This window comes from Pezoporus wallicus, unplaced genomic scaffold (assembly GCF_028554395.1).
Source record: "Pezoporus wallicus isolate ANWC-B61680 ecotype Strahan unplaced genomic scaffold, APGP_CSIRO_Pwel_v1 contig_3817, whole genome shotgun sequence".
NCBI classification, from domain to species: Eukaryota; Metazoa; Chordata; class Aves; order Psittaciformes; family Psittacidae; genus Pezoporus; species Pezoporus wallicus.
In genome coordinates, this window is record NW_026635157.1 from 2,079,679 (window position 1) to 2,149,664 (window position 69,986).

General features: G+C 40.6%; 1 protein-coding gene across 1 annotated transcript; it reads left to right on the forward strand.

Moving 5' to 3' along the window:
* The first annotated feature begins 40,644 nt into the window (after positions 1–40,644).
* OPRM1 (opioid receptor mu 1) lies at positions 40,645–57,063 on the forward strand. The gene is made up of 3 exons (XM_057406120.1): positions 40,645–41,023; positions 55,238–55,590; positions 56,537–57,063. The coding sequence occupies exons 1-3, from the start codon at positions 40,689–40,691 to the stop codon at positions 57,061–57,063; spliced, it is 1,215 nt and encodes a 404-aa protein (XP_057262103.1). The 5' UTR covers positions 40,645–40,688.
* Positions 57,064–69,986: the final 12,923 nt, after the last annotated feature.

The following is a 69,986-nucleotide window of genomic DNA, read 5'->3' on the forward strand; positions in this document are numbered from 1 at the left end:
AAAACACCAAAACAACTCAGTTGTCTTAGGTTCAGAACCTAGTGAGTACATGAAGCACTGTAAAATGCCTTCATCAACTACTCCAGCTTCTAGGATTATCTCCACAGGTCTGGCCAAAACTCAGAAACAGGAAAACAATGCACTAAAACGGCATGGTGTTCTTAGTCCTGTGCACTCTGTTAGGCAATTTACAGCCTTCCCGATGGACAATTCTTAGGAAACTGACCCACGATGAACCACACTTGATCTTCAGCACTGACTAAGATTTCAGAGTGTGCTGGCAATAAAACCTGTTGTCAGTGAAGTCAGTGGCATTGCAGAGGACATCCAGTAGTACTGGGAGGTTCTCTCTCCTACCCATGTCCCTGGGAATCTGTGAGCACTTTCCCTGTACAACCACTTTAGTCCAAGGAACTTGCAGGATGGGTTCTTGACTTTACGCAGACCTTATTGGAGACGCTTGGGATGCCTACAGGGCTGCACAGCAGCCAAACTACAGCTTCTTACCACAACAGTGATAAACAAGAATGGTTATATCTTTTCCACCCATGGACACTTGAATGATTTTTAATTTGGTCCAAGTTATTGCTTTGTGTAAACCTACCAGAGGGGAAAGTAATAAGTGATTTATTGTTAACTGCCATATGGATCTAACTAAAGCTCTGTCCTTGAACTGTTTTCCACCTAGTTAATATTCATTCGTAATTGTTACATGAGCATCTGTTATTAATAAATTAACTCCCATATGAAGGACACAGCAAAAACTGTGACTTAAATCATAACTTTTTTTCTCTTTAGTTCTGTAAAATTCAGATTGATGCTTCCAAAATGGGAAAATGTTTTATGGGTTCCACAATAAAATACATTATCATCACTAATATTTGGTTGATCAAGAAATTAGAGTGATCAACTTATAATGACCAATGAACTAGTTTGCATCGAAGGGCAATATTTCTATAAGCAGCTAGAGTCAGAGAAGTCTATATTGCAAAGTAAATATTATCTATGAAGCATGCATCCTAAATTTATATTTTCCCTTTGCTTATTTTAATTATTGTGTTCAAAGTTGTTCTCCAGCAACCTAGTAAATTTCCTCAGAAGCTGTAATGTATACCAAGATGCCTTTAGTGTTCCTCTTGGTTATTTGCTTTAGCTGCTGACTACTGTCATAGTCAAAAATGTGTTTTCTCATTTCTGCTCTTGAGTTATTCTGGTTTCAGACTTCAGCCATGAGTTCACAGTATGCCTTTGTACGCCATAGTAGCCTTTCAGGTTTAGTGAAAATACTTACACACTCCAAGAAATCCCAATTTACTGCCCTTAGCAGACTGAGAGCTCTCAACTGTGAGAAGCATTTCTCCTGGCTCTCAGAACCACACTGCCATTTTTGCCTTCCTTACAAACATTCCTAGTCTTTTTATGGTGACAACACTAGGGTTGTAGTTAGTATTCCAGTCTCATCATTGCTCTATGCTGACATAAAAATCATCTCACTGCTCACTTATTTAGACATTCTAGGATCACATTAACATTTTTATTACAGACTGCACTGGCTGGTCATATTAAGTTTCTAGCATTTCCAAGGCCTAAGTATTCTTCAGAGGCAGGATCTTCTATGTCTGTGTCTTTAAAATCAGATTATGACCTGTTTTTTTTAAGGCAAACCTCCAAATGAAAGGCGGGGGGGGGGGAAGACTTAGGTGTTGGAGAGGGCCTTGAAATATTATTACACTGAGATCACAGAATCATAGAACTAACTAGGTTGGAAAAGACCTTTAAGGTCATCAAGTCCAACTGTTACTCCACGGTTGCCAAGTCTATCACTGAACCTTGTCACTAAGGGCATCTACATGGTTTTTGAACATTTCAAGGGATGGCAATTCCACCACTTCCTTGGTAAGCCTGTTCCAATCTGACCAGAGATACAATATCATACTTCTTACAACATAATCTAGAAAAGTTTATAGCAACACTTTTTGTCAGGTCCTCTTAAATCTTTCTGCATCCTTTTTGTCCCTACATGTGTAATATATATAATTTGACAGTCAGCATTTCCATTTACAATTGACAATTAAAATACCTGTTCTGTACTGCTCTTAAATAAAGGGCCATTTCAATCACTCTGATTAGTCACATTCCTTTCATTCTTTTTTGCTTTGAAAGGTCTTTCATCTGTTTACATGTTTAAGAATTGCTAAAAGGAAAGTTTTAAAAGTGATTTCTGCATGCTACACTACAGAGTGATATTTCAGATGAAGATATATAATAAACAACAGAATAAGCTTGTGCCTGTAAACCTGACAAATGAACTGTTGCTGAGTTTGCCTGTGCCTATATGGCTTACACTGATTTTCTGTTAACTTTCCAGATAAACATTTGTTAGCAAAATCACTGACTTCCCAAATAGTGACTATGAAGGGAATATTACAGAATATTAAATGAAAACAAGATCTGAGATGTTAACATGTCAGGTTTGGTCTCTGAACAAGACAAGTGATAAAAATATCTTTTCTGACCCAAATTAATAACACAGTCACTCAATCAGCACAGCTTAGATGATAAATATCAAAATATCAAAAGAGATTCTCTGGGAATGACCTGGCAAAAATTTAGAAAATAAATTTGACTGAATCATTTTTTTCAATAGACTGCAGAGAAGGTATTGAATTTGGGGAATAACTTTCCTAACTAGTGTTCTTAAAATGTTTTTGCTTTCAGATCTATCAAAATAAGTGTTAATTTAGTTATGCATCTCAGCTTGAGAGGCATTATTTTAGTTCTGTGGTTCGATTATTGTGTGCATCAGTGGTTTAATCAAGCTTTACATACACAGAACAGCTGTGATGATCCTGCCTTTACATACTGCCTCTTGGTCCAAGAGATCCCTGTGATTTACATGCTATGTTCTACAGCTGTCCTGTGAGCACTGCTTCCATGGAAGTCCATAAACAAAACAGTCAATGAATCAGACTCCAAACTGTTCCAAGCTCTCTTCATCAGAGAAGTACCTCAAGCACTACCTAGCCACCCATACAACTTACTGGTAGTATACATTTGGTATAACCATGCAAGTCAAAGGACAAGAAATTAGCCATGCAAACAAGAACTCTGTACTTTGAAATTTGGAGTGGGCACCAGAAATGGCACTCCCTTCTTTCCTGTAAAAAAGTCCCATGGCTTCTGTGACCACAAGTGGTTATGAACTTCCTTTTAATAGCCATTCTGAGAGCACAAATCTCCTCTCTAACAAGCAAATCCATTTGGCATTAGTAAAGATTCATACAGTGTTATTTTCCAAAAAAGAAAATTTTGAAATCATAAAACTTATAATCTTGATAAAACCAGGAATGCCATGCTTTGGAAAGAACATTTCACTCATATGACAGGCTCTCTAGACATACGTTTGAGCCTTGATCATTTTCTTTAAAGAAAATTATAGAGCTGCTTAGAGAGAAATGGCTTAGCTGTAGTCCTTTCAGGGACAAATTTGCAGAAAACGTCAAAGATGTTAGTCTGAATCCTAATGTGTTCTTCAGCAATAGGATATTTCATCACCACTCGGAATTTTTGCTAAATTTTATTATTATGAACTGACCTTCTCCTGGGTATGTTCATTTTTAAGGATTTAAGACAAGACAACTTACAGTGCCAGAAACTGAGTGCTTGCTGAAAGTTCAAATGAAAGTAGATAGAGCAATTATAGCCCCTCCGCTCCTTCTTTTGGGGCACTCATGCATAAGTGATGATGCAGAATTACTCCCAATAATTAATTCCTAACCCACATGATATATTCAGATTTTCATGTTGATTAAATTCATATAACAAACCTTAGTGATTCTACTGAGGCTGAAGACTTGAAGATAAAACTTGTCACAAAATATGAAAGTTCATTCGTCTTCCCAGTAATGTAAACTGTGATTAGCTTGTATATGCAATTTCCTTCTGCCCGCACCAGTCCTTGTACTACATGCCCAAGAAAGATGCCTAGAAACTGAGTTTATACGTGCAAACTGTATCAGCGTGCTCTCTATGTCTGATGCCTGGTAATTGCACTTCTCCTCCACCAGCCTTAAGCACAGACTCACTGTTGGACAGGTTAATCCATTGCATCATTACGATTTCTCCTTTCATTATGCTGAAGGAATCCATACCATTCACACAGACAAGTCAAAAGACTATGAAAAAATCCACAGTTAAGAACCTCACATTCTTTTCCACTTTCAGGACATAAGAGGTTTCATATCATTTATCCAAGAGCTTTAACAGAGACCTGAGCTATCCCCATTGCCATCTTCCAGACCACAGCCCTGTGATCAGTGTTTCAGTAAATCACTTCCTGCCCTTTCCAGCCTTCAGCTCCCACAGCCCCCTCCTCCTGAATAAGCTCCACTATAAGGGATGCCTTAACATCCACCACTTAGAGAAGTGGTGAAGTAGACACAGATACAACTGAAAGATAAGCCTACACTTTGGAAGTGTAGCATCCATTCAGTGAATCATCTACAGACAGCTATGTTGTTCTCCCCTGTATCTTCTTAATTTCCTCATTTACTCTCTCCAGTTCATTCTGATTTTTTTCACCTGTTTGCAATGTTACCAGGAACTCTTTCTTATACCATCTTGTCAAGTCCTCATTCAGCTCTCTACAGTCTATTGCTCAGCCTTTCCTGGGCACAGGAGGACACCATCAAATCCATGTCAGACTTTTACAGGCAAAATGAAAGTAGCCATCATGATAAAGGAAGTTCATCTCCCTCTCACAGTAGTAAAAAATACCCCAAGGTAGATGATATAAATATAAAACCATTTGTTCTTCCATAGGTTTCAGAAATAGGTTTTGGTGGCTATGTTGAACTTTGCTATGTTGAACATCATAGCCAGTCTGCAATAGCAGCCTCCAGACTGGCTGTAAGCAGTCACCACTGTCTCTTTTGGCAACACCTTTCCTGTGGCACCAAAATGCCTTACAACAGGTTTTGACTAATTCATTGCCTGCACAGGGTATTTAGGCACTTCAGTATCCCATGGCAACCCATACAGCATGATTCACACAGAAAAATGTGATGTGCAGATAAGCCCCAAACAGTTGGGGCCTATGGAGTGGGTGTATTTGTGCCCCATGAATTCACATGCACTTGCTGGTAGGGCCGCAGTGAGGGAAGTTCCTTCCTCTCAGGAGGTTTTTTATGGCAAGACATCACATCCTCCAGAGATGGCACCATAACTCGCATGGGGTGCCAGTGATGTCAAGCTCTGGGGAGGCTAAGGTGCATCCAGCCAGCTGAGAGAATACCATAATCCAGATAAGAAATAGCTATCCAGAAATAAAAGTCATCTGGTTACAACTGCAGCACTTAACATATGAGGCTTAAAGTTTACCATAGAGCCTAGACAGCATGCATCCTTGCTCATCTTGCCTCCTTATTCTAAATATCATACTGGACACATCACAAACCCAGGCTTTCTTTCCCAAGATTCTTGTTTCAAAAAGCTAAGCATTAATAGTGCAGCATGCACTGGTATGCTAATAAGTAAATGTATATCCAAAGGAAAAAGGAAAGGATTCAAACTAGTTTTGAATATTCAAACAGGAAAGAGTTTGGTCAATTATACAGAGCATCAAAGACAGAAAAATCTAATTAAAAAAAAATAAATATTTAAAGTGTGACAAAGTTTGTGAAAAGCGGTAACACCCTTTCTTAGAGCAGCTGTTAGTCCTGAAAAAAAGAGTAGCTGTCAGAAACACAAGCTCTATTTCAGAGCTGAACCATAAGCAGAAACTTTCAAATATAAATGCTAGTTAAAAACAAATGTTCCATATTTAGCATGATAATTTTAATCGATTGGACAGTCTTCTCATAAAATGTGGCTTGTATTTTCAGAGTGAAAGAAGATGTTGTGAAAAGAGAGGTGATAAAGTCACTACCTCTAATGGAAAATAGACAAAAAGACAGTTATTATCTAGCTCATCAGTAATGACTCAGCTTCTCCTTGCATTTCTTGTTTTAATCTTTTGACTTCACAATATAACAGAGAGTTCAGTGAGTTTTCTGGGAAATGGCTTATGGGCAGAAGATAATAAAATGTTTTTCTAATTCCTTTCTGTCCTGGTTATTTACAACTAATTGTATTTTAATTCTACTCATGAACACTTGGTTTTATTTATTTAAACGCAAAACATATTTTTTTCTTCCAGCTTCTGTGTGGCTAATACAGTTTTTAAAACATCATGCTGCTTAGCATGAAATGTTATTATTTCAGATAGAAACAGTTTTCCAAACAATTTTGTTCAAATGGACTGCTTATGTAAAAGCTATGAAAACGAATCTCATTGAGACAAATATCCATCAAGCCATGTGAGGTTATTATTACTGCTTTGTTTTGGAGGCAGAATAGCAAAACCTGTGGAGGCCAATGTTTCTTTAACTTCAGGTCCTGAGATGATGTAACAATGGAGTTTAATAATTTTATTACATACAACTATCTAAATGCAAGAAAGAGAGGTATAACCAAACAAAATTTAAAGTAGAAGCATCTGTTTAAACAATGTCTAAACCAGTTCCCACTAAAAATAAGGAATTATACTGCTTCATTTCTATGCACATAAAACTGAATGAATCTGGTTTTTTTTTTGGAAATGACCAAATTCAGATCTAGGCACACACAGACAAATAGTCCTGTAGTAAACAAGGGTCTGAAATTACAGCATCATTACTACTACTACTGCTACTACGTATTCATGTGCATGCTCTGGCATGGTGGTAAACACAAGTAAGTTCTCCTGTCAGACACAGTTGGTAAGCAGAAACTATGAGCATGAACACAGGTGGTTACTCATCACAGTTGATGCCTTAGCACCCTGGCTTGCTTCTTTAAACATCTTTAAAGAAGTGTTAACCCTGTTGTTAACAATTTGTCTTATGCACCTCAGTCCTGAACGCTTTTCCCAGTAATACAAAACTGGGTAGTTTTGTGTATGTGTATCTCATCTGTAGCCAGCGTGACAATATGATTTCATTCACCTTTCACTGCTTTTGGAAAAATCTGTGTGAACAGGAGGACTCCTGGCAGTGCTCACCCAACCATGTAAAGAAAGAAAGGCTATGGCCAACCAAGAACCCTAGTTGGTGCCTTTTGACAAACTGATTTAATTTACCTTGCACTGCAGCAGGCTAGAACTGGGTGTATAAGAAAATGTGCACCCAAAATACATCTTGGACATGAAGAAAGGAGGTAGCAGGAGCTGAGTCTAAGATTCAAACTAGGAATCTAACCCACATGCTTTCCTTCCCATTCTCAAATTTAATCAAGGGAAAAGGATATATTTTCAGATGAAAAAAAACAGGCAAGTTAATAAGGTTGACAACAGCTATACAGGAAAGTGTCCCAGGTGCCAGAGTTCACAGGGGAAAATAATCTGTGGTGACAAGGCCAGAGACACAATCAACAGGATAAGCAATGGAAAAACACACATCAGAGAAGATTTGACAAGTGACATTGTTATTAACAAACAAACAGGAGGTCTGCTCACCAGCTCAGCACAAAAATTTCAGTACAGTAATGAAGCTTCTATAAAGCTTCAGAGAGACAGGTGACACAGACCACTATTATACGGTCTGTAGTGCATTCCAACATCTCTGAGACACTGAAAACAGTGAATTACAGGGACACCTACTCCAGAAGCTCTCAGAGCAGGCTTGCAATTCATACTCTGAGACAGATGAAAGGTCTTTCTAGCTATTATTTGACTGCAATGGAATACTGAATACATTAATTCAGTTATTTTCCACCCGTATCCTAATCTATTTTACACACGTCTAAATAACACGACTGATTCATGCATCATTTATCTGGTGCCCAGGACTATGCCTGTCAAGGAATACAAACTTGGATTTAAAATGTGTCGAGATATATATTTGGCGAAGTATGAAATTATTTGGAGTATTCATTAGCATTAGAGAGCCTTCCATGTTATGCCCATAAAACAGAACACTTTAGGTCATAATTACTTCCTAGTAACTTGTTATTTTTGTGTGCACAGGACAAAATAAACAACAGAGTGTGATCAGATCAGGCACTTTTGTTGTTCCTTTCATCTGTCCAGTTATGATTCATTTTGCTAGGTGAAGTAAATGAACCCAGGACTGAAATACATAGCAATATCTGTTTCCTTTTAATCTTCAAGACACCGTGAGCAGATCCAGTATTTCCCTATTTAAGGTCCCCCTCGTGGGGGTCTTTGAGTTAGGATAGGCCTTATTTGTTTTCAGCTTCTGCATTTTCACAAAGTAATGTGCATGGGCAAGGGTTGGTGGAAGAAGTACTCCTTTTTAATGGTCCACAAACCTTTAAAATTGTTATTTTCCTGAAAGCAACATGGACAGGCTGGAATGGTGGGATAGGCTTTCCCTCATTCAAAATATTCATGGGTAGAAAATGTAGAAACTAGTTACAGTTCCATCATATTAAGCCTGCCCTATTAATTAGGAAAGTTATTTTCAAAGATTTTCATTGACAAAGCCCACCTTAAGTACAGCAAATACCACTGCTGAACAACTAAAAAGTTAGTAAGTTTTTTTTCTACTTTTGTGTTGCTTATTTTTTACTAACCTGGCTTTGAATATTGGCCAATTCTTCCGCAGGAGTTTAGAATAGATAGGTAATCTGAGTGGTATTTCCTCATTTTCCATCTTTTCATCTTGCTTGCTCCTGCGGTAAATTCAGGATCATGTATTAATGACAGTACTATCTGTTCACTGAGTTCATAAAAAGAACATTGAAACATGTACGATTTCCTGAATCAATGCTTCTGTGGCACTTCCCAAGCACACATACAACCATGACAGGTTTGGGATATCCCATAAAAACTCCCATAGCGTATGAAATAGTGTCCAGTAGGAAACCTAAATGAGCAGCTCTCTTTGCAACAGTCCCCTAAAATCTTTGTTAGTATGGGAGAGAAGCTGTTGTTCACTATGAGGTAAACTGTTGATTGCTGTGGTCAACAATGATATGATATGGCCACTATGCCTAAAGCAAGTGACTCCGTAATAAATCCTATTCACATCCCATTGTGTAATGGCTTTGATGCCAGAAAATTGATCAAATTCCTCATGTGGAAATGTCCTGGAGGTGAGAGTGAGAACAAATTGCCTTGATTTCTGACTGCAACGATTCCCACAGTCTCCTGACAGTCCTGGTTGACCCTGTGACTCAACAGCAACCCAGATCCTTTAGTATGGAAAAAAGCTCTCATGGTCCAGGAGTATTGGATGTTCCTGAAAAATTGATGCAGAAGACTAGCAGCCCACGCCTTACGGAATGGCAAGAGAGAGAAAGAGATGAACTTTAATGTTACACTGAATTAGAAGGAAATAGCACAAACATGGAAAGGTCTGCCTTTAGGGAGCTCATTCTCTCTGTAGAGTAGTAAAGAAGGTCCAAAGGAATTACACTTCAGTAAGGGCATGACAGACATAAATAAAAATGTGAGGATGTGGAAAGGAATGGGGTTGTAACAGCCTCGTAAGTCGTGCTTAGCTAATGTCTACCACGTCGGACTGAGCAGCAAGTCAAGGCTCTGTCAGGACTAAACTCAAACACAAATCGTTCTCCCTGCGCACTGTTTTCCATGACAAGCTGACTTTGACACAGTTCAGAAAGCATCCTGGACCACTCAAATGCCTTGCCTAGACAGGCAGAGGAGCAGGACCCAAGGTTGTTCCAGGTTTATACGCCTGCCCCTGCAGGAAGGACATCCTGTAGCCATGGATGGTACTGATGCCATCCTGGAGGCATCCTGTCCCTGGAGGCACCAATGAGTAGCTCAATGGGGGCAAGCCCTCTGGATCTATTGGAACACCCTTCAGCAGTATCCAGGGAGCATGCCCATGTTTCTAATGAATGAGATCAAAACCATAGGTCCCGCATCAGAAAGGCTTTATCTAGCTGCAAGCAGCAGCAAACATGGAATAAAAACTGTGAAAAAATCAGTTTCCAAAAGGGAATTTTCAACTGGTTTTGTTTGTACTTTGTATTGACATTATGGTGATATTTACATGAATCAGAAAAGACGCTACCATGGCATAAAGGCCATACACAAAAAGGAGCTGGAAAAGACCAGTATACATCACAAAGCATGCTGACTATCCAGCCTCATCTCAGAAAGCCTCAGAGGTCCTTACCTCAGTGAGCCCTGGCACTGACTACAGTAGAGCTGGTTTTGGGTAAGAATTAATAATAATAGAAAGGTTTACAGAGCTTGACCTCCACTTATACTCTAATTGTCACACTGTTGCACAAACTTTCACACTAGAATAAAAGTGAGATATGAAATGAGAGGGCAGTTAAGAAAAGACAGTAAGAAAGCAGTTGCAACTCACAGATGCTACCAGCAAATCAAGTTTATTTCCATTTCCACTACCTATTTGATGAAGGTTAGATGAACCCACCCCCAGAAGACTCCCTTTATTTCACTGAGCAATACAGTATCAGCAAATATTCCAAACAAGTAAATCTTCTTCCCAGTGTTACAGCTTCCCAATCCTTTTCTCATTTTCTAAAATCATTTTATTTGTTGCTGTTTGGGTAAACATTACAGGTAGGGTGCTTTTCTCTGATTTTAAATTCACTCAAAGTCATAACTCATGGCAGATGAGTGTAGCTATGATTAATGGCCCAAATCTCTTTTGTTCAAGTTCCTGCTGCATTTCACTCTGCAGTACCTGAGCACTCAGCACCATCTCTGGCCAGCTGCACAAAGTACAAGCTTAAATTCAAATACACAGAAATCCTCAGTATGAAATTCATAGGACTTAGAAGACAGTAAACTATCATGAAGATTTTGTAGACAAAAAGGTGCTTGCTTATCTGGAACATAAGGTGTCTGCAGAAGTGAAATACATGTGAAATCATATTTCATTCTTTCTAGAAAACTCTATAAGATTTCTATACATTTCTGTATTATGCATTATGCTTTTCAATTTGTCTTTTTGTTTCTCCTTTATCTAAGAAGCATTAAAACCCTGTGCTTCATTTTGCAGGATGGCAATGTTTTCTGCCTTTAGATAAATCTACCATGTAATAGCTGCAAAAAGATGGACTAGGGATGGAGAAGCTGTGAGGAAGAAATCCTTACTGGCATTTGAACCCTTTTCTCCTGCTCTGTTCCTTACCATAAGGAACCAAATGTAAGCCATAGATCCAAAAGCTCATTCTTACAGAGGAAAATACTGAATATGATCTTATGCATCTGAACAAAACAAAAAAAAAGCCCTTCCCAAATGTCTACCCTATACTGAAGCCTGCATCTTTCCTTCATAAACTGAAGTATAAATATACTTGAAGGACAAAGGTAATGTCTTTAATCTAATTTGCATATCACTTTTTCTTTCAAATCGTGGGAAAAATCAAGCTTATTTGGTTGCATTATTTTGGGGCTGGAGGTTGAATAATACGCAGAAAATATGAAATGCCCAGAGTAGAAAAATGATTCCTTACATAGGCTGAAATAGGCATACACCCTTCCCACCATACAGATAAACACACATATATACATACACCTATGAAAAAAATGACAATTGTAAGGTTGTGTGGCTTAGATCAAGCCTTAATCACTGAAAGCAATTTTATTCACATCTGCTTTTCTTCCCATGGTCTCAAACACAAGCTTAGGAAAGCACAAGAGGAAAACAAGATCATTAACTGCATTTGCATGCACATAGGACAAGGATAGTAACCTCCCACATAGGAATCTGTGTAAAGCACAAAAGTATATTTCAATTGCATGTTAAATTCTGATCCATGACCCAGAATGACCCAGAAATTCACACTGAAGCAAACTTAACACAACTCTCCCTTTCCATCTTCATTCTATCATAGCAGCCCTCCAGTATCTGAAGGGGGCCTATAGGGATGCTGGAGAGGGACTCTTCATTAGAGACTGTAGTGACAGGACAAGAGGTAACAGGTTAAAACTTAAACAGGGGAAGTTTAGGTTGGATATAAGAAGGAAATTCTTTCCTGTTAGGGTGGTGAGGCACTGGAATAGGTTGCCCAGGGAGGCTGTGAATGCTCCATCCCTGGCAGTGTTCAAGACCAGGTTGGATGAGGCCTTGGGTGATATTATTTAGCGTAAGGTGTCCCTGCCCACGGCAGGGGGGTTGGAGCTACATGATCTTAAGGTCCTTTCCAACCCTAACGATTCTATGATTCTATGATTCTATCTCATGATCTATAGCATTTGAATGTTTTTCTTCTCACTACAAACTAATGATCACATCATTGGTTTAAATGGTTTATTAAAACGAGAATGGACTCAGAGAAATTTCAGACTTCAAATCTACAAAGGCTTAACTGGTAATTTAGAATAAAAGTCTTATCATAATCTAAGGGCACAACATTATTATAATTACCTTTTATTAACAGTTAATCTCTCAGCTATGGAAAAAGAGCTTAAGAAAACAAATGTCAAAGAGCTCAGCTTGAGGAATGGAAGAAACTTGACAGAGTGTGTGGCATGTCTTCATTCAACTGGCGGTTTCTGCACCTTTACTGTATTGCAGATTTTATGATTTTAAGCCACTGTAGGGCTGTGGATTGATGGTAGGGTAGCTACAAGACCTTTCTGAAATGTGGTTCCAAATTGTATGCTACAAAGAAGAGAACAATTAACAGTAATTCAGTGGTCAACCTGAATTGCAGGCTTATATTATGTGAAAAAGGCATGTTTATGCATGCAGAAATCACAGCAGAATGCCTGCTTGCTTTTAAAAAGTACAGAAGCAACCAGGATCCTGAAGTTTGTGCCTCATTTGTGCCTTGTAAGACAATTCTTCAAAGCCATACAGTTTCTCCTAACATCATATTGGAGTTCTGGCTCAGTAATAACTTTATGGGAAATGTGACACTCAAATCATCAGCATCACTTACAGATGGTATATCATTCCCTTAGAGTATTTCTCAATTACAAGCAATGTAACACCTCAAGGAAACAACATGGTACATGGTGTCCTCATGGAGGTTCCCAGTACAGCTTAGATACAAAAATGCTGTGCCTTACTTAAGAGACCTCTTAGTAAATGATTGCAATTGGGATACAGTGACAGCTACTTAGCTGTTGTTTATTGTTTTAAGTCCAGTGACAGTTTGTCCCATATCCTCTTACAGCTGAGTTCTTTTAATTGGCTTTGGATGCTTTTTGTCTGTGGCTTAGGGAAATAACCCAAACAAACAGAAATGGTACCTCTCATATAGCAGAAAGACAGTATTAATTTTTGGCATTCCTGGTTTTTATCTTTCCTTCCAGTTGTTTGATGAATATCAGAGTAAACACCAGAAAAATAGAATCAGAATACTCAAACTAATCCTGAAATTATGTATAGCCCTTACTAATGCCTCTGACTTCTGTCACACAGGATTGAGACTCCACTGGCATTTGACAGAGAGGAGAATGTGCCAGAAGTGAAGTCTTAGAGAGACTGACCAGATTTGCAGTCAGTATAAATCATCAAAGCTCCAGTGGATTTCATACATCTGCAAATAAATGAAGATGGCCTATAGCTTCAGATAAGACAATCTGTAGCTGCTCTTTATGAAATGTTTGTATAAAATCTTAACATTTAGTCATGAAACAATAGCAAGACACTAACTACAAGGCAGCAAAAGAAAGATCTGAAAGGATAGCATGACAAAGCGGAGACAAATATGTACAACAGATACAAATGTTTCAGAGCTAAAAAGCAAGTGCTACTCCCTTGACATTTCTTTTCTGTCAAAATATAATTAAATAGCAAAATGTGTTTCAGTAATGCATATAATTATGCCTCCAGCTGTCTCCACATATTTGCTTGAAGTGACAAAAATAAAGGCATTCCCAGGTGCTAATGTTGATTAATCAATCTACTATTAACAGGTAACACACCTTCTACTGAAAGAAAGGAAAAGGGCATTTTCCCAAATCAGTCAGTGCATCAGTCAAGAAGTCAGTCAAGAGAAACAGGGATAGTAGAAGCATTAGATATGTACCACAGGCCCTGAATTAATGTGAATTACTAGAATTAAAAGAACACTTCTATCAAAAAGTTACTATTACCCCAGTTCCTGCAAGAAAGGTAATACCGTTGATCACATTTCTTGAAAAGCCTGAATCATAACTTTTGCATATTATTTTTCAATACAGAGGGAGAAATTATGAGCTGCGACATGCAGAACTGTCTTTTGATTCTTGTTTGGAGAGAGAACAGCAGTAGTGTTCCCTGCCTGCCTGTTCTTTTCCAAACTGCGTACCTTTCCAAATGGTAGAGACCCCAAAACATTCAGTGAAAGGGAAATGTATTTTCACCTGAGCTACCTTGGGTGACATGCTGTCAACCAAATTGACACCCTCCTCCTCAACCTTGACAGAAGGCTGTTTTACCATTGCTTCCCTTGCCCAGAAGACTAAGAGAAATTCATCCAGGAATGGGAAAAAAGAATTTCAAATACACATATGAGTAAGTGAAAGGCACAGCAGACCCTAGTCCACCATTCACAGTGCATACTGCTTTGCCTTTCAAGCACTGAGAAAATAGAGAAGACTCCAGTATAGTCATTTAGGGCAATCCCTGCATCTTATGCCTTCCATTCTTAAATTTCAAGTTAAATCATGGCTAAGAGTACCAGAAAAACCGTGAAAATGTCTGTGCCAACTGGGAAGAGCCTGGCACGTCTAGTTTCTGTTCTGAAATTACTTCTGATTGTCTCCTAGTAGGAAACAAGTAAGATGTTGGTCAGAGTCCTGTGCTTTGTAACTCACATAGCCCCTGCTCTGCAACTGCAGCAACACAGCAGTGCCGGCACTGAAGGGAACTGCTCCAGGTCAGAACAGAAGGTACCAGGTTAGCTAAAGTGCTGTAGGCATTAGGGTGAAAATAGTGATCCCAGTAGGGGATCCTAAATTCCATCTAGGTCCTTCTTTAACGGTCATAATCTTTTTCTAGATGCTGCTTTTCTCTCCTTATAGAAATCTTGCATCTGAGCAGCAGGCATGAAAATGTCCAGTTGTTTTTGTGGTATTCTTATTGTACTCTTCCTCTCCTTTAGACATTTCTAACTGTCCTCCAACAGCTCCACAGCACTAGTTACCTCATTTATTGTAACCCTAATGCAATCGTAATATCAGAACATAAACTTGGCTTGCTGATCAAGCAATCCTTGTCTTCAAAGGGAAAAGTACTCCTACTAGAACAAAACAAACAAACAAGCAAACAAACAAACAAAAACCAAAACAAAAATAAAGCAGGTAAATGAGCAGGCTTTATAAACTGTATAAACATCACTGATTTATCTTGGGATATTTCATTAGCTCCATTTTTAATTCATGTACAGATAAAGGTTAAATTTCTGAAAAGTAGTTTCTATTGGCTGTGGAAATACTATAATTCAAAGTTTTTTCTCACAATAAATGTAATGCCCAGGGAGTCCTTTACATGGATCCAGTTCAGCAAAGCTCTTAAACAAATGTTTATACTGTAGTGATGTTATGTACAAAACAACATCATACATTTCTTGTTTTTTTTTTCCAAAATGTTTATTGGAATACCTACTTTGAGAGAAACGTTTCCAATAAATATATACCATACAAAAAAAAAAAAAAAAATCAGTTAAAGAATTGTTGAGGTTTCTTCCCACCAACAAATAATCATATTGGCAAACAAACTGATAATAAGCTCCTAGGGAAAAAAGACCTTCTGTATCTGTGTGAAACAAGTCACATTTAAATCTTGCTCTACAACTCAGACTCATAATGCTATTGTACTTAATAGTAATAATAATAGTAGTAACACTCTGATCCTTGCTTTCAAAGATCCTTGCTTTCACACACAGTGACTGTGGTGGTACCCTACCTTCACCCAAAAGGTGAAGAAGCTTCTTGCATGACTGTATGTCAGGAAAATTAAGGAACTGCACTTTCTCAGCAAATGCACCTGAATGGTGCTCTACCCACCCTATCCTAAATGCACACAAACAGAGAAAGCTTTTCAGTACTCCCTGGGCATCACAAAGAACATGGATCATATCGCAACCAATCCCACTCTGCATCCTACTGAGCAACATCTTTGCAGAAAAAGTGTGGAGATGGACAGAAAACAATGTGTCGACCTTCTAGATATTTTAGACATTCAGCAATATGTTTTAACATATTGCTAAATAAAAAGGAAAGGGGAAAAAAAGGAAAAAAAGAAGAAAAGTTTAATGCCTTTGGGTTTCTTTGATGCATTTTAAATAATATTTCTGTCCAGATAGCCAGTGATGATAATACTTCAACTGTATCAAATTTCCTTAGCAAGTAATGTTTCAACAAAAAGAAACCCACAAACAGTTAAGGGGAGAAATTGTGATTGGGGATTTTTTTGTTAAACCACTGTGCACTTTTGGAAAAGAAAAGGTAAAAGAAGTGAAAATCCAGGATAGTTTGTTTTCCCATGAGTCAAAGGCATTGGCTCTTGTATTCCCATGTCACTTTGCCATCAATAAGCTGTTGCTAGGATGTGAACGTTTCCATGGCAATGAGTGAACTCTTCAGCTTCACTAACAGCACTGCTCTCCATACACACCCCCTTTGGTACTTGGAGACTATGCCACTGGAACAAAGATGGAAATGAATATAGAACAAGATGGGCAAATCCTGCATCAGGCTAAAACCTATGAAGGCCTGAGGACTTCAGTGTGACTTCAGGTAATGTCACTGAGAACAGATCCTGGCTTTAGCCATAGTTTGCAGCTTCTTTCTTCCATGTCACGTTTCTTACACGGAGCAGAGCACTGTATCGGGCTCAGAAAATGGCCTCAAACCTGAAAGCCAGCAGCTTGTTCAGAGGAAGCTGAACTTTAAGCGCCGGCTTTGCTGGGTTTGGACAATTTTCGGAGGCAGAGGCTCTGTGCAGGTGCTCTGGGCAGGCAGAGGCGCAGAGGCCGGGCTGCGATTGCCACCTGTTGGGTCTGAAATCGCAACTGCAGGGCAGAGAGCCCGGAGGGGCTGCGCCGCTGCCGCGGCCTGGACACCGCGGCCAGGGCGATGATGCCGGGCGGCGGGAGCCTGCCTGCGGGCTGGCGAGCTTGCTGGGGGTCCCTGCCGGAGCCTGCCCCTGCCCTTCTGCCTGGGGCCTGCTGGACATCCCTGCCTGGGGGCCGGCATGCCCCAACACGGACCATCCCCTCAGTGAGGCCTGGGCCTACCTGTCTGCATGGGGAAGCATAATAAGGGCTTCCACTACTGCAGTGTTCAAATTACGCTTCAAAGTGGTTGTCAGGTACTTATGTTTGCTTGACAAACTATTCAAGTAAGCAAATGTTAAAGCAGTAGTAGGTGGGGAAAAAGACAAGCAGTTCTTTTACTTCCTCTCTCCTGTTTTTTACAGGAGGAAAAACAGAAGGAAATTTGTTGTCTGAAAGTCTCCCTCCTTAGGCAAAGAAGACAATAGGGATAAGGCCATAAATGTCACCTCTGCTGCTCTGTTCACTCTTTCTTCTTCAAACAAAATAAGAGATGATAGGGAGATAAATGGAAAAGGAAACTAAAGTGCCCCTTCTCACCTCTCTGAGTCTGAAGCATCCTGGCAGCAGCAGGCATCAGTCACCATAAACTGTGTCTGAACCCCAATATCACACCCTTAATGCTAAGAAACTGGCTTGCCCTGCTGCTCCTTTCAGGAGACTTGCAGCCCATACAGTTGCTCATTGTTATCTTAAGCCTGTCAGACTTGTCACCCTGGGTTCAGTTTTGAATATTTTTTGAGCTAGAGACCAAAGCCAGAAGGAAGAAGAAGGTAAAAAGGTGACAAATAATTCATACACAAAAAGGTAGGAATCAGCAAGAAATTTTGATTCAGTGTAGTAGTTGTAGATAAGGCAATCAAGGAAATTGTGATCTGTAGTTATTTCTTTGGCTCCATTCATCAGATGGCTTTCTAGGAAACAATGACTGACCATTGTGGTGGTGGAGTTCGAGGACAGTGGAAATGATTAGCCACACTACAAATGAGATTAAGAAACTCATAAAATACTTGCAAAGATCTTTGCTTTGGAACAGATCATACCAACCAAAAATGAGAAGCACATTTATTGTTGGGTTTTTCTTTTAATGACAGGAAAATACAATTTCAGAGCCCAGTTTATGAGCTTTTTACATCCCATCTCTCTGCCTCTCAATACTTGTGTGGCAGCTTGTGCTAGACTCTTAAACACACTCAACTTTTTAATTTTTTTTTTCCTTAGGAATAATACATAAATACTTCTGGCATTAAGTACTTTGTGGTTTTTTTTTTGCCAAATGGTTTTGACAGCTCTCCTTGATTATGAGGCAACATTTTTCTTTAAACCACTCCATTTTCTAGACAGCCACCTTAGCACAGACAGTTTCCTACAACAGGAAACATATTTATGGAACTACGCTATTAAAAATTAATGGTGTGTTACTGCTTTTCACCATTTGGTTGGTGCCATTTTTCACAATTAGCTCCTCTGCTCAACTGAGACACCCCAGTCAGAGTCTCACCACAGCCACATAGTCTGAGGTCTAGTCAGTATCTTCAGTACCAATGGATTTATATCCTGACAACCACTGCCTTCCCTCACCTTGACAAATCTGTGTTTACACTGAAGATATTTTTCAGTGCCACTTTGAAAGTTAAAGTGTTTTTCAGTGCTTCCTCCTGAGAGGCTAATGAAAAAAAAATAGATCAGCCCCTGTCCCATATACCTATTTGAAGCATTTATAACCCTAAAAATATTGTTGTTCAAGTTACAAATTAGCATATGCCTATGATCTATTATTATCAAGAATAATAATGATCTTCCAGATGCTAACTTGATAGTTGGCATAAGGCTCTTTTGCAACAAATATCACCTGAAAATGCAGAATTATGACAGCTGGGGATCTAACACTGCATACTTTGTAGCTCACAATGAACCAGGTATTGGTGGGGTAAATTATATGATGATAAACTGGCATAATCAGGTGCTAAAAACCTGTAAAGGGGGACTGTTACTGGCCAAACAACTCAGGAGGATACAAGAGCACTCAGAGTTGCCATTATCTGTACTCAATTCATTAAGAATGTCAAATGCATTCAGATCCTTTAAACTACTTAGAAAAAATTTTACATTTATCCACATTTATCCAGAAAAGTTGATTTGAATACAAAGTGGGTCAGCTTAAGACATGGCATAATTTATGCTCAGAGTTAACCATTTGTAGTGCAGATAAAGATAAACTACAGGCTATAATCTGGTCCCAAATCCATACAGGCCAGTGGGAATTCTGCAATGGACTTCAGTGATCTTTGAGATTCCCTTTACAAGAGAATGAGAAGTACTGAAGGCAGGTAGAAGAACTAACAAAAGATAACTCTTTTTAAACGGAATAAAGCAAAGTTTTGTGTTAAGTTCTTAAGCACCAGCTCTACATGAAACTCAAAAGCAAAAGTACCTGCATGTCTCTCAGCTCTCTTTTCTTTCTGCCAGTGTAAATGTTTTTCAGGGCATAACGGGTATCTCCCCACTGCAAGCTGATGATGTGAAAGCCCCTCTGTGTTCTGAGCCAATTTCACATGCTGGTGTGGGAATGCTGCTGGTAAGATCACTGGGAGAGCCCAAGGTTGTCTTCCCAGGCAAGAGATAACAAGGAGGTATCACGGTAGTTGCTCTGCGCTGCTCCTACACCTGCAGTGCTCCTGTACCCAAGCAAGCTAGTTTAAAGCAAACATGACAAGTCCCCTCAGTTGTTACCCCACCATAGGGTATAAAGACACTTTGGCTTTCCATTGCAAATTACAGTTCTCATTCTTCCCCCCTTGAAATCACTGCTAAAACTTCTCTTTGCAAACTGGGAGAATGTGTCCACAAAAATAGCTGGGGGGCAAAAACGCAATCTTTTTCCACCATCTTCCCCAAATCCCTACCAACATTTCTTGACTTAATATTCTCTTATAGCAAGGACATATATCAAGGAGAGAGAAGATAAAAAAGTATTAAGAGTTAAAAATTAGTATTGTGTAAATTACGTCAGATCAATAAACATTAAAATTACCCAAATTAAAATTATCTTGCAGACTTTGCACAAAAAGTCAAGATTTCTTCCAAAGGAGGTCATTTAACTGATGAAGGTAGAAAAAGTAGAGGCAGTATCTAAACTATTTAGTGAGCAGGATTGCACCCTTTAAACCAGGTGAGAATTTGGAAAGGTTCAGAAAGGGAATATTACAGTTCCTAGGTCACTCCAACACATGTTCTTCTGCCTTATGATGTTTAAATTCGCCTATCTAATAATACATTATCTTAATTTGGTACTTCTGCTTTGGGACTAATTAATTAGTTGCAACACCCTAAATATATTTAAACATACTTCAACTTAGATATGTTTTCAACATGGACTCTACTGAAATGAAGTTTTTGCCCGTGGACGAATCAAGAGCCTGAACCTATCCATAGTACTTTTCTTTGGTGACAGAATTTGATGCAAACTGTGACAGGCTTTTGTAGAAAAAGCTAAATAATACAAAGCAAATCTACATAAAATATCTTACTAACCTACATTGTTTTCAGTATTTACCAAACTTGCCTGAATATTTTACTTACCTCAGTCTGAAAGATTTAGACAAGAAAAAATTAATGTTGTCTTACTATGAAGCATCCTGATGTGCATTTATTTGTTTCCTGTTTATCATTTATGTCTTTCAGTTTCTTGATCTAGGGCTGTCATTGCATAAAAACTGTCTTTTTACATACATTCATGGAGTTTTATATCTTAAGACAGCTCACTTTTCATTTTTGTTACTGCCAATAAAGCTTACTTTGACAGTTTTATTCTGAAAACATCTTTATTTCACCCCTGAGAAATGTAAGACAATACCTAATTTGGAGATGTGGCTTATCAGGAAATCTAGATTGCAGTTTAAATTGAACAAGAACCAGCATCTACCATGATTAGACATCTACAAAAAGGAAAAGATTTCAGACATAACCCAGTCAGGTAACTTGTTCGCTCACTTCCCCCCCTTTCTTGCCCTCCCCCTGCTCCCAAAGGGACGGAGAGGACAATCGAAAAGAATGCAACTCCCACGGGTTGAGATAAGAACAGTTTAGTAGCTAAGGTATAACACAAATCACTACTGCTACCACCAATGATAATAATGATAAAGGAAATAACAAGGGAAGAGAATACAACACCTCAGCACCAGCCGACCGATAACTTGCCCCCCTCAGCCCAACCAAGCACCGACCCATACCTCCTCCAACCCTGCAGTCTCCCAGCCCTTCCGGCTAACTCCCAGTTACCTCCTGGGCATGACGTGCTGTGGTATGGAATACCTCTTTGGTCAGTTTGGGTCAGGTGTCCCGTCTCTGCTTCCTCCTGGCTTCCCCTCCTCCCTGGCAGAGCATGAGGCTCACAAAGTCCTTGGCCAAACCAAAACATCGCTATCAGCTCTGTTCCCAGGCCGAAAGTCAAAACACTGCACTGCACCAGCTACCAAGAAGGAGAAACATGACTGCTACTGCTGAACCCAGGACACAGAAGCATGCATCTCTTCCTCACATTTGAAAGCTATATTATCAGAGATGAAGGGGAACAAAGGGTGGGGGGTAATTTCTAGAAGATTCAATCTAATATTATTTGGGCAGCACTTAAGAGGTGGTCATGTGCCATCAGGACCTGGTGTGGCTCATGAAGAAAATAAGTCATGGGGTGGCACCAAGCCATCAGAACTTTTCTCTGGGCCAGTTATGTGGGCACGGTTGTCCTGATGCTCATTGCTTACAGCAGGAAGGGATGGTTCAGCAAAAGCAATGTAAAGAGTCCCCTAAAGAAACAGGGCAGCAAACAATGGCCATAGCTTGAATAATTCCTTTGCTCCTGCCAGGGCCCTGGAAAGCCAGGCTGGCTGCCAGTGAAGGAGGGGCCAGAGATGATGGGGAAGGAGTGAGCTGGATTCACACTTGTACTTTCATTCAGCTTCCCTACAAGAAGCTCAGCTGTCCCAGACTTTGCTTCTCTCTACTCCTTGTCTCTCTCCTCTGTGTTTCTCTGTTTTCCCATCTAAGGGCAGGAGCAGCTAAAGCTGCTTTACATTGCAACATCTTGCTTACATCTACTCTGCAAACAGATTTATAGTTAGCTAGAGTTTTCCCCTGGATTCTCCAGAATCAAATGAAATATTACTCAGGGAAGAACAGTTAGGTCCTCCTAAGAACATAGAGCAGACACAGACTTTTTCCAGCCATGTGTTCCAGTCTCCTGTTAGCACCAGCCATTATACTACAGATCCCTTTTACAAACTGGTACAGCTCCAGTCCTATCACGAATCAGCATTTCAATCCCTTTACTGCTCTTGGAAAATGTTTCCAGAGCCACCTTGTTCGAAGCAGAAACCTCCTCCTAGAATTGAGGCAATTAATGATTAATTTATGCCTGATAGATTTGTTAGCCATTCCCTTTAACCTGATTATTTCCCCTTACCAGTTTCCCCCCTCCATGCATTTTCAGAGAGCAATCATACTCTCACAGCTTGCATTTTGCCAGTTTAAATGAGACAACATCTTTCAATGTCTTCTCATAAAGCATCTTCTCTTCCTCCTCACCCTAGCAGTCCCTCTCAGCAACAACTTGTGAGGTCTTCTTTCCTGAACAGAGGGCACCTGATTTGAACGCAGTATTCCAAAGCAATGCCACAGTGCCTTTTAAAAGGACTGAACATTTCATGTCTGTAATTGTCCTGGGTTCAGCAGTAGCAGTCATTTTTTCTCCTTCTTAGTAGCTGGTACAGTGCTGTGGTTTTGACTTTAGGCCTGGGAATGGTGCTGATAACACCGATAACACCAATGTTTTTACTTACCGCTCAAATGTTTTAGTCTGGCCAAGGACTTTCTGAGCCTCATGCTCTGCCAGGGAGGAGGGGAAGCTGGGAGGAAGCAGAGACAGGACACCTGACCCAAACTGACCAAAGAGGTATTCCATACCACAGCACGTCATGCCCAGGATTTAACTGAGAGTTACCCGAAAGGGCTAGTGGACTGCAGGGTGGGACTAGGTATTGGAGGTATCCGTCGGTGCTTGGTCAGGCTTGGGGGGCGAGTTATCGGTCGGCTGGTGCTGAGGTGTTGTATTCTCTTCCCTTGTTGTTTCTTTTATCATTATTATCATTGGTGGTAGCAGTAGTGATTTGTGCTATACCTTAGTTGCTAAACTATTCTTATCTCAACCCGTGGGAGTTGCATTCTTTTCGATTCTCCTCTCTGTCTCTCTGGGAGTAGGGAGAGAGAAAGAAGTGGGGAGAATGAGTGAACAAGTTGCCCGACTGGTTTTAAACCATGACAGTTCTTTTTTGGTGCCTAACATGGGGCACGAGGGGTTGAAATAACAACAGATCTGACCAGATTAATAGTCACTTGTCACAATGCCGATTTATTGGCTCTCAAAGCTGTTTCTCTTGATCTCACAGTTTCAGAATGTTGTAACTTACTTAGAGCCAGTATTTGCTGTGTTAGTGTTTATCAAGTGTGGGGCTTGGGCTAAGGTTCTTGTCTCACTGTACTTTATGGCAATGACTTGTAATACGGGTGGGCTCCAGCAGCAGGCCGGAACAGACATGGCTGTGGACTTGTACCTGGCCGTCCGGCTGCTCTTCACCGTCCTGGCCTTCGTCCTCGCCTCCATCTTCGTGAGGCCACGGGGAGCCAAGGGGGGGCAGCCTGGGGAGCCGGCGGCTGCTGAAGCGGCCCAGGAGAGCGGCCCCGGGGACCAGGCGGCCAGTTGATTATAGAGAATTTCACCTATTCTACTGTTCTGTACACCTATTTAAAACACAACAATTTCCTTTTGGAGAAATAAAACAGTGGATCTGTTAAGTCCACCATTATCTGTTAGAAATGCTTACATCTACCCTCTGCTCAATTGTGGACCTTCCATGTGACCTCAGCCAAGGCATCCCATCACTGGAGATTTCAGAAAAGGATGGACAAACATTTGTCAGAAGTGTATTTTTGCATGCGTAGTTCTCTATTAGGGATGGGGATGAACTAAGTATGTTCCCAAGGTTCCTTCCAGCCTTATGATTCTGGCAAGTAAATCTGCTTCCCTGTGTATTCATTTCTCACTCTTTACAGATCCTAATCAGTCTATTCACCTATGGGTTTTAATGGTAAACAACTATTGCTCACCTTGTGTTGGTATGGTGCCTTAAGTACAGACTATTGTGAGATTTTCAGAACAAATGTTACAAGAAAGCATTTCATCAGTTCTAACAGTATTAACATATTTTCTACAGCCAACATATAGTTAATATAGAGTACAGTTAGCAAATATTTTTTGTGGATTAAGTACAATACTGTAGATAGTGTATTATTGCTGAGGTTGAAGTTCTGATTCACTTTAATGTATCATGGGTATCAGCTTTTCTGCAGTTACTTGGGCAGTAATTATGTTGTTCACCTCAATAAAAAAAACCTCATTGTATGGTGTAAGGTCTCACTTTGAAAGCAATCTTACCTAGATAGTATTAGCAAGTCTGTCTTTTATATTGTATGTTCTGTTATTATTGTGAAGGCAGCTCTTGCCTTTTTATCTGATCTGCTGGGTTTTTTTGTAAATTGCTTAGGAAATGTAACCTCTAGGAAAATAATATTAATCACTGATTGGCAGCCAAGATGATAGAATATTAGCAAGAATGTGGCTTGGTAGCTTAGTAGCTTTAGCATTCAGATAAAGTGGAGAGTCCTGGGTTCCCAGCCCGGGTTTACAGAGCATTTGAGTATTCTAGCCAATGGCTGCTTGAAATAAGTACCCAAATGATTGCTCAAATAGGAGCCCCAAGCTATTTATCTTCCAAGCAAACAGCCTAAATGTGTAGCTAAAGATCAGACCTCTTTCTTTTATCATCTTTCACAACTACCCTCAACTCTTTATGAGCAGCACCAAAACTGTTACAGAAATAAAGCAGAATCCTTGAAAAAGGAAAATATGGTGGTGATTTTTGTTTGGTTGCTTTTTTTTGGGTTTTTTTTTAGGGAGAAATGAAAAGTGACCGCAGGAGATGCAGAACTCCGCTTATATGTTGTAACCAGGGAGCTCTTGCTTAGCAAGGGGACAGCTGCTTGTAGAGAAAGCAGTGGTCGCCGTAATGTCACTTGCAACGTTGGCAGTGTGCTCTGAAATTGCCCACAAGATCAAACCCCTCAATCTAGACAGGCATGTCTTCAGTAACATCTCATATGGACTTCCTTTATTTTGTGGTAAAACGGAAAATGTCACACTGTCTGATACAGTGTCTCAGCTGAGAGAAAAGCTGCTAGCAGCTCAGGGGTGGCAACTGCATGCTGTGGTCTATTTAATATTCTCAGGTAGCTGTCAGTGGGGACAACTGAGATGAAATTTAAGTCCGTGACAAAATCTGACATTAAAACTTAATTCATATGCCTACATTCCTTTCCCAGATCCTGCCATAACCTACCATTTCTATAATGCACATACCTCTATACAATATTATCTCTCAATCATGCACAGCAGCTAGCTTCTCCCATTTTCAGTTTCCTATTTCAATATGTCACTACCACCAAAGAAAATTGAATGTACAGATGTTTTACATAAATCAATCATAAAATGACCTTTAATTTACAGTACATTAAACAGACTGCAAATGTTGAAGTTGTGACCCTCTGCTTGTCACAAACATCACCTTTCTCTGCACCTACCCAAAATTCAGCATCTAATTCTCCCCTTCTTCAATTATTTAGCCAAAACACTGAAAAAAATGAAGTCCATAAAAAGTCTGTATAAAGACCATAGAAAGCTGATTATGTTCCTAACTAGCCCTCAGAGAATCTCTTAGTGGTCAATACCTATATGCAGCTCAGTGAGTCAGCAGAAATCAATTTGACCTCAGAGGTAACACCTTGCACAGAAGAAATACAAAACTGGGCCAGCTTATTGATTCATTTCATTTATTGATTCATCTTTGTTTAAACCAGTCAGACATATGACATATCTTGTTAGCTCATTGCTTAAAATTTCATAAAGTGTGGGGAATGCTCTTAGTATTTGTACCAGTGAGCAGATTGCAGTTGTCACAACGTTCAGTTTAATTTTTCTCAAACGTTTGCCCATGTGGCAATTCCTTCAACCAGGCCCATCCTGTTCTCAAACAAACCTTAAACCAAACTCTTTAGGACTGAACTATCAGCAGCAAAAGTCTATCTCTTGAATCTTCTTTTTCTTTTCCTTCCCATTCTCTTAACTGTGTACTTCTGACTTCACGTAACAAAACCTTTAAGTATCCCCTGTGATAATTAGGAATTTGAGTCAAAAGCTGTCAAGACCCCCTACTTTCACCTCTGGTTTTGAACAAAATTAAACTAGATTTTATGGAGAACACTACTGAGAATGACTCAGTAGAGCAAAAAATTATTAGACTAAAAAATAGCCTACAAATGAAAGGTTATCTATTCTGTGATTCCCTAATCAGGATTAGTTATTGATTAATGGCGGGCAGGCCACTCTAGTTTTTTTTAAACTCTCTAGTGCTGAAGATCCCATGATCTCCCTATGAAAAGGGGTTTCGTCCCCAACGAAGAGACTCCACGGCAGGGCCAGAGAACTGTCCCTGGCAATGAGCAGACCTGTTTTGCTGTCTTGCCTGTGACACAACAGTCCCCAAAGCGCAGGCAGAGCAATGGCCCATTATATTGCCTCAGCTCCAGGATATGCCTCAAAGAGTAGGCTTTCATTTTGACTACTACTCACAGGTTTTTCACTTAAAAAAGAGCTCAGCTATTACCATATAAAACAAATCCATCAAATGTGAATAGCACTTTTGGGATGAAACCAAACCACCTCCCTTAATCTTTCCTCGCTATGTTTGACTGAAGCCCACAGATCAGGGAGGGCTGAAACAAGAATTTCACCAGAGTAAATACAAAAAAAAATAATTTTATATCAATTATTCTGATCATTCAGGCTACTAAATTGATGGGTTGGCCACTCTCCCACCAATAATTCTAAACATGTTCATTTTCTTTGAAAGTTAATACACTTCAGGCACTGAATAATACATAGACATAATCTGTAGCTATTGGATTTGGGAAAATGAAGGTCTTCAAAGGGATTTCTTTGCTACTGTTGTTTTTAGCTACTTGACAATGCATTGAATAGCATTTAAAATGCCTATCATTGGTCGTTATGTAGACACCAATTAAAAGCAAAAATAAATGTGAGAAGTAAAAATAGCCATTAAAAGACAGAAGTCAGGGTCATCTTTAAAGCTAACTCATCAAGGTACAGAATTTTGTAAAGGAGAGTTTCAAAGGGATTTCTGGAGCATGTGGGAAACTCAGCATGTATATGAATTTATTGTCAGAGGAGCACCACCTTGGCAAAGGACTATTAATCACTAATATCAAATAATCTTACAGTATATAAAGTGACTGGGTACCATTTTAACAAAATAAGACAAAATATATGTCTACTGCAGTCAAGCTGGTTCTACTGACTTCCATGCTAGTGGAAATCCCTAACTCACCTCTTTTTCTTTTTTCATGTCGGTTTTCCAGTCACCTGATTTTCAACTTAACCAAAGCTATGCTGAAATGAACCACTTGAAACAGTTATTCATAAATGCTGCATTACTACTTATATCTTATTCTGTCCCTAGTGGTTGTCATGTATTATTTCCTATATTATTTGACAGTAACTGCTGCAGTTAGGTCTGCTAGAAGAATTGGTTTAAATCCATAGAGAATACAACTACTTGAATAAACCACTTATTTTGTTTATTTTTAGATCCAGCTCTGATTTATTAACCAAACGCATGTAATTCAAATAGGAGGTGAACGCATGAATACCTCTGTGGCTGTATTGCAAGTCAGGAATTCATATACTAAGGTCACAGGTTTCTTAACATTCATAAAGCATGCCTACAGGTTCGATTTTTAGCTCCAAACATCGGAGCAATTCAAACACCAAAAATTAATCCATCACTGGGTTTTTGCTCATACAGTAAACAGCACTCTCTTCCTGAGAAGAAACCAAATGAGGTAAGACTAGCAGTCCCAAGCCAGTTTTCCTCCAGCTGGGAGATCGGAACAAAGAAAAAGGAAAAGGAAAACAGGAAGCTAACTTTCCCATTTTTGCACTTTGTTTTCTTTGACAAAAGTACATTTTCACATCCCCAAGTCTCTCTGGCTTTGCATGCCTTGTCCCAGTTATTTTCTTAATGGAACAGCAGATGAGGACATGCCTAGCAAATTCCTTCAGCTTTGATGTAGTAAAAGACAATACTGAGCAAAGAGTAGGTGCAGCTTTAGCAAACAAACATAACTACTTCTCTGACTGCATAAATTATGAACAGAAGAAAAGTATTTGCACTCCAGGAACTATTCTTGAAGATAGTACTAGATGTATGCATGAAGTGCGCTGAGGCAAACTGGATGGTTGGGGTGCTTGTCTGCATGCTGTTAGTCTCATGCAAACCAGAGCCAAAACAGAAAAGTCAAATGGTGGCATCGTTCCAATGATAACTATTTCTGTTCGCATTTGACAATGGCATGACATCAGATTAATCAGAAAACCAATTGGAGGTCAGCAAGTCACTGTTAAGAATGCATATGTAGTGGATGGCAAACAGGGGCAAAAAAAAAAGCAGACTATGCAAGAAGAAACGTGATTTTTTGTAGAAAATATGTGCATAGTTAACATTATAGTAGTATATCTCTCAGAAATCACTGAACTTCATCTTTACTTGTATTGCCTACTGTCAGTCATGATGCATTAGTAGATAAAGACACATTGACATTTGGAAATATTACATTAAGTATAGGCAGGTGTAAATGTCTTTCAGACAAGAAAGGGCTGAATACAAAATGCCCACAATTCAATTCTGTTGTTATTTACAGCTGACAGTGGATTTCTGATTAATATGTAAGGATAAATATTCTGATAAGGATACATACTTTGATGAATGTGTAACGAGTAGACTAAGTCAGTAGAAAATAGCATTGCCACATAACATAGTTATCAATGAAAAAAATATAAGATTTCAAATAGGAAGGCTCACCTACAGTTCCTTCTGGATTATTATAGCTCATTATTAACCATATTTATAATAAAAGCTCTTCCACTTAGGAGGGGAAAAAAAAAAGAAAAAAATAAGTGGTTGAGGAAAAAGAAATCTAACCATTCATAACTGGCATTGCAAAAGTGACTGGAGGGTGATTCCCCACAATTTCTTTTTGGAATATTGCAGTAGAAACTAGTGGGTACCTGGTTCAAGATGAACAAAAAGGACATCTTTCTCACATAATGGATTTTAAATTACGTACTACTGACTGCTGTGGATGGTAAGAAGTTACACAGGCTCAAAGGGGATTGGATGAATTCCGGGAAAAAAATAAGTCACGTCTTAGCAGATGCAAAGATATCCTCCCTGTCTTGGGAAGTCCCCACATGAAGCCTGTGGAAACCATTACAAAATCTGAGGAAGAACTGCTACGTGCTTGTCCTGCTACTGTCCCATTTCGACAGCACCTACTATTTTGATCACTATCAGAGTCAGGATTCAGGCTAACATCTTTATATTCTTACCCTGTATGTGGTTTTGTGAACCACAAATGGCATTCTGGCTTTTGCAAGTAAACACAGCCTTGATCCTTCAAAGGCCTGAGTTCTGCAGAAACATGTCAGTAGTTAGTTAACTCTATCAGCTGCTTAACACTGAATTCAGTGAAATTGCTAATATGATTAACTTTAAATAAACCACGAGAGGACAGGATGCTTGTGCTATATAAGGACACCACATGGCTGCAATGACACAAGACTTCTGAACACACAACAGGAGGCCAGGGGAACACTATCAGATATCTGTGTTCACACATCTGAACTCCACCCTGCCTGATTTGCCCACTGAGAAAGACCCTGTCAGGCCTCAGGCCTCTAATTCAAATTCAGTAGCCCACATTTCACAAAGCTTTTAGGCAAGTAACTGTTAATGCACACTTAAATATTCTGCTGCCTTGGGACACAGAGACAAAGGAAGTCATGTGGTGTATATCTATACATATACGTATATGTATCTATACAGGTAGGTCTTTTCCTCTCCCTTCTTTTCCCTTTCTTCTAATCTTAATGGTAGAAATAAACCTCAGAAGTTTGTTGGGATTTGTAGGAGTGGGGAGTTAAGGCCAAAACAGAAATACAGATCCATCTTTGTATTAAAGAACATCACATAAAGTGAACATTGATAATACCTATACCTGTACATCCTTAAACATTGCTCTGTGATTACAAGTAAACTCTTTTTTAAGAAGTAAATGGCTTCCAGCCTTCAGGACACAAATCTGTTTCCTAGGATGATTGGAAATGTCTGGTAATGATGTCTCATCCCCTCTGCCACACAAATATCTATTAGATGGAATAAGCAAATCCTCTAAAAAGGAGATACAGGATTGTTTTAATACATTGAGACAAAATCAGCTCTTCACTCGTATTAAAGTTGCTGATGCTGTATAAAGCTACTCTACTCATATCTTTCTATACCATGAACAAAAGTTCAAATCAATAGTTAAAAATAGCAAGATATTTATGGTGAGAAGACACATCACTAATATCTGATGGCAGATATGGTGATTAATATACTTTGGATTATTTGCTAGTGTTGCTTGTAGAAAAACATGAAAAGATGAGGAAAACATAGAGCAATATGTACCAAGTGAGGAATCAGCCCTGGCACCTCCCAGGTATACTTGTCCAGAAGAGCCAGTGGTGCACCAGGCACCCAATGCAGTGAGGGCACAGCCTGCGATCTGTCCATATGGATGTTGACAGATGCAGCCGCAACGATCTGCATGTTAAGGAAATAGAGAATGTGCACAGCCCCAGTTCAGGGTTCAGTCCCTTTGTGCAGGCACTGGTATCTGGAAACAGAAGCAAGGACTAGTAGAGAACTTCTTTTATCAGCAAGTTATGTCAGGTCAGCTGATCTTTTCTCCCTCATTCTTTTCTCAGATCTACACAGACAATAAGACCCAAACCACTCCCACTCAGTTGTTACAGCTTACCTGCACCCCTTTACCCCTCTCCACCAGGGCTGTGACAACAAGTGCCAGAGTCTATCTCAAAGGAGGAAGTTGGTAATTTATTGTATCACAAACTTACAAGGAAAACTAAGCAGAATGTATTCTCTTGAATACATTCTTGAAAGGTATAAGCCCATTGGCTCCTTCAAACCTACCTCACTTTACACCCAATAGAGCAAAAAAAGCTGTTCCTTCCCAGTTTACAATGCTCACACAGCACCAGGGGCTTTTCTGCTTTTCATGCTGTCCTACGAGTAAACTGGTTGGGGCACAAAAAGTTGGAAAGCGTCAAAGCCAGGATAACTAACCCCAGCTGACCAAAGGGCCATCCTATACCATATGTCATCACGCTCAGCAAATAAAGCTGGGGGAAAGAAGAGAAGGGGTGATATTCCAAGTGATGGCACTTTGCCTTCATAAGTAACCATCACTTATGATGGAGTTCTGCTTTCCTGGAGATGGCTGAACACCTGCTTGCTGATAAGAAGGAGTGAATGTATTCCTTGGTTTGCTTTGCTTGCAGGTGTGGCTTTTGCTTCTCTTGTTAAACTGTCTTTACCTTACCCCGTGAGTTTTCTCCCTTTCACCCTTCTGCTTCTCTCCCTTATCCCACTGAGGGAAAAGTGAGCCAGTGGCTGTGTGGCGCTCAGCTGCCTACTTGGATCAAGAAAGCCATGACAGTTGCTTAACAAACTGCTAGGCTGAGTAGCAGAATGAAATAAAGTAAGATGGACTTCAAAGTTAATAAGGGACCTTCCCTAGATCTCTAACCAAAAGGAGTAAAGTGATGTAGGTCTGGATCTACTCACAAACATACTAGTTTTCTGTCTTTGGATGTGGGGGTCAGGCATAACACTGTATGACTGCTATTGGGAGCCCAATCAAGTATCTTTACCTAGTAGGCATAGCAGGTAGGATTAATAGTAGTTTCAGGATACCTATGTTTCACTCTGTACTGTAGGACAGATACACCTTGCATATCACAAACAGTATCACAGATCCATTTTAAAACTTCTGTTGCCTCAGCCTGAAGAACTCATGGTTTGAGTAAAAAAAAATTATTTCAGCTTATCCCAGCATAATACAGGTCATGGCATGTTCTTGTGGGCAAGTTATCACATGGGAATTAATGAAATTGAAGTTTACATTCATTTCAGTTACATTTGGGCACTTAACAGAGGCAGCTGTGTTAGGGATTTTAAGGTTCAGCATAGCCCAGCATGGACACGGTCAACAGAGAGACTCAGAAGCTTCCTCAGGAGAGAGAGATCCCTCTTGCACTAAATTCAATGTACTTCCCACTCTGCCACTAATACTTCTCCCCACTGTAGCTCTGTTCTTTGTCCATATTCTACATCCCACACAGCTGGGACTCTTCAGCTCCTGGCAGGAAGGAAATCTCATTATGGCTGGGCTGGAGTAACAGCAGGTGCCATAAGAAATTCTGGAAGTTGCTGCACTTTTTATGATACTCTAGCACAAAGGGAAACTTTCCTAGCAAGACCTGAAAAGGGAGGAAATAAACTCACTGGCTTGCTGAGTTATTTAGTAAAGCCAGATCCTCAGCTGCAACTAAGTGTTCTGTATTACAGCTGAAGGACTTATGCATTTTCTTACATTTTATTTTGTGCTTATGCTCTACGCCCAAATAGCATTTGATGGTATAATGCTCTCCTGCATGCTTGCATTTCGAGAGCTCCATCATGAGGGCCACCTGACAGATCAAGTGGGCTATTGGAAAGCATGAATCATGGGGTGTTCTGAAACCCACTTCACCATACTTGTATGTAAAAAAACCCCTTTGTTCATTCAAAGAGGGCAGGCTGACTTCAGCCCTTCTGTGCAAATGATTCATTCCAGGACTAATGAAACTTCAGAGTTTCGTCAACCCATCCTCCTACAATCTGCCATATCAAAGGGCAAACTTACAATGATGATCTGAACTCTAAATTCATGTTCCAATTACTGTGCTTACTCGATTTGGCCTTAAAAGTGGTGCAAAGACTGCAAAGACAGTCATGCATGGCAGGTAAAAATCTTCACAGTGGCAGGATCATGGTCCCTGCCTTGTAAACTTCCTTTCCTTTGTGCTTATTTTCACACTGACTTCATAGATTCTAATGAGTTTCAGGACTGAGAATTATTAGAATTTTTGTATAAATACAATATTGAACAGTGAGTTGTCACTCTCCCTTCAACTGTGAGCAATTTCAATGAGCAAAAAAAATCTCACACCCCCAATGCTATATTTGGCCAATATCCCTGCACAAGTTCAAGTGGCCTTCTACCCACGAAAAGAATACTTCTACCCAGGAGTATCCTGGTGAAAGAAATATATGCATGAAAAATTACGCATTCAATTGATAATAACCATTTTGTGTGCTTCCACTGTACATGTCATTTGAGGATTGCAGAACACTTTTCAAATGTTAATTGAACTTTGTAATACCCTTCTGAGATACATAAAAGATGTAATGGATGCTTCAGCTCAGCAGAAAATGTAGTAGCTTCCAAGAGAGAACCAAGAAATTATCTGACAATATATAAACATTTTGACAAGAAGTGAGAAATGACAGCATAATACTTTGAAATAAAACAAACGGAATTCAGTAGCAGTTTATTCTAGAAGGCTAAAGCTTCCTTTTGCATTGGATTCACTGAAACATCAATGAACATATGTGAGGAATTCATTTTCCTCTCCTACTAGGACAGCTGATCCTTTATTAATACAAGCACCCCCAAGCTCCTTCTGAAGCTGCAGTAACAATTCTGCCAAAAAGTGACAGCCACTGCTTCTCTCCTCCACCTCCTGCAGCATTTGCTATCACTGTGTGGTACCTATATGATCAACTATGGCTATTGTACAACCTCCCAAACTTGTGGGCCTTAACAAGGCTGCAGCATGAAGTGTTGTGACCCCAAGCACCACTCGGTAGGTGAAAAAATTCCTGTTGCTGTTTACTTTCTTCTTGGCAGCCACACTCCATGGAATGACCTCATTTGCCTCTTTGCCCTGGCGCTCCACACAGTTATAGCAAAAGGAAGATCTTCCCACCCACCCCTCCAAACTTGCAGTCTAAGTAAATCAATAAACCAGGCAGAATCTGTTCCCCCAGGTAACTGTAGTTGACAAGTCTTTCCTGAACTTCCTGCTGCCCTGTGCAGCCCCACTGATTTCAGTGGAATTATACTTTACTTACCCCAGTAATATCAAACCAAATTTAGTCACACAGTTTTCTTTCTGATTGAGTTACTGTACATAAAAGTAATGGCATTCACAAAAGGAAAAGTTTGCTATTTGAACGAGACATTAAGGGTAGCATACCCAAAATAAACAAGAATAAGGCACTATTCTATCATTTCAAGCACCTCAAATATATAAAAGCATTTAAAACCAAAACATTCTTTCTTCAACAGGTGCATCCTTTGCATCTGTCTAACGCTGTCTTTCTGGCATATCAGAGAAATCAGTATTTAGCAGTGATACTGCCAAAGATGACTCTTAATTCATGTGATATGTGTCTGCACACATGCAAGGATCACAGGGAAACATAAGAAGGTGGGGGCATCTAAGTAATATTCTGCCCTGGCTACTCCAGGGGCCACCACTGGAGCCATCAGCCCACAAAGGACCCATCTCCCCACACAGGAAAGAGCACCAAGGCACAAGGATGGGTGGGGTAACACCATCCCCATAATGCCATCAGCAAAATGAGATCTCTCCTTAGACTGTCCCCGGGCCATTGCAGGGGAGCCCCAGCGTGATGGGTCCAGGGAAGCAGCTTCCTGGAGCACCTCACAGACTTGAGGGGTGTCACCACCTAGGGATGTGAGACACCATGGGATGCAGGGGAGGAGCACTTTGGGATTGCACAAAACATTGTGAGATGGTCAAAGCCAACTACTGGGTAGACTGAGCATCGAAGGGCAGTTTCTGGGGAGCCTGAGTGTATGCGTTGGTGTCTGTAAGTGGGTGGGAGCATACCAGTAGTTGGAATGGTGCTGTGGCCTCAGGGCTTGTCCATATGCCAACAGCTGGGATGCATGGAGCAGCTGCTGGGCAGACTGAGTGTCTGATCCCAGCTGGAGAGAGCCAGATGGTGTGTATGTATTCCTAGTAGCAGATCTTCATCCTGAACAGCTAAAGAGGGGAACAGGTGATGTTTGTGTTTCTGTGAGTGCTGACTACGTGTCTGTACTGGTCTGTGTTGCTAGCTGTGTGTATACGTTTGTGTGGGTTCTATACAGTCATTTGCAGGCATGACCATGGGGAATACAATCCCAGCCTCACTACTGGTTGGACCTGAGGGCACAGCTGCAGCAGCCTCCTCTCTGATGACCTACTGGATTTGGAAAGCCTAACGAATAACTATGAATTAAACATGAAGAGTCAAAATATTCAAGAGTTAGGAAATGTAAGATTGTATGAACTTAAGTGTTCCCCTTAGCTATAGTGTTTAATTGTATCACACCCTAACTGCCTGTGGACCTCTTATGTCATTGAATGCAGTGGTAGTTTTTCAAAACACCTTCATTCTTATTCAATATGTAGCTCCGAATCAGCAAATACAAAATTGTTAGTTTCTTCAAGCATAGTTCTGTTAACGGAGTCCTTAATAGTGAATCTGCCTAGTAGCCATGTCAGATAAGGAAGTCCAAGTCTATATCCCCAAACCATGATGTCCCTCTGACTTGTAATACAAACACAGAAGCTATCACTCATAACTACAGTTACTGAAATTGGAAGATATATTTTCGTTTTCATGAGTGCATAACTCAAGAGATCCTGGAACCTGAAGTGGTTCAACTAGTGGACTTCATATTTGCCACCCTTAGCTGTTCAGTTAACTGTCACAACTTAGCAAGGAGACACAGGTGACCTGGGTCACTAATAACAGAGGTTGTACAAATGACTGAGACAGCTTCTCCCATGTGAAGAAAGAAAAAGCTGAACACAGAAACTTCTACTCTCCACAAAGACAGTTGATTGGAGACCAGCCTCGTACATGACTTATTAAAACATTATTATTATCCTAAATATTATTCTACAAATTGAGGCAAAAACGTTTGTATCAAATCTGTCGAAGCAGTCAGTTAATTTTAGGGACTCAAACTATAGCAAACATGTCACATATTCCTAGCACCCCAGAATTTACAACAGCCCTCCAGGCCATTCAGGCAGTTGGCACCCGTGTCCCCCACTTCCAAAAATCTGTCCTGTAGAGCACAAACTAGTCAACTTTAAACATACCACTTTAAATGATGTGCACACAGATTTTATGCTAGAAGTCAGGACAACTCTCATTTCCCCAAGTCAGCACCTAGTCCCCTCACAACTAAACACCTGTAAGAGAGAAGGAAATCTCCACTACATCAGACCAGTGATCTACCTCACATCTCACCTCCTCGACAGTGGCTTGCAGTAGACACCTAAACTCAGCTGGTTTTGTACTGGACTCCATTAGCACCTGTCCATCTCCCCTTTCCTAAAGGACACTACAGTCCTACCCAAGCCCCTCACATCTTGGATTTTAACTTCAGTACTACCTCCTCCTACCAACTGCTCCATACCCTGGTCTCTGCGTTTCTTCTCACAGCTATGACCATCTACTCTAACCTCTTCTTTGGCTGGCTATCAACTGGGCTTTTGCTGCCAAAATCCAAATAACTATTTTCTTTGTATATGAAAATTAGAATTTTCAAGCAAACATAGGCAAATGCTACAAATCCTGAAGTTATATGAAAAAGAAGCATTGATATCTACAAATCTGATTATCTGTAAAGATTATCTGTATTTTTCATCACCGGAATTCTGTAGCCTAAGTTCCAGGATTATGTAGCATTATTGAATAAAAATCATGCTTAAAATCCCTGAACAATCACTGAACAATGTACGTTCTATTTACTTCAGCGAATAAAGACAAGTTTTGGTTAATACACTTCACTGCAGCTAAAGAGTAGGAGACATACTGATCTCAGCTAGCATGATTTCGGGTGAATGACTTAAAGAAGAAACAAGACATAAAGAAATTGTCTGAGCTACATTAGATAAAATGTCAGCTAATGTGACCACAGTCAGCCCTTCTGGAAATATATTACTGAAATAGTAATTTACAGACTTGCCTGTAAATTCTTAAATAGTATTTTCCATGCCACACATTCCTTGCATTGCATGGTGAGTTGGCCTCTGCTGAAACCCAACCAAACCTAAGTACTGTATAATGTACTGTATAAATGACTTAAAATAGCCTTCACAGTGCTGCTACCAAAACATTATTGCTGTATCACCTTGAGGATGCCCTGGAGGGGAGAAAGGAGAATGTGGGGATTGGAGGACTTCAGAACGGGTTGAAGGCTGTGATGCAGATGGCTCTGAGATTACTGATGTAGTGCTCTCCTTCCATCTCTTGCATAACTTCTGCTCATTCTGCTCATTTGGGATACATGGATGCAACACAGGCTCTTAGGTAACACTGCAAGGAGACTTAACACTTCCATCAGCAAGCCTGACAAACAGCACAGTCTGCTTCCAGATGCCTTCTTACCCTGCTCCTAGAAGAAACAAGCCACACCATCATGACACTAGAGGCTATCTTTGCAAACTGCCAACCACAACAACCAATGTCTCAGCTCTGTTTCTTAACTAGACTGTAAGCAAGACACATGGTTTCCATTTAGTTTAGGACTCATGGAGAAACTGTGGAAGTGAACAGACTACATGAAACTCTGGGTTTGTTATTGAAATACACATACACACATATCTATACTGTATCAAAGTGATCTCACTGACCAGTACTCCCAGGAGAGTCTTTCACAAACTATTTTCATCCTAAAACTCTCTGCTAATCTTAAGCCTTTCACAAGTCTTCAAGTCCATCTGTTTCTAGCTACAGTCCCAGAAACTTTCCTGTTGTGATCTGGCAATTTGTGATTTTCTATAGTGCTCTGGCAGAAAAGAGAGAAGAAAAATTTGATTTGAGATGGAGGTTGTGATTCTGACCCCAACCTGATGTTGAGGCATCCATTAAAAATGTACATGTCTCAAAGCTATGCATTTCCCTTTTCTACATGCACTACACTATTACCCACAAGGAGGAATTACCAGTCCACAACTTCACAAATAACCTTTTCAGCAGAACCTTGACTACACAATCCTTATTATCTGAAATGATTTGAAGAAAGGGTCTCAGGCATTACTACACTTAAAATGTCCTTCACCATCTGAAAGCATTATTGTAAAGATTTATTTCATATTGCCTATGTCCCTGAGAAACAGCATTTGTAATAACTTTGCAAAGAGGTGCATTTAACTTTCATTCCCCTACCTTGAAATTTTGTTTAATGGAGCCTGTCCTAAACAGGCTCAACTCCTAGGGCTTTTTGCCAGCCCTCTCCACAGCCTTAGTTTTCATCTGCACCTACCCAAAGTTTGATTTAATCAGGCATAATAATTCTTCTGTCTTTAATAATAAGGGCTTGTATGTAACAATAGATTTACCTGGGTATCTATTTTTTAAGGTTTTCTTAAGACATGCATTTTCAATACACCAAAGGCCCTACTGACAGTGAGGATGATACAAACCTGGCTATGACCCAAGATACTAAGTGGGTCTCCTAGCAGCCTTCAGTTTTCTTCCCCATCCCTTCCACAGCTAGGCAGAGGTATAAAGGGCTAAATACAAATTGTGCCCAGGCTTACATTAAACATTTCTGATGGTTTGGGTGGAACAAAGACTAAGCACAGAGAGAGGTTCCTGCACACTATGCACATACCCAGGGATGAAAGTCTTTGAGAAAGGCCAGGGTTTAAAGCCTTGTTCCTCCCGCCCTGTGTATGACTAAACATGCTAGACTTCAGAGGGGGATAAAGATGCAGTGGCTTTCACCATATGAAATCTCAGAGTTCTTGCTTTCATTTCCCCTTCTCCACGATTTTTTTCCACAGACAACATAATTCCTGTTCTAAAGTTCTTCTTTTTCTGAATACAATGCTAAATGGCTCTCTCCTATCAATAAAGGATGCTGAAAATACTCTCTCTGGCCATGAGGTACTACATGCTATCTGCCAAAAGTGCCCATTAACAGCTTGCTTGATCTTCTTCTTCTATTCCACTATTTGCCTGATAAGACTTGACAGTACATAGGTTGGAAAAAGTTACCAGTTATAGGTAACCAGTTACAGGTAACTAAAAGTTACCAGGAATCCCAGTTGCCCAGATCTATATCCCTCTTGAAGTCCAGTGACACCACTTTCCCAATCTCCCTTCTTCCTCCCCACTTCGAATGATCAGAGATACACTGGAAGAGCATGTGATCTAACTCTGCTGATGTTACCTGCCCTGGTTGGCACTGGTTCCTATTGCTTGTTTCATGGAAACACAGGAACTCCTCAGACTGAAATGCCTGGGGTTTTGCATCTTTCCCTCAGGGTGCAAGTTGCTTCTCCTCTCTCCCCCCCCTCCCATTACCACTCTTGAAGTAGCGGGAGGTGCTCTGCACATGGCAAGCAGACATACTAAGTGTGCGTCCACGATGAGGCAGCAGGAGCAATCACTGCCACTCTATCTCCTTCCGGCTTACTAGGAGGTTGTGTTGTTTTTTTTTTTGCTTAACCAAGGATCCCCTCTGATTTCATTGATGAGACAGTAAAAAGAGCTAGATCCTAATAATTAATGATTGACCATTCAGCAGGTGCTCCTGAAGACACACCTCCATGTTCATCTGAAATAACCTAATCACAGAAATGGGTTAATGGAAAGAAGCAGTGCACGAGTCAAGCAGTGCACAAGTCAAGCAGTGCAGTTCAGAGAGCAGTTTTGATGTTTTTCCTATCTATGTTACTGCATCCAATAACAATCACACCAATGTCTAGGGGAGAGCATCACTAGGGCTCTGGAACAGAAAGTCCTGGGAAAATCCGGAGGACCCAGAAGATCCAAGTAATTTCTCGAGCACAATTCTGATGACAATCACCCTTCCAGCATTGTGCTGTACAGTTCACCACAAGGCGCAGCAACCTCTATAATCACAGAAGATACCGTTTTTTCAAGATCTCTGACTCATTACGTTAATCGCTAACCTCATCCCTGCCCCGCTCATAACCCTCAGCCTCTCCAGGTACTTTCTGTGTTTCCCACTCGTGCCTGCGGCCCTCGGAAACATTTTAAGCGCTTTGCTGTCAAGTGCCATCCGCAAGGAAAGGGAAACCTGCAGGAGCGGCCCCTCTCCCCCGGGCCTTCCAGCGGAGCGACGGACGCCACGCACTGGGCGCGCCCAGAGACGGCTCCACTCATCGCTGGAGGTGACCGCGCCTGGGGCTGCCCGTGCCCCACAGGCCCTGGGGGGGGGAGCGTGGGGACAGCAAGCCCCGCCTCCCAGCCGCCTCAGCCGCTCCCGCCGCTGCGGGCCCCTCCTCCCTTGCCCGCCCCGCCCGCCGCACACATGTGCCCGTAGCCCGCGGCTGGGCGCTCCGTCGGGGCGGGCGTCGCTGCCGCCGCAGCCGCCGCCTCCCCGGCACCGCGCGCCGCAGCAGCACCGCGACAGCACTCGGGTGCGGAGAGCCGGTGGCCGCGCTGACGCCGCTGCGCGCCATGGCCGTCGCCTACCTGCTGGGCAACGGCTCCGCGCCGCTCCTCGCCGGCGCCCTGGAGGTGCCCTTCGCCGCTAACGCCTCCGCCGCCGCCTGCCGCCCCGCCGCTCCCCCCTGCGCGGCCGCGCCGTCGGCAGCCTGGGGCAACACCTCGGCGGGCTGGAACCGGTCCGAGCCGTGCGGCGGCGCCAACGGGAGCGCGGGCGGCGGCGGCCCCTGCGCGCCCGCGGGCGGTGGCCCCTCGGTGGTCACGGCCATCGCCATTATGGCCCTCTACTCCGTGGTCTGCGTCGTGGGGCTCTTCGGCAACTTCTTGGTCATGTATGTCATCGTCAGGTGAGTGCCGCCCCGCCCTGCCCCGCAGACCACGGCCGCTGCCGTCGGGGCGGACTCACAGCCCGGGGAGCTGGGCAGATGCCGGCTTCCCGGCGGGAGATGCTGCGGTCCCGCTCCGGCAGGCAGCGCGAAGGCTCTTGCTGGGGGGTTCGTAGGGGCTCCTGCCCCAGAAGGGAAAGGAGGGAAAGGGAAGAGGGCTTTTGAGAAAGCGGGTGACGGGGGAAAAGAAACTTGCGGCGGGGCCGTGAGGAAACTTGCGGCTGGGCTGGGCGGTCCCCAGAAACCGCTGTGGTCCAGGGATGCTCTACGGACCCTCCGTACTGCAGTACCTCTGAGAGCTGCTCTGGCCAACGAGGCCCGAATCCCGCACTTGACCGCTGAGGAGGGAGGATTTAAAGGGACCTTAGCCGCTGCCTATGAGAGTGTGCATGTTTGGAGTGGCATACGGACACCCGACACGCATCCACGCGTCTTCCACCCTAAACGCATAATCAAAATGTAAATGGCATCGCGGCTAAACGCTTCTCTCTGTCCGAGTTTATAGATCCTCTGCACCAAGTCTTGATATATGTTTCTATTCATACACCTTTATGTATGTATTAGTACAGACATGCGTATAGACGTGTAATAAATACGCCAGTATCGCGACCACTGTCCGTAAACCCGGTTTCTCGGCTGAGCTGCAGCACTTAGCAGCTCCCTCACCGTGAAGCCCACCAGTGTTTTATAGATCGTTCACAAGTCTGCCTTTCACGCGCGAGAAATTCCCTGTCCATAGATGGGCGGAAAACGAGAGTGAGATTAACCGGGCGGCTCTGCCCGCTGGGAGCGGGGCGGGCGCTTCCGTGGGGACACACTGCCACCTCCCGGGAGCGGCGGGACCGGGAGCGGGGTGGGACGGGAGCGAGGCGGCGGGAAGCGACAGGATGTGGCTGATCAAGCTCTCCGTCCTTCGCGGCAGCTCGTCGTTTCCAAATCCAGTATACGCTGAGCGCTGCAGAGCCCAGCGGGCGCTGGTGGCGGCGTGCCCCACGGGCGCGCTCCCTCCTCTTCGGGGCAGCCCCAGCACTGCCAGGTTCCCCAGGCCTAGAAGATGCCCCTTCTCTCTTTGAGCAGTGTTTCCCAAGGAATAGGGATAGCAGCTATCGGGGATAGGTGCCGTGGCCGCAGGGAGCTGTCGGGCAGGAGCAGGGGTTGGTGCCCAGCAGGCCTCTGGCATCAGGGTGGCCTCATGGTGGGTGCAGCCCTGCCAGAGCTGAGGAAAACCAGAGATAAGGACAGTGGTCAAGGTGGAGTGCCTTGGAGGATGGATGACTCCTGCATGTATGAGATGTCTGCAAATGCTGTGCAGCTCAGAGATCTGATGGCAACACACATAATATGCATCAGGGGTTCAAACTACAGTAGTTTTGGAACCTCGTGGGTTTAACTGTACTTTAGAGGCTGCATTCTGAATGCATGGAGCAGTGGAGATTCTCCTCTGCACTGTGGTTTTGGTCAGTCTGAGATTCGAGCTATCTCTGTGCTGCAGAAAAGGCTTCTGAGCAGGGACATGACTGCAATCAACTGAGCCATGTTGATACATTCCTCTGGGAGGAAAAGCAGATGCACACTGTAACAAAGCCAGGGTAGCTGTCAGCAGAGAAATATGCCACAGGTTGTCCCTCAAATTTATATCAGACATAACCCATACTAGGTTTATATTTCTTACATTAATTAATTGAATTACATTTGTACCACAAAGCCAAATTGAATGAGGCACTTGCATTTAGGTATCTATCTAAAGAAAGTGTATTTGCTTGAGATTATATCTTAAAAACAAAAGCCAGTAGAAATAGGAGAAAGCAAAAATAGATTTTCATTTTACAAAGGAAAACACAAATGAATTAAATGGCTTCTCCAAAACCATCCAGGAATTCTATAGCAAAGGCAGGACTGAACCCAGGTCTCCTGTGTAAGGACAGCTTTTGGTTCCTTCCCAATTAATGTCTGTTTACAGTTTGGGATGAAAAAGTTTGCATGTTAATGGTTGAATAGGATCTGTGGTTTAAGCAACATAAAAATGCATTTCCTTTCTGTGCTTCTCTGTAGGTATAGTGTATCTGACAGAAGCAGGGAACTTTGTGATTTATTTTGTTTCAACCTGTGTTGTATGACAGTATTCCCAGTCATATGCGCATGCATGAAATGGTGAGCATGTGTGCTCACATTTGTGCATCCTTGGATCCTGATACAGATAGGAGCCAAACCTTTTGCTGGACTGAATTTGGTGTCATAAAAAGCTCCCCTTCTTTATCTACCTTTCACACTATGTCTGCTCAGAAAGAACAAAACACTGAAGTTTGTATTCATTTTGAGAAATAAGATTTGAAAGTGATATTGGTATCTAGTTTGCCTTGAAAATACTAGTTGTTGGGAGGTACGTGCTTAGATATTTGAAACTCTTCCTCTACTCACCTTTCAGCATCCAGCCCCAATGAAAGCAACAGCGACTTCATATTCAGTGTGCTGCAGGCTAATATATAACGCTTGGCTTCTTTAGTAATATTTTTTAATAATTCTGTTATTCTTATAAACTTTCTTAAAACTGTTCCACATGAAGCAGATCCTTGGGTTTGGAGCCAGAGCAGTGCAAGTCTATGCTTCTTATTTACCATGCAAATTCTACGATTCTAAGTACTTGCCTGTTGTGGAACTGTCACTATCAGTCCACACTGCCACCCTGTTACCCCAGCTGGGGCAAATGGAGATCAGAAAGCAGACATGTCCATCAGGGAGTTAGAAATGTATTGTCATTATGGATATGGAATCAGGGTCTTCATGCAAAGCAGGTTCATGGATTTCCAATTTATACATCCCTCAATATATATAATTAATGCATTCTCATCTACCCATTCTCCCAAATGGTTCCTGTTCAGCTGAATACTTTCATCCTTGAATTAATATTTACGTGTTACAGCTGTAGTGTGTGAGACTGAACCCCATGTTACTAACACTGAGCTGTTTCTTTTGTCAAGTACAAAAACATGCCTTCTGAGTGACAGCAGTAATAGTCAGGTGTTACTGCCAGCCTGTAATATGAAAAATCTGTAGATTTTTTTATTGCCTGTTTTCCTCATGTGCTTTGTGTAAGTGTAAATTACTGATATGAATACAGTGTTGTTATGGCTGTGTCAACAGCAAATGCTGCTTCTAGCTGCTGCAGAGTACATCATGACAGTGTACGATTAGTACCATGTGGCAGTGAATTAATATACACCATAATCTATAGGCTTTTCCAGCTTTCTCATCAAGTCAGTGGGATATTAGTCACACATTAGAGTAGGAAGAAGAATATGCCCTGTGATTAAGGCAATATGCTGGAAAACTATAATAGATCATAGATGAAAATCTTCAGCATTGCCGGTCTGGTGGAGAGGAATAGCTCTCTTGAGGCCCCAGGCCTCTGTGATGCCGAGTGCCCTGAGAGGACTGTAATTCCACCAACAGCCGCTAAAGTCACTCAAGTCAAAAGTGATTCCTTCATTGCTCTGCTATTAATTTTGTCACATACCATAAACAAAGTGGCCTCTGGTTCTCCGTGATCCTTCACAGGCGGAAGGAAATGTCATATTTCATTAGAGCAAACAATTAATCTGCTTTTAAATAGATAAAAACATGGACCAGCAAAAGAAGTCCTTTCTGGAACAAAGAGATTTCTTTTTGTATTTCTGAAAACAGCCACTTAATAGTGTTTTGAAAAAAAGGGCTGTGACTGAAATACCATCTAATCTGGAAAAGTCACTGCGGTCGGACACAGACAGAAAGCAATGAAGTACTGAAAGTACTTCAGCCCAGCTCACACTTTAGGAAAACTCTTTTATGAAGTAGAAGAGAATTGAGAGTGAAATTTCCATTGTAGAAAGAATTGATATCACCAGAGAAATAAATACACAAAAAGTGAAAAGCAAGGAATTTGGAAAAAGGTCTTAAGACAGAAAACAGAGAGAGTCTGTTAGAGGAATAAACTGAAAATTATCACAAGCTTGAAAGTGGCTGAAGCAAAGCAAGTTTTTCTAAAAACCAGGGATACTTTGCAAAGTGACATGGAGTTATGGATGCAGTGTGAAAGCAGGCCAATGGCATCTCTTGTAGCAGCATAGATCAGGGAACTTAGAAACCAAGAAATGCATAATGTTCATTCTTTTCTTTCCTGTCCGCAGCTGCAAGACCTTCTCTTCATTTGGATGGCACTGCATGTGCAAATGTGTGCCCTGCCTGTTCCACTGTTATGCAAGGGTTTCACCCCATTGCTAAGAGCTGTTAAGTAAAGACACAGCAGCCTTAATGAGTCATGCCAGTTATGAATTGATGCTGCTCACCAGCAGAAGCCAGAGCAGATCAACTGAGAGAGTCGAATTGGTCAAGAACAGCATAGAAGCTGAATTAGATGAGCAGCATAGGGGGTGACCCTCACTCAGCATCTCATATTATGCTGAGGTGTCCCTGTTTGCACACTGTTTGTGATGGAAGTTTACCAACCTCTGCTAGTGAGTAAGTGTTTGTTTGGCAAGTGGCTCCCCTCCCTGCCCCAAGATCAAGAGAATCGGACAGTTAAAATGGCATGTATACCTTTGTATTTTCTTGTTAAAAAATAATTATTATTAATACAGACATGGTCAAAATTTGCCTGAAAATACATGAACCTGCAACCTGGGGATAACCCCCGTCTCCTTGAGGAAGCAGAAGTGGCTGTGGGATGAGTGAGAGATCTGTAGCCCAAGTCTCCAGACTCTGTGCCACCCTGGCCTGGGTTCCAGTGAGCTGTCATACATGGGACACATGCCTGGTCCAGGAGGGGCAGACCCCCCTGCTCTGCTAGTGGCTGCCACCAGGCACTTCTGGGCAGAAAACATCCCCTCTCACTCAGTAACTCTTAAAAAAGCTAGTCTGATCCCACTGCACTTCTCCTGGAGTATCATTTTGATAATGGCTCCCATGAAAAATAATGTTAAACACAAATCACAACCTGATTTGGTTTTAATTTTCTTATAGAAATAAGTCAAATTGTACCAACTTTTCATGGCTTCAGTGAAATTAGAAAATATTGTAAGCATATATTATGTAATTTTTAGCAAGCTAATTACTGTTGAGCTCATTAGGCAACATAATCCTGAAGTACTGCTTTATTTCATTTTAACTTACAGTACTTTTTCAAATCATCAGGCGTAGCTTTTGCTGAACACTGTTGAAAGCTTTTATAATTTTTTTCTAGATCAAAAGGTGACATATTTACATAAATCTCAGATGTAACATGATGTAAGCCCAGATGGCTCAGACTCATTGTCTAGCTTACTAACCTCTTTTCCATCTATAGCCAGGGGTTGATCTTTCATCAAAAGTGGAAGAAACAGGAGCATCACTATGTAAGAATCCTTCTAACTGTCTGTTAGACTGCCAAAAGACTTTCTAAGATGCACTTTGCATCAGCATTTATTCCGTAGATTTTGTGGATTTCTCTAACATGCAGCAGTCCTCAAAATATTAGAATCAAAAATAAAGTTGGAAATAAAAGGTCACAAATATTGACCCTCCTAAACAGAGCTGCTTTGAAACAAATATTCTCTAACGTAAAATTTCAGAATCCTGAAGCATTGTTAAAAATTCAAAGTTGGTTATTTTTAAGCTTGGGTGTCCTAAGGTGGATGTTGTAGAGATTCTGATTGACAGATACTTGAAAAAAAATTATTATGATTCCAATTATGATTCTCTGAAAATACAAATCTACTCATTATATTTTTTTGAAACCCAAAAGCAGCTATTTTCTGAATTGTTATGGTTAGAGTGATCGCAAATGAAGCTATTTTTATAACCATCTGAGTCCTCTTTGGTTTATGCCATGGAGTTTGGGTTTCTGTTATTATAAATGGGGATGCTATCATTATCTTTCAAAGCCCTTGCTCTTTTTTTTGGAAGATGGCTTTTAACAGTGTTCACTAGCAAGGAGTTTCACAGCTTAGCCCACCTGTGTTGTTAAGAAGCATTCTCATTCATTCGTTTAAACACTTCTAAATTTTATTTATACCTTCCTTTGAATTTACGTGATGAAAAAAGGTAGGGATGACAGTCTATAGCTAATCAAGTAACTGTGAAAGACATGAAATAGCGTATTTTTTCCACCTTCTTACTGAGAAGTGTTCAATTATCAGCTGTAAGATCTTGCATCTCAGATGAGGAATAAAACTTCAAAACAAAAATGTTTGTGTGAAACAGACCATCTCCTCCTCGTTGTGTCTCATGGAGCAATCCCAGCCGAGAGAAATCTCTTACTTAAGAGGGAACAGGGAGCAGCAGTTAGGGTATCTTCTCCTGTTTTCCCCTTGTGTGATGTAAACCTCCAGCCCTGGGATTTGCCGCCTCTATAGGACAATCATCCAAGAAGCCAGTTACCCAAATCCTTTTCATAAGGTGAAGGTCTTAGTACCTCCCTCAGAGCCCTGTTTTCAGGCACAATCTCATCCTAGTCATCCATGATTCCCGGTAGTTTTGATATGGTCTTGTCAAAACCCATAACTGTTCTCCTTTCTGTCATATCTGCCTCTACCATTGCCTGCTTTCTCCTTTCCCCCGTCGCAGGCAAGTTTCCCTCTGTGGTTACTGTCTCTCCAGTCCCTTTGTCTCACCTCTGTTGCTTTCCAGACACACTCAACAGCTTCCCAGTCTCATGCATGCAATAGACCATGCCTTGTATACTTAGCATTACTTTGATCTGTGCAGTCTATGGCCTTGCCTTGAGCCCCATGCTACCTCCCTGATACTGTCTGATCAGGAGGGATTACCACTGCTGTTCCCCATTATATTTTTTAGGATCTCACATCTACTAGCAGTAAAACTGTCATCAAAAGCTTCCCTGCCAGCTTCCCTGCTGAGCAGAGGATGTTTCATATACAGTCCTCACCTGAGGTGATCAGTCTGCAAACCAGGAGGAGGGCACCAGCACCTGGAACCCAGAGAAAATAGCTGTTAACTTGTCCACCCTAGAAAAATGCTACTGCAGCTATCATAGATACAGTCAATGGTTTTACTCTCAATCACGCTTCCCTGGAGGCAGAGGGGATAAGGTTAAGTTGAAGACAATGATAGTTTTCATTTCCATGTCTTCCTAGCAAAGCAAAAAGTTCAGCAAAAAGCGCCTACTGCTGCATAATTGCAATATATTGGAGTTAGCCTTTTAGCACCATTGATTTCTTCCAGAGACAAGTGTTACACAGTAATAGCAAAACCAGCGACCTTTACTGGAGACCCATATATGTCTCAGCACCAGGCAAACAAACACTCAGCTAGAGGTGGCCTAACTAGCAGGCCAGATTACATCCTGGAATAATTGTCAGATAATTTTTCTCCCATTTCCATCCCTAGGCTGGAAGGGAAGGAAGTGTCCCAGCAGATGACCGTTTGGGCATTGGATCATACATACTATTGTAATTTGGTTTTTATCATTATGTAGCTTTCTATGGTGTCTGGGAAAAGAAAAAGGAAATAAGGTAATAGGAGCTGTAAGACATTGCAACATCAAAAATTTTGTGTGGCAGGTTGATATATGTATAAAAACCTGTTCTCAGCTGGTGTCACACACACACACCCCCCTCTTGAAAAAAAGGGAAAGAATGAAATCATATTACCTTTATCTTGTACAGATTTTTGCCAGGATAATTTGCATGTGTATGTAATTAAAACAGGCATGAAAATAATAAGAAAGAAGTAATAAAAAAGTCAACTGTTGCAACTGCTGTGGAGTTTGTGTTTTCTGTCTGAAGTAATACCCTTGCTTGTTAATCCTCTCAGTCAGACATCAAGGGAAAGGACCGGCCTTCCTTCCCAGAATAACTATTTTTCACAAAGAAAGAAGCTTGCTTTGTTTTCTCTGGGGAGGGACAAAACTCACTGATTTAAACTAAAGAGCAGAAAGAGGACCTCTATAGGATACCTTTCAGCAGCAGAAAAGCAGGACCAGCCTTAAAGAAAACAAGTGAGTATTAGCCCAAAGCCAACACAGTATTGTAATTAATTGAAAACAGGATGACTCAGATGTTCTCTCAGCTCTCTTGGTGCCACAGCATTCCCAAAAAGACTGGCACCAGAGTCTGAAGAAAGTTAACTCTGCCTGGAAGGCTTTCATTAAGCTCTCCCAAAGCTGAGGTCTGAGAGAAGTCACTAATTGGTGCTGAGTACAGGAGAGATGGCCCTGAGCCATGAGAAGTTGTTTGCTCTGGTTACTTCACCTGCCTGGGTCCTGTAAGCAAATGTTGATGGATCTGCACATCCCTTGACACTGCCCCTATGCAAGGAAGAGACAAGCTGAGAAGTTAAAGATGTTAGCAAAATAACCCAAGGGAAGTAAACCTTGGTGAAATTCTGGCTTAATTTCGTTTGTGCTGTGGAGGAGAATAAAGTGAAAAATGAACTTCTCAGTTCGAGAACAAAGTGTTAGGGAGAAAAGAGGTAGCAGCTGAAACAACTACAGTCCAGTAGGTATCTGCCCTATGTTCAGATCCACATTCAGCACATACATTCAAACCCCTTCAAAAAATGGACATCTCCTTACTGGTGTGTGAGGAAGGGAGGGGAAGGCTGCTCCAGCATATTGTATGTGAAGGCCTTGCTGTGTTCCCGAGTACATCAAATAATTGCGTCTTGGGATTTTAGATCTTACTGTGTCATGCCTTGACACCTGATGCGATGCTTGATATTCATATGTTTTTTCATCTCTGTAATTAAACACCATCAGAGGTCACAGCAGTGACTGGGTAGCGCCATGCTGGGAGTCAGGATGCAAGGCTTTAACAGGAAGAAACAGCCACTGCCTCTGTCTTTCTTAAAGGCAGTGAAACCTTTCTCTCATCCCCAGTTCAGCTTTTACCCCAAACTCAGGATCAGTGCAGGAAGTAAGTGACTGTGCTGCAGATTTCACAATTTCATTGTAGCCAAGTATGAACATTTTCTGCTATAATGTTATATCTGTTGGAGGTTTGGGGCTTTTTCATTTGATTGCTGGTTTCCTCTTCAGAAAAACATAAATCAAAAGAATGAATAGATAACCACAGTGTGGAACCTTCAGTCTGGTTGGCCTGACTGCCTAATAACATGCAAGGGTTGTACAAAAATTCATGGTGCTTTCAGTTAAATTCAGTTCTTGAATTTAATGGCTTAAGGCATAAGCATTCTGAAGTACTCATGAATAGAAAGATCAAAAATAAATCTTCATGTTGATTAAATCATACACTCCCAGACAGGTAAGTTAGACTCATCCAGAATATATATGTCTTCAAAACTTAAATAGGTAACAGTCTGCCATAGCACAAGTCTTATGTGTGGCTGAGATACAGTATGGGTCTTCCATTCTATAGAAACCCACTACCATGCAAAGAAAGAAAAAGAATAAAAAAATGAGATAGCCATCACCTATGTCCATCATTTGAGACTCTTTAGCTCAAAGGTACTTTCCAGAATATGGCCTAGCTGAGACTTCATTTCAGTGTCAAACATTCTAATTGGATTGGCAAACAGAAGAATTTTTTGAGGGTTTTTCCAGACTGTATCTAGAATCATAGAATCCTGTCCTGGATATGACATGACCTTTGCAAAGCTTTAAGGGCTCAACAAAAACTTAAAGTATATCTCAGGAAAGCACAAACACACATAAAAAAAAAATCCCTCTTTCCTGTTGTTTTTGAGTTGTGTATAAAGATGCACCAGAAAAGCTATGGAAATAAATGTTCATTTAAATTGGTTCCACTAGGCATACTTCACATGTTTATATCCTCCCACCGAAGGAGACCTCAGCTAATCTAATGTACGCACATAATGATTTTTCGTTTGTTTAACAAGTCATTTATGCAAGGAGAACATGAATTTGAAATGCTAACCTGATCTCCTCAAGCATCAACAAGAGTTAACATCATGTCGTCTGTATGCAAGACCTAATTGCTGGCTGTTGTTTCCTTCAGCAGCCAAACATTGTCATGAACTACTGGGTTCTGCAGTTGATCTCCTGTAATTAAGCCAGTTTTTCATGCATTTTGCATTGAGCTTAAACACAGATCAGTTGAAGTAGTCTTTTGTCTCCAAATTAGCATTCTGTGGGGCAAAAGCTTGCATGCCTTTGTGTTGCTGAAAGTACTTATTATCAATCTATCATTGGCCAGCCCATTTCCTATGTGCAAAAGGCTGTTTCTGCTTTTCTTCTCATGGTTGTTATTCGCATAGGAGAAGTTTTAAAATTGATTCATAATTGTATGTATTACGGTATTAACTGGGCTAAACATGGACCTCTGGCTACTTTGCACAAGCCTAGTGGTACAAGGAAACTATAAAACTGATCTGGTGTAGAAGGGCTGAAGGGTCTGGAAGAGGATATGTTTCAATAATCCACAAGAATGTAAAGAGCTTGTCCAAGAAGTAGTAGGGACAAGACTCAGGTGGCAGTATACCAACTGTGTCTATTAGCTTTTGATAAAGTGTAATGCAAACTAAAATTTTATTCTTTTTTTAAGAAAAGAGATGGTCTTTGTGTTACTTGTTCTTTACTTCTGAGCCATGGAAGCTTTAAGGAAAAAAACTCTTCAAAAGTTTTGGAGGTGATAAGGTGGAGACTAAACCTTTGGAGTCTGTAGACCAGAAACAGAGCTGTGGCATGTGTCTTGCACAAAGATGTGCTCACATCTCTCTTGTCACATGACTGTGAGGTGGAAGGGAAGGTGCTCGTGGCTCCTTCTCAAGATGTTTCACTTTGTGCAATGGAGCTGAGTGTCTCTCTAGGTTAGTTTGGCAAACGTTTTCTTTGGTTTGCAAACTACAAGTGGCCCATGGGCTGCCAGTTGAAGAGGTAATTTCAAGACTTTATTTGCCCTTGAATGCTAGGAACTTGGTGACTATCTGAGTAGGATTTGCATATTTTTCTCTTTGCTTTGTCTTATTCCAAGCCAATCCCAGTTGAGAGGGCTCTAGAGCTCAGATCTTCAAACTTCAAGTATATTTTAAAGCTTTGCTGGGTTGAAGATGAAGGCAAGACTGAGTTTTCCCTACAGAACTAAACAGAAATAAAGTATATTCTTACTGTTGTAAACCTGATCTGTCATCTACTAAGTACCAACAAAAAAATGCTTTCATAAACATAGATATTGTATGATACAAAACCTGCATCAAGGAGTTAGAAAGTGAATACTAGTGTCAGTGTTATGAGCATAATTAATTTGACTATTTATCAAGAGCAGTATTTTTTTGGTGAATATTTAGCTCAGTACTGCTCTTTTAATTGCTCTATTAGTAATCCTCTATTATAGTCTCTCTAATCTATTAGAGCTGTAAAAATAAAAGTAATGTTGCCCAAAGCCAACTTCTGCCTTCACTTGCAACCTTGCTCACTGTCATACAAAATGTAATATACTTAGTGGCTTACATGCTGAAATTTCAATGTAATCTAACTACCATCATTCAGATTTTCACAGGTTTACATTTAAGACTCTTTTTTTTACACATCTGTTCATTTTTAGATTCTCTAGTTGCCTTGAATGAAAGCATGAAAGAAGTATCTGTTAAAAAGTATGCTATAAACACAATATTTTATTATTTTATATCATACAGGTTTCTTGTGACTTTAATTGCATACAAAATCCAGTCCCTCTGAAGTGCAGAAATATCATTACATACACATGTATGCCTGCATGATGGACATTTTTGTGCTGCTTGTTCAAATAGGTAGATGGATATCTTAACAAAAGATATAATAGTAACTAAGATGGAAGCTTTGAAGAGCTCCATTCATAATAACAGAGAGGGACTGTTATTTTTCATGCTGCTAAAATTGCTTTTAATGAGTTGCTTCAGTATTTATTTGTTTGTACCAAAAAAAAAAAATGCTGATAATCTACTTACTTGGTAAAAAAACATATTTAACAAAAGGTACCTTTCAGAAATAAGCCCTCTATAAAATCTTGAAATATTCAGTGCAGAGAAACACCCAAATCCCATAGAAGTCACTGAAAAGAATATTGTGAATTTTAGTAGGCTTTTGTTGAGGCAATTGTGGAGGTAAATACTATCGTCACAAAAGTTCTACTTCCTTTCTTTGTAAGAACAGCATGATTAGTAATATAAAGATTACAGAGCGCGTCAAGTCAAATCCTTCATTAATAGCCTGTAGAGCCCATTTAATAAAATAAGTCCAAGAACTTTTATGCTTAAACTGACAATGAAAGCAAGATCGCAAACCCAAAAACTGTACAGCATTAAAGCAGGATAAGGCCCATGCCAGTCCCAGTGAAGGAGCTTTATTCCATTTATCCATAGTTTTCCCTCCCTATCCTCTGGCATGCTAACCTGAGAATCATTTCCATACTGATTGATAAATTTATATCAAGCATTCCCTTTAAATCATAAGAATGGTTTTAATTGCTGATAAAAAACGGATTATCATCTGTTGATGTGTTCTCCAGACAGAACTGTGCCAGAGTCGTGTGATGGTAGCAGTGCTGAGCAGTATACCTAAGGGTGCTTTCTTGTCCAGCCATAAAGATAGGGCAATCAGCTAAGGGATGAGTAGGGATCAGCAGTCTGGATGAGGGCACAGTAACCTCATCGCCTTTTCTTCTATGTGTAGAAATGAGCGCCACTGTCCCTCCGCTGCTGGTGCTGCCTGAGCACCTCACAATGCAATCAAACCTCCAGGTTAACTCTCTGGGCACAATTTTAGATAGTTCTGAATCTGTTGTCAGACCTGTAGAGGTCTATTGTTTTTGATAAACAGGAGACAAGGTGAAACGAAGGCTTAGTACAACATTTTCATTCTCAGTAATGGTAAAGTCAATATGAAAACATTGCTGTTTTCATTTCTCCTCTGCAAGATTCTCCAGCAAACTGCCCAGAAAATATTTTCTCTTCCCTTCAAACTGTTTTTTAGAGCTGCAGCTTATTGTGTACCTCTCCCAAACTGCACTCCTGTACATGTTTTCTAAATAATTCCCAGCACAGAGAGGCGTGAATGCATGCAGCATCCACCTCTTCCCAAGTTAATGTTACAGTGGTGTTGGATACATGGAGTGCTTCTGTAAGAAAAGGGTTTAGAGTACTTTTAGAATATAGGTTTGATTTAAAGCTTTGAAGTATCATGCTCAGATCATAACTTCTCAAGGCAGCAGTCAAGAAAGAGCTTGGGTCTACTCAACAATCTTTTTCAATGAAACACCTAAAATGAATTTAGGTTTGTTAGTGGCTCCTCAAGCAGAGTGCTAGAAAATAAGAGAACAAAGCCAGTACAAAGTTCTTCAGATGTATATCATAGAAGCCATCTAGATCCATTCAGCAAGAAGTCTGCATTTCTCCACACCCTACCAAAAAAGTTCCAAATGTGCCTACACAGCCCTGTCACTGGGTGCTTTTTTTTTTTGCAGCTGACTCATGTTCTGAAGAGACGAGACAGAAAAAAAGCCCAGAACATTAAATGCTGTATTTTACTCTTTGTCTTCCCTGGCCTGAAAGATCTTTTCAGATGGTCTATTCCTCTTGCAAATCTCTCTATAAGCTTTAAAATGTTTGATCAGACACAGTACTGGTTATTTCACAGAAACAGAAAGAAGCTTTATCAAATGAGCAAGCCGTACAACCCCTGGAAAGCCAGGTGGCCACAGTGCCCAGAAACCCTGGCAGCAATGAGGGTGGCAGGGCAGCATGACCAGGAACAGTACAGTCATTGTAACACTGCAAAAGTATAGCATTTTCATAAAAAGCGTATCTCAAGTACTGCTCAACTGACACAACAGACCTGAAACAGTGAAGGGCTCTACAAATATGTGATGAAACTAAGAAGGAATTTGGAATTAAAACAGAAAGCTCCCTCTGCTCAGCTGGGATTGAAGTGTGACATATTCAGAATTCAGGAAGTGGTTTGGGGGTTGTTAGCAGCACAGACCTAGGAAGAAAGGTATGCAATTGACGTTGAAGTCCCTTCTGACAAAGTAGGTGCTGTGGAGCAGAGCGAGCATTCCCACTTGAAGCAAAGGGCTGCAGGATCCACCCAGAGTGGTAATTCCATTGATGCATTCAATGAACATGGTTAATATCATCTTGTCTTCTTGTTTGATTGAAAGAAGTTCTTTACAGATGGTGTACTGGACTCAATTTTGTTTAACATTGTTAGCTGTGGTCATTTACATGCTTTGCTGATTTTTTTTTTCCTAGGTACACAAAAATGAAGACTGCCACCAATATCTATATTTTCAATCTTGCACTGGCAGATGCCCTAGCAACAAGTACCCTGCCATTCCAGAGTGTGAATTACTTGATGGGAACATGGCCATTTGGTACCATCCTTTGTAAGATTGTTATATCCATAGACTACTATAATATGTTTACCAGTATTTTTACACTCTGCACCATGAGTGTGGATCGCTATGTAGCTGTATGCCACCCAGTTAAGGCCCTTGATTTCCGTACCCCCAGAAACGCCAAAATTGTCAATGTCTGCAACTGGATCCTTTCTTCTGCCATTGGCCTGCCAGTTATGTTCATGGCAACCACTAAATACAGGCATGGTAAGTCTGGCTTTCGTTCCTTTGAGTACTGAGCATCAAAATTGAGTATTTTGATGTTGAAACTCCTTTCTGCATTGTTTCACTTAATTGTAGAGGCACTGAATTAACTTCTGACCTCCAGCCTAGAGCAGGTGCCAGTACCAATGGACCCCTTCAGCAATTTTGCATCTGGCTGTAGTTGACTGGATACATCACTGAACATGATCAGTCTTATATAGCAGGCAGCTCCAGCTGCTTCTGGGGGTCCGTGTGAGTCTTGGTGCCCAACGCAGTCACTATAGTGTTTGGAAAAGTATCTCTGCCTGCCTGCCTTCTGCTGTGGAGCAGTTATGCATTGCCCTGCACTACAGAAGCCCGTACTTTGCCCAGGATAGTCCACTGAACTTTGCAGTCATAGATGTATTGCACGTAGTCTGGCAGGATGCAATACAGAACAAAGAGCATGTTAGGGATCACTGGTGTTCAAAGACTTTCCATGAAGTGATAGCATCTCAACATAAATCCAGACCTTCCATTTTGCAGTTGCCAAGTGTCACGTCATTCTCTTCCCCATTGCCCTGAAATGCCCAGACTCTGAATAGATGCATGGTTAAACCATCTTTCTTTTCACCAGGTTGTATACTGAAAGTGAAAATGAATCAAAGTTTAAGCATTTATGACAATTCAACTCTTTCTTGTCCAATATATATGCAATTCCAAGCAAAAAAATGCAGAAGAGAACATGTTACTTCACTTTTGTTTTTGTAACTCACACTTCATACATATTTTCTAGCAGTGTGTCCTGTCAGTGTTTGTGTCAATGACAGGTCATGGATTTCTTCATTGTATCTGTTTACTTAGTAAATCTTCATATATTTGCCTATGATATATAACAAAAACAGTTTAAAGAAAAACAAAGGAAAAACTGACCCACTTGTTCTTACCTGCTGTTTTCCCTTTTCTCCAGGCTCTATTGACTGCACACTAACATTCTCCCACCCTGCATGGTACTGGGAGAACCTCCTGAAAATCTGTGTGTTCATCTTTGCCTTCATCATGCCAGTCCTCATCATTACTGTGTGCTATGGGCTGATGATTTTACGCCTGAAGAGCGTTCGCATGTTGTCTGGCTCCAAAGAGAAGGACAGGAACCTGCGGAGAATCACAAGGATGGTTCTTGTAGTGGTGGCGGTGTTTATTGTCTGCTGGACTCCTATCCACATTTATGTCATCATTAAAGCCCTGGTTAACATCCCAGAGACTACTTTCCAGACTGTTTCCTGGCACTTCTGTATTGCCCTAGGGTATACAAATAGCTGCCTTAATCCAGTCCTGTATGCATTTCTAGATGAGAATTTCAAAAGGTGTTTCAGAGAGTTCTGCATCCCCACTTCCTCAACCATTGAGCAGCAAAATTCCACCCGAGTACGACAAAACACTCGTGACCATGCATCCACTGCCAACACTGTGGACAGGACTAACCATCAGGTATGACTAGCAGTGGAGATGTCATCTCTGGATCCAGGCCTTCAGCTTGGAGATGACATGTATTCTGAAGTTACAGTTTATACTGATTTGTAGCTATTTGAAGGTCTAAACACCTTCAAGGTTATGTTTGAAATTGGTGTATGCATACACAAGACCCCAGTCCTGTGTGGTGCTAGTTGTTCTATCCTCTAGTTGATGCTCAGAAGTTGAGGGCTTTCAAAAGTACCTTGCATGACTGGGTCCAGTGTGCATGCATATACAAAGCATGCAAAACGGTGTTTCATTTGCAGGATGTTTACAACAGGTGACTGCTTTAAAACCAGTTGGAGATCACAGATTTTTCTACTCAGACTCCTTGTCTGCTGATGGAGACAGGAGTGGGGGAGAACAGATACTTCTTCTTCTCCCGCTGCAGCAGTGAATAAAGAAAGAGAAGAAACAGGGCTTGTACATTTTTGACTGATGTACAAAGAAGGCCTGTGTGGCCTTGTTTGTGTTGGAACACATACAAGAAGTAGGCAAAGGCTTATCTACATTCAGTTCTTGGATCAGATAATTATCTGTGTTGGCTAAGGTGGATTTTGAGGTATAGAGAGAGAGAAAGAGATGTATATAAAAATATAAATATATACACACATGTTAAGGAATATTGTGCCATTTTGCCATATAAGATATATTGAGCATATACCTTTTCCATGTAGAAAAAGCCTCTGAGAAGTATGAACCTTTGAGATTTTACAGCACAGCAGATACAAGAGAAATAGATATTTGTTTTTTTTTATCAAGGCTATTGCTTAGCTTTTACAATGAAGCTCTTTTGTTACATGTCCAGCATCTGTGTTCTTGTGGTTAGTCTTGAGAATTTCCAATCCTTATCCCTCAGGGAACATCAAGCAAAACATGAAAGCAAATCGTAACATTCATGAAAGCAACTCAAGCACATCACAGGCACTAGAAAACTTTTGACTTGTCCCTGCAATTCATTAAAAAGAAGAACAAATGGCAAAAAGCCTAGTTCATTCCTTGCTGTATGACCTTCCAGCAACACTTAGGTTGCTCCTGCACCAGTTTCTCACTGCTGCCACATCATCTACAAGCTAGCCACCTCCTCGAGGTGCAGAAGTCAATGTCTTCTCATGAAAGCAGTTGCATGCCTGCCACTCAGCTGCTGCGTAAAAGCCCAAATCAGAACATTACTATCTCGAAACAGACAAAATAGTAATCATTCCAGAAAAGTGGACGGCTAAAGGGAGAAACCTTATTAAGCGTCTGCAGTTGGTACTGTCGTTCACCAGCATCCAATTTCTACATGCCAAACTGTGTCCTGTGAAATCCCTTCGCACCTGCTCAGTACCTAGGCACATTCTGGTGGTGGAGCAAAACTGCCAAACTTGACATAGGTAGGCACATACACGTATGTATATATATAGGTGTAGTAGTTACTAGGTGTAGCGAAAAATTGTTAGGTTCAACTGTTAATAATGTATTTGTAACTGTCAGTGGAATCAATTTTCTGCATGTGTCTGACACCACAATTGTATCTATAACTAGTAAAATTCTGACTTTTTACAGTGCAGTGTATATGTACCCATTTTCTGCATTTAGTTACGTAATTTTATACTATTTTTAGAATAACTGAAGCCTTCTAAACTTCTGCTCTTAGCAAAGATTAATGTGGTACTGTCCATAGACTGAGTGAAATTAAGTCTATTTCCCTGGGCACTGACTAAACACAGAAGATGATCCTTCCCACAAAGATCTTTAGACCCACACCAGCTGAGGGAGGGATGGATGAAGCAAGTGAAGTGAGCGTTATTGTAGTACTATGGAGGAAGCTAATCACATAGTTGAGTTCTTGGTTGGTTGGGTTGGGTTTTTTTCCATTCAGGGAATAGTGGTGAAAAAAATTGAGATGGACGTATGTAAAGAGAAGTTAAATGGGAAGACACTGAAGGGAAAGGGAGGTGAGAGGGAGAGTGCAGAGAAAGGGGAACATTAGCAATGAGGTTTGAGTGAGGCAGTAAGGAAAGAAACTGAAGCAAGGAGCCAGTATGCCTGGAACAGAAAGGGTGTGTGCAGAGCTTTAAGAAATTGTTTTATTACCCAGCTTTGACTACTTTGGTAGCTCTTCCTAGCTACTAGCCATCAATTTTCCCGCAGGTTGAGGAGAAGAAGACAACACTTGAAAGCTTATGTCCTCATAGATGGGTAGATAGGTCTCTTTGCATGGTCTGGTATTTGAAAGATTTTAAAGTGGCCATAAATGGGAGCAATTTCACATCCCTTATCACCATCCCTGCAGTCCTTGCTTTGGCAGCTGCTGCCACTGGTTTATTTCTGCTAGATGTGCAGAATAATCTAGATGTGCAGATATTTGCCCACTGCTGACCTGAGCCATCTTGCTGTTGTGCTCCCTGGAGTAAATCACACCAGCTATCAGGTGCAGTCTTTCTCACTCTTCACAACATCTGTAGAATGCATTCATAACATTCCACTTGAATATTAAATAACGTTTTTTGTTGATTTTTTTCCCAGCAAACATTCTGTAGGAGACAACATTTTTGTTGTCTGCTACTAGCAGAATGACAGACACTTCTGTAGGAGTAATCTGCCCTAAACATGTTCTCTGGGATAACACTTACGAGTGTAACATCTGGTATTTTTTTTTACTATTATAATTTTTTAAACAGAAAAAGCCCTAGGTTGAATGCATCCTCTGCTCTCAGAAAAGGAAACAAAAAGGAGAGGAATTAAAAACACAAACCACAGTTTGCTCAGTGAGCTTTTCTAAATTCTATTGATAGGGCATTCTTTTCACAGGTAAGTGCTTTCTGTACGAGAAAGTCCAGCTAATATATCTATGTCAGTACACTTGACATGCTCTTTCTCGTATAGACAAGGCCTTGGAGAGCATTTGATGTGAATTCTAATTGCAATGCTGTATAGTACTCAGCACACTACACGTCATTTTCGAAGAAACAGATGTTCTACAAGCTGCTTTTTTGCCAAGTGAGAATTCTTGACTTGTTCCAAAGTTAATGAGAACTGCAAGCACTCAGTCACTGAACAGCTTAAGGCCTCACACTCTTACAGCGCTTAAAAATAAGCATTCCCTGGTGGAAGGAACAACTCTGTTTTCTATCAGCAGTGGAAAAGTAACAGAAAACATCATCATATTTGCTTTATCATGTGCCTTTGGCCTACTCTATGGTTCTTTGACATTACCAAAGATTTAGATTAAGAGCTTGATTATTGTTTTCTCCGCATATACAAAAAGTGGAAGAGCTGAACAAGTTCAAAACTCCTCCAGAAATGCAGTTTCTTTCACCTGCACAGAATAGCATCTGATCCGTAACACTGATGGAGTGAGCATTTATAGAAATTGTAGGTGTTGAGTGGAGCAGCACAGTTCTGAGGGAGAAAAGACAGTGGCTAACCAGGTATGCAAAAACTGGAAGAGCTGTAAGACAGATGTTTCACATCTGCAGGGGAATGTATCCTGTGTTACATTCAACTAACTTGCAGTAAAATGCATAGGTTACCTTTGTTCTAAAGTGAGCTTAAAGGCATGGTTCACTTTAACTTTTGGGTAGGCATATGTAATCTTATAAGTGCATTAGCCTGAAGAGTTAGAACGAGAGTTAGAAGTGATGGAACCCTGGAAAAGTAGTTTGGCAAAGCAAACATTCTTACTTTGAGCTTATCTCTGTGTGACCCAATGTTAGTTGGGAATGGCAATAAAAAAACAAATACTAGCTTTTGCAAATGGCTGAGGTTGTTTTGATGTCATTGACATTAATCTAATTCATAACAACGAACTTGCCAGCAAGGTGTAGCAAAAACCTACTCTGAAATAGCTTTTACTTCAGATGTACAGAGACACTCTGTATTAATTTCTCTGAGAATAAGTTTGATTTTTTTTTAATTGATAGTTTTTTCCCTGAAAAATGTTTTCCAAATACCTCTTATTTTTATTGACATCTATGTGTTAATTAAAAAATAATCCTAAATACTTAGGTAAATGAATTATTAATAATTACAGAAATCTGAGAAATACAATTTGTTCCACTGAGATAATTTTTTTCTGTCCCATTTAAATTTTTATAGCATCCTCACCTTAATGTACCCAAGCAACTAAGCAAATTATGTATAGGCACATTTCCAGGACTAATTAGTCATCCTATGATACTATTTTTTTGTAATTTTAGCTTCTCATGCTTTCTCCTTAACCACTGATGTGTCTAAGTACCATAATGGAAGTTGCAAATCCTCCATATATGCTGAAAATGAGGCCTCCGATATGTTCATAAACCAGAAGTCCTGGCATCCTGGAACATGTTGGTAGCCCTGGAACAGGTTGCCCAGGGGGCTGGGACTAGATGATCTTTAAGATCCCTTCAAACTCCAACCATTCTGTGGTTCCATTTGTGCTCAGCTGTGAAAGTTTTGCCCTTATTTCTTCAACTGGCAGCTATACATAGAAATAAAAATGATATTAAGGAAAAACTAGTTGAAACAAGGAAAAAATGAAAGTTACTTTCACTTTGATGAAATAAATGAAGAAAGTACAGTCTTACATTTTAATTTTCCTAGCGCTATATGACAGATTGCAAACAAACACAGGGAATGCTGGCAAGTCCTATGCAGAATCATGATAAAAGTTGGGCAGATTCTGTCACTTCAAACCTTGGCAGATTCACATCTACCTGTATTAATAGAGAATGGCCTTTCTGTGTATTTTTGACAAAACAGACATATCTCCTTTGTCAATAATGCTGTATTTCAATAATAATTATAAAGTTTTGATTTCTCATAAAGGCCATTTCTGGCAAGATAATGACATCTATGGAAAGCATGTCTAAATTCAACAGATCCTTAAAACTGGGCTTTCTTTTGTAGCTGATTTGCACTGAGATCGGCCCTTCATGAATATTCTAGGTAGCAGAGAAAACAGAATGTGTTCATCAGACTATTTCATGAAAGGTAACAAGAATAAACTGTTCTATGAGGACCATAACTAACTAAATGACTTCTAAAGTTGCCTGTGTTTTGGGCATTTCTTAAACTGTGAATTAGAATAAACGAGAAACAAAACATTTCAATTTTTTTCTTAACAAATCAGAAAAAGTTAATTGGTAAAAAAATTCAAAAGAAATGCTTTTTTATCTAATCCATAAGGATAGGTGAATATGGACTTCAAAATTCATTCCTGGGTCTAGACTTCTCCAAAAGACGGTGACATTCGCATTTAGAATCAGGGCAAAAGGTCAAAAGGAGCTGAGGAGATATATTTCCAATACAGAATAAAGAAAATCCCTAAATATAGCATGTGAAATTGAACAAGCATTTCAGTTATGTTGTGGCCTTGGAGAAATATATCTCCCAACCAGAAGTCCTAACAGTCTTCACTGTCCTGACCGTGCTTGAAAAGCAATCCAGTTAGAAAATGCATTTTCCTTCTCCCTGCTCCAAAATCCTTACCGGTGTCCCATTGCTTTTACAGGAGCACATTCCCTCTCTTTTCTCTATCAGGCTTCACCTGACTCAGTTACGTACTGTAAATCCTTTATTTGCAGTGTTTTCCATTCTGTTTTTAACTGATTCTAGCGCTGCACGCCAATATTTGATGGACAATAAAAAAGGTTGCCAGCTTTAAGGACGTGCCATGCAGTAAGCAGTTTTTTTGATGAAAACATCTGTAGTGCTACTGTGTCTGTATGCAAATAATAGGACATAACATGGATACTGTGGACAAACAGGGCTGAGAGGTTGTTAGGTTTGTTTGCTGATATAAATCCATCTTACACAGAATTTAAGCTAGACTTTAACTGCAAATCCAAAAGTTGGCCAACATGCTGATGTGAACACAGAATGTATAATCTAAAATACTAACTCCCCTGCTATTGCTACAAAAAGAATGCAGGGATGGAGCAAAATCCTTCAATACTCACAAAATGCATCAAGAGTTCCCCTCTAAAAAGATAACTGGCTTGGTATGATATTTATTTTAATTCTAATTTAAATTTCAGTTCTGCTAATGTTTCTTTGACTTTGAAGGTCAGATATGAAATTTTACTATGATCATTTCCTCTGCCTTTTGTTTCTTCATGTCAAAGGCATAGTCTTGCCTTATTCTCTGGGCTACCTGTTTAGCTGTATATGGCAGGACAATAGCTGCAAATGAAAACTGAATTCCTCTTAAAAAAAAATCGAAACAACACACATGCAAACACACACACAAAATTGTGGGTGGGAAGAAATCAAGTAAATGTTCATTGTATTTGCAATTTCTTTCCTTTCAGTTGGAACTTCAAGAAGCTGAAACTACTCCACTGCCGTGACAGGGTCTCCTGCCTCAATAGCTCTCAAACCAATTGCACACCAGTGCCACGGTGTGTCTGGGGCATATGCTATGGGAATGTGTAGGATACACTTTCCCTAAAAAATGTACCAGAGGAAAGTGCCTGCTTTTCCACTCTGTCAAAAATTGCTTCTGCGGCACTTCTACATTGCACATAACAGAAGCAGGAACTTAACAGCAAGCAGAGCCAAGAAATACGGGGCTTACCAGTCTCCAGTGTTCAAAAGTCATGTTTACCAGGAATACAGACATTAAGCTAAAACAAAGCTACTGTACCTGTAGCAATCTGACATGCTCTTGACAAGTTATAGAGGTGTTAAACAGGTTGGGAACAAAAATCCAAAGGCTAGACAGTGTAGTTTGGAAAATGAAGGTGAGCTTTTAATGATAAGGAATTAGGGGAAATAAAATTGTAATATTGTTGGGTACTCAATTTACTTCTAATATTTATTTGTAGAGATGTTTTCTGTGCAGGTTATTTGTGTGCTGAAGTCTCACAAGATCATCTAGAACAACATATTTGCATTTCAAGAGATCTGCTCTTACAAGGATTGCATGTTCCACAATTTCAATGGGAAAATATTTCTTTCCATGTTCACTTAGAAAACCAAAACACCTTCTGCTTGTTTCTCACATTAAAAAAACACAACCCAACTTTAAAGTCAAAACAATGAGCTATCATTTCTTCTAAAAGAGATATGTGAATGAAATTATTCCATGTTGTTGTTGACTGTCAAATGATTCCCAAAACAGCATAGACTCTATTAACAAATTCCTATGTGAATAGAAATCTAGCTATAAGCCTGTCAGAGCTACCACAGGCTGATGACTACTTCTCTTTCAAGTAGTTTCTTAAATTTCAGCTGCCTTGTGAGCAAGATTCTGAATTTGTATGATGTCCCTGTGTGAAGTACTTTGAGCAGTTAATGCATTAGACCTTTTGTGGGGTTTGGGTGTGTTGGGTTTTTTAAGTTATCTTTTGCTAGGCATTAAGTTTTTTCTTAACCAAACCCATAATCTCCTTGTTTTTCTAACTAATGTAATACAGTCTGCATCTCCATGTTGTATTAGCTGCAGAAACACATAAAGATTTATGAAAGAAACACTGTAATGAAGTAAATACCACCTTAGCTGTTTTCTAGTACAAAAAATAGAAATACCCATTTAGATAATTTGTGGTGAAATTTATTTTCTAGCCACTATTTGTTACTTGCTTTGTAAATAAATCATCAGTAGTTAATCAGGGGAAAATGTACTTTGGTGAATTTAAATGTATTCTAAAATATAACTCAATGGAACAGGGTTTTTTTTTGTCTTTTATTTCTTCAGCCAAAATGTGTTTCTTATTTTCATAGTTAAAATCTGTGTAACAGTATGCTTTTAATGTGAACTTGTTTGTTTCTGCCATGGACTGTGTAATAAAGATTGAAGGCTAAATCCTTGCAAGTTGTAAATAAAAGTAATATTTGAGTTTCATCACTGTGTTGCAGCTAAATATGTAGCCTTGTATTATCAGCAGAATATGAAATAGATATAGCAGAAGTGCCTTATTCCTCCAACCCTTCCTTTTCTATTGAAAGTTCCACTGTGCTGTCATAGGGATTTAATATTTAGTTCAGAAGTGCCTTATTTCTCCAACCCTTCCCTTTCTATTGAAAATTCCATTGTGCTGTCATAGGGATTTAATATTTAGTTTTGCATTAGTTTAGCAGGATCCCCTCATAGTCGGCATTAAAGTTTAAACCAGGGTCTCCACCATTGTAAGAGGTTCTGCATCTAATTTTTAAATGGCAAAAGGACAGGCACCAGGAAGAATTAGATACACTGTTTTGTACTCCACAGCAGTATTATTTAGATAACAAGAACACAGAATATGCAAGAAATGCAAATGGATTAACATCATACATGTCATTACAATCTGATGGTTTCTGAGTAGTTTGCTGTGCTCACATACAACCACCTCATGAAACTGAATTACACTGAATTATATTTGAAAAGTCTTAGTCGATAGACCAGAAATATGTTTCATTAAAATCATAGCTTCATGACTAGTCAAAAGTTCATCAGCTTTCACAGAATTTTCATAATAAATTGAAACTGTTATTTTCTTCTCTATTTAGGATGGAATGAAGCTCATAGACAAAATGCTATGACTTGCCAACAGGCAGCCTAATATTATTAAAGATATTTTCGGTTTCAATGGTCCAGTAATTAATTGAGCAACCTGACTGTGAATATTTTTAGCAGTAGTAATGTTGTTGTAGCCTAGATAGTCTAAGGATATGAGAAAGCAAATTTCATTAGCAGAGCATTAGCAAAAATAAATAAAATGTCGTTTTTTTCCAGAAGACTTGAATGTTCATTGTTAGTGCTTCGCAGTAAGTAGCATATTACTAGACAACTTCCGTATCTGCATTGTAAACCTTTAATAAAAATGTTTGTGTCTCTTGTATATTTGCAACATGCATTGATACATACTGTTTAACAGGTTATGCTGTATATTAATAGCTTAGCTTTAAAAATACCATGCAATCAACTGATACTGACACAACTGCCTTGAAGGTTCTCTGATAAATTTCCTGACTGCTTTGAAGAGTATGCTGCTTTTTTTCAAGTATTTTTAGAAAACGGATATCCCAATTTTCATTATTTTTTAAAAACTTAATGATTAAAAATCATATGGGCAGAATTCAGTTTTGATCCAAACTGCACGTCCCTCCTGTGCTGAGAACTCGCTGTAGGGCACTCAGCTCCAGGAACCTGCCAGTGCAGGAGGCTGTCTCCAGCAAAGACAGGGTGAGCAGAAGGAAACTTCCCCTCTCCAGCTTCTGGCAGGCAGAAGCTTCCCAGGCTCTCCTATTAAACAGTTTGGGCACGTGCCCAGGCACTGGAACAAGCTTGCCTGTTCCACTAAACCTGGAGGCAAGGCAGAGCCTGCAGCTACTGCTTGCCCCCCTGCTGACCCGCATGTTCCTATGCAGTTTTGAAGGCTAAATGAATTTACTGTCTTAAATGCAAGATGCTTTGCCCAGTGGTCTCAGAGTCCTGATAATGTCCTTTATTGTTGTAGAAGTACTCATCATTTTTAAAACACTTGGGTGATTTTTTCTGTATGAGAGTTACCAGTCAAATTCCTCAATCTATAAATTGATAGGGTTTGTTACCTAAAATGTGTTCTAGCAAGGAATTCCATGGTTGAGTTGTGCTGAAATATTTTTGGTTTGTTGATTTTAGAAGTTGCACCAGATAGTTTATCTGGCTTAACTATTTCTTATATTTGGAGAGAAAAATAAAAAGAGTGAGTAACAGCCCTTCAATCTGACATTTGAGCAAGGTGATATAAATGTGACTCTTCAGTAAGGAATAATAACTACTTTTATTCTCTTCTTCATGCTCACCATGATTTTATTGTAAAAGTCGTCAGTTGATTTTTCCCTAGCATGCTCTTTGCCATTTTTAACACTCTTGAGCACTTCATAGATGTTTTAAGGGGATTACCCACAATAACTCTTAAGATCTTATCTGTTGTGTAACAAGTAATTTACTTGCCATTTTTGTACATAAGTACATATTGGATTTTTTTTCCTGTGCATGCATTATTTTGTATATTTTGACTTTGCATTTGATCCACGGTTTGATCCCCCCAATCACCAAATACCATGATCTCTTTGTCACATATGACCTAGCTTTGACTATTTTAAATAAGTGTGGTTTTAGGAATTTTGTTTCTTCACTGCATGCTTCTCTTAACATGAAACATATGACAAAATGGGACAGCGACTTTCTGGGACATCACTAGAAACCTCCCTTCCATTTATTATTTATTCCTACTTTTGTGCCTTGCCTTTCATTCAGTTAATTCATGAAGGATTATTTTTTTTTTCCCCACCATACATCATTATTCTTTGGATTTTTTTTAAAAGCCTTTGGTGAGCCACAGCATCCAACATGTTTTTTAGAGCTGATGCACTAACATACAGAGAATACTATATCATTCAGCTGGATCACTTTTTGCCATACGCTCATCAGCTTATCCAATGACCTCTAAAACCCTGGATCAGTTGTTCTTCATTGTGTCATACTTGCCACCTTCCTATCCATGTGCTCTTCCATCTATCAGGCTGTCCTGGGTTCAGCAGTAGCAGTCATGTTTCTCCTTCGTGGTAGCTGGTGCAGTGCTGGGTTTTGACTTCCAGCCTGGGAACAGTGCTGGTGAAGCCGATGTTTTCGGCTGTTGCTAAGTGATGTTTACACTGACCAAGGACTTTGTGAGGCTCATGCTCTGCCAGGGAGGAGGGGAAGCTGTGAGGAAGCAGAGATGGGGCGCCTGACCCGGGCTAGCCAAGGAGGTATTCCATACCACAGCACGTCATGCCCGGGGTGAGGGGTAACTGGGAGTTACCCGGAAGGATACGGGCTTCTGGGTGGAACTCATTTCTTGGCCGGTGGTATCGTATTCTCTTCCCTTGTTATTTTCCCTTATCGTTGTTGGTGGTGGTAGCGGTGGTGATTTGTGTTGTACATTGGTTGCTGGACTGTTCTTGTCTCAACCCATGGGAGTTGCACTCTTTCGATCCTCCTCCCCGTTCCTCTGGGAGCGGGGAAGGGGAGAGCCCCGGGGGGGGGGGGGGGGGGGGCGCACTCAATTGCTCTCAGCCCAGCACCACTCACTGGGGCTGAGTGAACAAGCTGTCTGGCTAGGGTTTAAACCACAACACAGGCTTACTGAAAAAAATCACAGAATCATAGAATAGAATCATAGAATCGTTAGGGTTGGAAAGGACCTTAAGATCATCTAGTTCCAACCCCCCTGCCATGGGCAGGGACACCTCACACTAAACCATATCACCCAAGGCCTCATCCAACCTGGTCTTGAACACCGCCAGGGATGAAGCATTCACAACCTCCCTGGGCAACCTATTCCAGTGCCTCACCACCCTTAAAGAACTTCTTCCTTGTATCCAATCTAAACTTCCCCCGTTTAAGTTTTAACCTGTTACCTCTTGTCCTATCACTACAGTCCCTAATGAAGAGTCCCTCCCCAGCATCCCCCTATAGGCCCCCTTCAGATACTGGAAGGCTGCTATGAGGTCTCCACGCAGCCTTCTCTTCTCCAGGCTGAACAGCCCCAACTTCCTCAGTCTGTCTTCATATGAGAGGTGCTCCAGTCCCCTGATCATCCTCATGGCCCTCCTCTGGACTTGTTCCAACAGTTCCATGTCCTTTTTATGTTGAGGACACCAGAACTGCACACAATACTCCAGGTGAGGTCTCACAAGAGCAGAGTAGAGGGGCAGGATCACCTCCTGTGATCTGCTGGTCACTCTCCCTTTGAGGCAGCCCAGGATACGGTTGGCTTTCTGGGCTGCAAGCACACACTGCCAGCTCATGTTCATTTATTTTCTCATCAACCAGCACCCCCAAGTCCTTCTCCACAGGGCTGCTCTGAATCTCTTCTCTGCCCAACCTGTAGCTGTGCCTGGGATTGCTCCAACCCAGGTGGAGGACCTTGCACTTGGCATGGTTAAACTTCATGAGGTTGGCATCAGCCCAGTTCACAAGTGTGTCAAGGTCAGAATTACTTGTCAATGGTTCCCCTTTCCTGAGGCTCTATTTAAAAAAAAAAAAAAGAAAAAAAATATAGAGATGAGGTTCCCAACTGTGTTATTTAGTTCTAAAGTCAGTTGTAAAGTGCATAATGCAACACAGTTAATGGCTCAGCAATTTCGTACTTGAGTTCTTTTAGTACACTTGAGTAAGTAACATCTGGCCCTCACTATCTGATCCTATTGGAAAACCTGATTTATTCTAAGTCACTTCAGCTGACACTTCATTCTGAGACAGCTCTTCAGGCTTCTTCCCTATGAAGAATGCAACACAGAAGTTCCTCTGTAATGAACTCGCTTGTGAAGGATTGACACATCTTTTAATTTTCCACCATGTCTTTTATTTCCTAGTTATTTATTGGACCTTTGCCAGCCTTCCAGTTTGTCATGCTGTGTTTACACTAGGTTGTAAATACACTAGGGCTGAATACTTTTTCATATTACTAGCATATAACAGGAGTGGTCAAAGAAGCTATGTCCACAGCAAAAAAGCTAACTGATCTATGATCTCTGCCAATCAGACACTGAATCATTTGGAGAAATATCAGAAAAGTAACTTACTGTATCCAGAGATCCCTTCAAAATAGTGTTTCTATGATTCTGTAATTGCATAGTACAGCACACAGGGTGAAGTTTTGGATACAGAATAAAACAAATAAATACTCTATATTAATGGCTTTGCTTTATGTCCATTCTGCACCCACATTTCTCTGTGAATAAAAGTAAGATGAAGCAAGCCAGCAGCTAATGAACACACTGTTCTCAGGCATTCCCAGCCTGCGTAAGACCAGAGGAGAACTGTTGTCCTCAAGGAGCGCATCTGCTTACATCAGGAACTAGCCTAATGACACAAGGCAAGAGGATCCCGCAGAATAAAGATGATATAAAACCACATCAATCCCCAAGTTCCACTTGTTCCATAGGTACCACCAGCCAGAAAGTGAGCATCCAGACATCGTAAA

Bases quoted from the DNA above. Each gene is read 5' to 3' on its own strand.
- OPRM1 (XM_057406120.1), top strand. From the start codon at position 40,689: ATGGCCGTCGCCTACCTGCTGGGCAACGGCTCCGCGCCGCTCCTCGCC. The intron at 41,024-55,237 runs GTGAGTGCCGCC...TTTTTTTCCTAG, and splicing joins GTCATGTATGTCATCGTCAG to GTACACAAAAATGAAGACTG. The intron at 55,591-56,536 runs GTAAGTCTGGCT...CCTTTTCTCCAG, and splicing joins AACCACTAAATACAGGCATG to GCTCTATTGACTGCACACTA.